This window comes from Oncorhynchus keta, chromosome 4, assembly GCF_023373465.1.
Source record: "Oncorhynchus keta strain PuntledgeMale-10-30-2019 chromosome 4, Oket_V2, whole genome shotgun sequence".
In the NCBI taxonomy this organism is placed as follows: Eukaryota; Metazoa; Chordata; class Actinopteri; order Salmoniformes; family Salmonidae; genus Oncorhynchus; species Oncorhynchus keta.
The window spans coordinates 75,382,240-75,453,834 of NC_068424.1; the positions used below are offsets into that span (position 1 = coordinate 75,382,240).

Below are 71,595 nucleotides of genomic sequence, written 5' to 3' on the forward strand. Positions count from 1 at the left end.
GTTGTTCCACAGGCTGGGATCCTCACTATGCATCTGTTGTTCCACAGGCTGGGATCCTCACTATGCATCTGTTGTTCCCCAGGCTGGGATCCTCACTATGCATCTGTTGTTCCACAGACTGGGATCCTCACTATGCATCTGTTGTTCCACAGACTGGGATCCTCACTATGCATCTGTTGTTCCACAGACTGGGATCCTCACTATGCATCTGTTGTTCCACAGACTGGGATCCTCACTATGCATCTGTTGTTCCCCAGGCTGGGATCCTCACTATGCATCTGTTGTTCCACAGACTGGGATCCTCACTATGCATCTGTTGTTCCACAGACTGGGATCCTCACTATGCATCTGTTGTTCCACAGACTGGGATCCGCACTATGCATCTGTTGTTCCCCAGGCTGGGATCCTCACTATGCATCTGTTGTTCCCCAGGCTGGGATCCTCACTATGCATCTGTTGTTCCACAGGCTGGGATCCTCACTATGCATCTGTTGTTCCACAGGCTGGGATCCTCACTATGCATCTGTTGTTCCACAGACTGGGATCCTCACTATGCATCTGTTGTTCCACAGGCTGGGATCCTCACTATGCATCTGTTGTTCCACAGGCTGGGATCCTCACTATGCATCTGTTGTTCCACAGGCTGGGATCCTCACTATGCATCTGTTGTTCCCCAGGCTGGGATCCTCACTATGCATCTGTTGTTCCACAGGCTGGGATCCTCACTATGCATCTGTTGTTCCACAGACTGGGATCCTCACTATGCATCTGTTGCAAGAGCCATTTTCCGCTGGCTGTCCACTGGTTTCAAAAACAATGATTGATAGGCAGCTTCAACTTCTTGAATTCAACCATTATTGGGTTCAAATCAAAATCAAATTGTATTTGTCACATGCTCCGAATACAACAGGTGTAGAGACCTTATAGTGAAATGCTTACAAGCCCTTAACCAACAATGCTTTAATTAAGAAGTTAAGAAAAATAAGGGTTCAATTAAAAAAATGAAAATAAAAGAAACAAATCATTAAACAGCAGCAGTAAAATAACAATAGCAATATGTACATGTAGGTAGAGTTAAAGGGACTATGCATAGATAATAAACAGAGAGTATCAGCAGCATAAAGAGAGGGGTCTGGGTACCCCTTTGTTTAACAAATACACGTCTATTCATAAACAGCCATCCACAACAACCACAATAGGTAAGGCGCAAATAGCTAAATGAGAGAGCAGCAGTGTGATTTACTTCAGTGTGCTATGTAGATATCAATAATAAGTGATATCCGTGTCGCCGTAGACTACACCACTATGGACTGCTGTCATCCTTTCCTCCGAGCGTTTATTCAAATTTGAGTTTCTTTGGATTCCGATAGCAGTCGTACCACTGAAAGACACAACTTGGACTGTAGCCTACAAAAGCCGATTCCTGCTCTTTTCCCGCGATCCATCAAGCACATTTGTTGTGTCATCGTAGTGGTCTCTGACGTGGTCAGATTCGCTCAGGTGGAACAAATTTAAACGTGCGCCTTTTTTCAATTGTGATTTGAACTGTCATTGAGAAAACAGAGAAGTGTCAAATATTTTTTTCGCAAACATCCTTTCTGAATTTAAAAGTAATCCTCGAAGTATTTAAAGTATCTTTAATCTGATTAAAACATTTTTGCTGGTAACATAATGGATTACAGTTACAGTTTTTTTTAATCCCTTACACGTAAACCGTTACTCCCCAACCCTGGTTATTTAATAGATATATAACTAGGCAAGTCAGTTAAGAACAAATTCTTATTTACAATGACGCCTGATGCTGGGCAAATTGTGCACTGCCCTATGGGACTCCCAATCACAGCCGGTTGTGATACAGCCTGGAATTGAACCAGGGTGTCTGTAGTGAAACCTCAAGAACTGAGATGCAGTGCTCTCGACCGCGGCGCCACTCGTGAGATTCTAAATTCATTAGATCAGTTGAATTTTCTGGGGTCTTCTTCTGCACAATTACACAACACAATTACACAAGATCGTGTTACTAACAGGTCTGCCTGTTCTTATAGTTGAGGAAGGAATGAATCATGTCTATGAATTTAGCAGAGGAGATTTAAAACAACTGCGTTCCACAATTGATCATGGATCCTGCCTCCGCTTGCCAGATCTTACAAATCTCTCCTATTGTGAAAGTGCCTTAAAAGGTATTCACACCGTTGCGGCCTGAATTTAAAATTAAATTGTAATTCAAATTAAATTGAGATGTTGTATCACTGGCCTACACACTGTACTCCATAATGTCAAAGTGTAAATTACATTTTTACAAATGAATTAAAAATGAAAAGCTGAAATGTCGAATCAATAAGGACCCAAGCCCTTTGTTATGCCAAAGCCTAAATACATTCAGGAGGAAATGTTTACATAAGTCACATAATAAGTTGCATGGACTCACTCTGTGTACAATATTAGTGTTGAACATGATTTCTTAACCTTTTTAATCTTTGTACCCTACACATACAATTATCTATAAGGTCCCTCAGTCCAGCAGTGAATTTCAAACACAAATTCAACTACAAAGACAAGGGAGGTTTTCCAATGCCTCATAAAGAAGGGCACCTATTGGTAGATGGGAAAACAAAAATAATTCAGACATTGACTATCCCTTTGAGGATGGTGAAGTTATTAATTACACTTTGGATTGTGTATCAATACTCCCCGTCACTACAAAGATTCAGGCTTCCTTCCTAACTCAGTTACCGGAGATAGGAAACCGCTCAGGGATTTCACCATGAGGCCAATGGTGACTTTAAAACAGTTACAGAGTTTAGTGGCTGTGATAAGAGAAAAATGATGAGTAACTAGAAAGTTGTAGTTACTCCACAATACTAACCTAATTGAAAGAGTGAAAAGAAGGAAGCCTGTACAGAATACAAATAATCAAAAACATGCAATAAGGCACTAAAGTTAAACTGCAAAAAATGTGGCAGCGAAATTAACTTTATGTCCTGAATACAAAGCGTTATGTTTGGAGCTAATCCAATACAACACATCATTGAGTACCACTCTTTATATTTTCAAGCATGGTGGTGGCTGCATCATGTTATGGGTATGCTTGTCATCGGTGGGGACAAAGGAGTTGTTTAGGATAAAAAGAAAAGGAAAAGAGTTAAGCACAAAATTCTAGAGCAAAACCTGTTTCAGTCTGCTTTCCAACAGACACTGGGAGACAACCCCTTTTAGCAGGACCATAGCCTAAAACACAAAGCCAAATATACACTGGAGTTGCTTACCAAGGTGACATTGGATGTTCCCGAGTGGCCTATTTACAGTTTTTAATTAAATTGTCTTTAAAAATCTATGGCAATACTTGAAAAGAGCTGTCTAGCAATGATCAACAACCAACTTGACAGAGCTTGAAGAATTTTTAAAAAGAATAATGTGCAAATATTGTACAATCCAGGTGTGCAAAGCTCTTCGAGACTTACCCAGAGACACCCTCAGCTGTAATCACTGCCAAAGGTGATTCTAACATGTATTTACACAGGGGTGTGAATACTTATGTAAACTTGATATTTCTGTATTTCATCCCATATTTATGGGGGTTATCTAGCCACAATAAGACTTTTTTCTTTACTTTTGAACAGAAAAGTCCCCCTCTCATATTTACTTTGAATCCAGACCATAACAGCTCATATAGTGAAGAATAGGATGGGGTACACACACAGTAACATGTGCTGAAGCGTACTTATTGGTACGTGTTCTTACAGGTTTCACCCTCTCTCTCTGCCTTCACTTTGGGAACCCAACCCATTATTCTTCCACTAGATCAACATCAGGACTCTGCCCAGGGCTTGTTTCTGGTCGTAGGCTACTAACTCATATAGCTCTATTATCTACAGGTACAATTCAATAAGTGAAGCATGTTTATTACCATGAGAATCACTTTTGCAACAGAAGTAAGGGTTCTGCAGAACTTGAGCAATGATGGTATGTGTGGGTCTTGGCACAGATAAAGAGAGGTGTTGCATCACAATACTACAGAGGAGTTATTTTATTCAGTTAGTTTATGTTCCCCATTCACAGCTCATGTAGTTTGTTATGTTGAAGACAGGTTATTTGGATAATTATAAGTATTGTGGTAGATTAGATGTCTTGGAATGTTTGGTGTTGTACTAGGTATGTCATCTACCATGAGAGTAAATGAGAAGTCTTGGAATGTTTGGTGTTGTACTAGGTATGTAATTTACTCTCATGTTCACTGACAATTTTGTGGCCAAAGAGTGTATAGTACTGATGACTGGGCTGCGTTAAGTATGCCAGAAAGGAAACTGTACTGTACTGAATGACCAGTTGACAAACGCTGTAATTATGGTGGCTCAGAGGGCGATTACTCTATAGTGTGCTGCAAGTGTTCTGCAATTTGAAATATTCACACCCAGAGCAACGTTTTTACTTATTTATTCTAAATACATGGTTCTGGTCATGCCCATATTGATCAGGCCACACCTCGCCACACCCACCAAACGGGAGCAAACGTACCTCAAATACTGTTGAAGAACGGTTCTCATAGTTTTGGGGAAACGTTTCGTTTCATTTCAAATCGTCACGCAACGTAGAAAACGTTGAAGCGAACTCGATGCACCTCAGTTGTGACATTGGGTTAGTTTTTCTTACCCCTTTTATTTGGCGACCTCTAGCGCACGAGAAGAAAAGGACAGGCAATACCTGGAGTAGCCTGTAGGTGGCAGCAAATACCGTGTTAATGTTAGTTAGGGGGCGGGATCAATGCTCTGATTGGGTCAACTGGAGTCCCTCAAAGCTGGCAAAACATAGCTGCTAAGTTACCTATCTTTACTAACTAGCCAGTTATAGGCTAACAGGGACATGGCTTAGCGTGCTTCGAGCTATTACATCGACAATCATATAATTTTCTTACATACATCTCATTTACTTAAAAAAAAATGTATTCCTTCTAAACGTACTTGATTAATGCAAACTCGTGTATTGGATTTATCGGGCTAATTCGAGCATTTCTTGACAACACGGCTCATCTCAACCGGTGAAGCCAAGGTAGGTTTGTTATGTTTAGCTAGCGCTTTAGCTTGGTGGCTGGCTAATCAACAGTTCTCTTGGAAATGCATCGATGTAAGGACAATGATCTATTGGCTTGCACGATAAATTATTAAAAAAAGCATGTGTTTTAACGTCAGTTTGATCTAATTAGCTCGCAACAAATGGCAACTAGACGCTGCACTTATCTTTAGCTGCAAATGTTGGCGGCATTCAATGAAACTGAATGTGAGTGGGGGAGATGCGGTTTGTGCCCGTTGTTAGCCTACGAATTGTCAGCCTACGTAGCTTCGGCCGTTTATTTCTTTACTCATCATGGCAGCGCTATTAATTATAAACATGGGAGTTTGTGAATTGATGTAGTCAGAAAATATATTCAACTGCCGTCTATGGCTTTTATTGGCATGTAAACGTAACGAAGTAACTAGCTCTGATCAAATGGATTAGTTATCGCACCACGATGAGCTTGCAGTTTGGGTGTTTGTTCGCATGATTGCTTATCTCAAAACAGTGATTTTAATTGTTTGTTTCTTACGCGAGCTGCTGATCGACACATTCGTTTATCTTCCCCTAGCAGAACAGCGGCGACATGGTAGTTCCGGACAGCGCCGGTGAGGTCCAACCGGCAGGCAATGACTGTACCGGGGGTCTCATGAAGACGTCCCAGCAAAGCTACGAGGAAGAGCAGGAGCTAGCAGGGGTGGAGTTGGAGGAGGTACGTAAGCTCCAGGAGCTCATTCGAAGACTCGAGGTCCAGAATCAAACACTCCGCAACAGGGGAGACAGTAAGAATCTACATCTCAGAGGAGCGACCACCACAAACAGTAACCTCACAACCAGTACCAACATCAATGAGAGAATCTCTTCCAGCAAAGAGGTTACCAACACCAACTCCCCTCTCAGGTTGGGGAGCAGTGGAAGCTGTGGAACGGAACTAGGCAGCAGTAACTTGGAGCTGTCCCCTCCTCAGGACAGCAGCAGTGACTTGGAGCTGTCCCCTCCTCAGGACAGTAGTAGCAGTGAGGATATCTCCCCACTCCCTGCAGCTAACCGGATAGAGGATGCGGATGGTGGATTGTGTGCAGGCTTTCTGACCCTGCCGTGCGGGAATGGACCAGGATCGGCACCGACCCAGGGGCTAAGCACAACCCCAGAGAGTCCCTCTCTGGACAGTTATGAGTCTGAGACCCTGGCGGAGAGCGACTCGGGGGTGGACCCGTTGGCCCTGGATGAGGTTGATGTTCTGGACCTATGGGAGGACCTTGCAGAGGTGGATGACGAGGACAGCTGGTAGGTACCATGGGGATAGGAGCGAGACAAAGGAAGCTTCTGAAATTCCAACATATTTCCTATAAAGCTAATGCAGTACTTTAAACTGGGGCCTGCATAAGGCTCTGCTCAAAAGGAGTGCACTATATAGGGAATAGAGTGCCATTTCAGATTCAGTCAAATATCCTCTGCACACTGTTTGTAAGGTCTCCTACCTTTTTATTTTCTATGCTCCGATCATAAAGGGTCTTAGTCTACGGTCCCTTCCTCATCTGCTGTGTATCTGCAGATTCTGCTCTGCTCATCTGCTGTGTATCTGCAGATTCTGCTCAGATGAAACTTATTCCCAGTAGACACTAGGACACATTCTGATCGCTGCAGATGGAGGAGAGGAACACATGTAGACGTCTCTTCAATGGTCTTCACCCCCACGTTGCCGTGGAGACATCTGTTTACCACTGTCTCCAGGGGTCGGCGTGATGTCATACTGTGTGTGGGGGATGAATTTGTGTTCACACTCAGGATGATGGAAGACTCTATAGCCAGATGAGTCATTATGTTACTGTTCTGTTGAACCTTTCACTCTCATAAGTATAGGGACTATGACTGCCACTTTTAGTCATACCAACATCCCAATTGGCACCCTATTCCCGTTATAGTGCACTACTTTTGACCAGGGCCCTAGTGCACTATGTAGGGAAAAATGTACTGTTTGGAACGTGGCCCTAGGTTGGAGGTGGGTCTCTGCTGTGGCAGTTGGCCTGGTTTCCGTGATACGCAACAACCAGAGGAAAACATGCAGATTTGATGCAGCTGAGCTAGCAGGCCTTTAGAGGGAAATATCTGTGCGTTGCTTCTGTCTTGGAAATGCTCTGCTTTGTGGGCTGTATAAAATGGGCACTGACAGGCAGTGCCTCTGATCACTGAATCTATGTGACTGGGAGAGAGAAAAGAGGGGTTAGTGTGGAGAGAGAGGATGGGTAGTGACTGGGAGGGAGACTGAAATGGACAGAGAGGGAGAGGGGCCACTGTTGTCGCTGGGCACTATGTGTGCGCTCAGCAGCAGTAGTGATTTTCTCCTCTGACATGAATACCCAGAGAGGGATGAGGAGGCTTGAGCGCAGAGCAAGAACTATTGCAGCACAGCTGGGCTCTCAACGGCCGAGGAGACATGGGTCTTATTCACTAGGCACCCAACTGAATAAAATGGACTGAAATTTGTCCAATAAGAAAGGTACTTGTTTTCCATTCTTAAAGCATTTTGCTATGGTGGTCCCTAATACACACGGCCTTTGGGCCCCAATGCACACGGCCTTTGGGCCCCAATGCACACGGCCTTTGGGCCCCAATGCACACGGCCTTTGGGCCCCAATGCACACGGCCTTTGGGCCCCAATGCACACGGCCTTTGGGCCCCAATGCACACGGCCTTTGGGCCCCAATGCACACGGCCTTTGGGCCCCAATGCACACGGCCTTTGGGCCCCAATGCACACGGCCTTTGGGCCCCAATGCACACGGCCTTAATATAATACACACCTTTAGTCTCAAATAAATAATGAAATATGTTCAATTTGGTTTAAATAATGCAAAAACAAAGTGTTGGAGAAGAAAGTAAAAGTGCAATATGTGCCATGTAAGAAAGCTAATGTTTGTTCCTTGCTCTGAACATGAGAACATATGAAAGCTGGTGGTTCCTTTTTAACATGAGTCTTCAATATTCCCAGTTAAGAAGTTTTAGGTTGTAATTATTATAGGACTATTTCTCTCTATACCATTTGTATTTTATATACCTTTGACTATTGTGTGTTCTTATAGGCACTATTATATTGCCAGCCTAATCTCGGAAGTTGATATGCTTAAAGTCATAAACAGCGCTGTGCTTCAAGCATTGCGAAAAGCTGCTGGCAAATGCAGGAAAGTGCTGTTTGAACGAATGCTTACGATTCTGCTGCCTACCACCACTCAGTCAGACTGCTCTATCAAATCATAGATCTAATTATAATATAATAACACACAGAAATACGAGCCTTAGATCTTTAATATGGTAAAATCCGGAAGATATCGTTTCGAAAACAAAACGTTTATTCTTTCAGTGAAATATGGAACCGTTCTGTATTTTATCTAACGGATGTCATCCCTAAGTTTAAATATTGATGTTACATTGCACAACCTTCAATGTTATGTCATAAGTAAAATTCTGGCAAATTTAATTATGGTCTTTGTTAGGAAGAAATGGTCTTCACACAGTTCACAACGAGCCAGGCGGCCCAAACTGCTGCATATACCCTGACTGCTTACACTGAACGCAAGAGAAGTGACACAATTTCAGGCACCGCATTGATTATGTGCACTGCAGGACGAGCTAGTTAAACTAGTAATATCATCAACCATGTGTAGTTAACTAGTGATTAGGTTAAGATTGATTGTTTTTTTATAAGATAAGTTTAATGTTAGCTAGCAACTTATGGCTCCTTGCTGCACTCGCGTAACCGGTGGTCAGCCTGCCATGCAGTTTCCTCGTGGAGTGCAATATAATCGACCATAATCGGCATTCAAAAATGACGATTACCAATTTGTTATGAAAACTTGAAATGGGCCCTATTTAATCGGTCGACCTCTAGCCCTAATACATACAGCCTTTGGGCCCTAATACACACAGCCATAGGTAGTCCAATAGCATGACTTGACTTATTGCTTCATACTTGGCGAAGTTCAAAAGAGTGTGTGTGAGATGAGCCAAGGCTGCAGCATTTTCCACAACCAGAGAAGTGGAAACAAGGCATTAGTGGTCCTTTGTTTATCCCACATTATTATTATTTAAAAAAAAACTTGTATTTAACTAGGCAAATCAGTTAAGAACAAATCGCTGCTCAGGGCTTCTACTACTGCTGTCTGTCGCTGCTCAGGGCTTCTACTACTGCTGTCTCTGTCGCTGCTCAGGGCTTCTACTACTGCTGTCTGTCGCTGCTCAGGGCTTCTACTACTGCTGTCTGTCGCTCAGGGCTCAGGGCTTCTACTGCTGTCTGTCGCTGCTCAGGGCTTCTCCTACTGCTGTCTGTCGCTGCTCAGGGCTTCTACTACTGCTGTCTGTCGCTGCTCAGGGCTTCTACTACTGCTGTCTGTCGCTGCTCAGGGCTTCTCTACTGCTGTCTGTCGCTGCTCAGGGCTTCTCCTACTGCTGCTGCTGCTCAGGGCTTCTACTACTGCTGTCTGTCGCTGCTCAGGGCTTCTACTACTGCTGTCTGTCTGCTCAGGGCTTCTCACTGCTGTCTGGGCTTCAGGGCTACTACTGCTGTCTGCTCAGGGCTACTACTGCTGTCTGTCGCTGCTCAGGGTCTCACTGCTGTCTGTCGCTGTCGCTGCTCAGGGCTTCTACTACTGCTGTCTGTCGCTGCTCAGGGCTTCTACTACTGCTGTCTGTCGCTGCTCAGGGCTTCTACTACTGCTGTCTGTCGCTGCTCAGGGCTTCTACTGCTGTCTGTCGCTGCTCAGGGCTTCTACTGCTGTCTGTCGCTGCTCAGGGCTTCTACTACTGCTGTCTGTCGCTGCTCAGGGCTTCTACTACTGCTGTCTCAGGGCTTCTACTACTGCTGTCTCAGGGCTTCTACTACTGCTGTCTGTCGCTGCTCAGGGCTTCTACTACTGCTGTCTGTCGCTGCTCAGGGCTTCTACTACTGCTGTCTCAGGGTACTGCTGTCTGCTCAGGGCTTCTACTACTGCTGTCTGTCGCTGCTCAGGGCTTCTACTACTGCTGTCTGTCGCTGCTCAGGGCTTCTACTACTGCTGTCTGTCGCTGCTCAGGGCTTCTACTACTGCTGTCTGCTCAGGGCTCACTGGGCTTCTCAGGGCTTCTCCTACTGCTGTCTCAGGGTCTGCTGTCTGTCAGGGCTTCTACTACTGCTGTCTGTCGCTCAGGGCTCAGGGCTTCTACTACTGCTGTCTGTCTCAGGGTCTGCTGCTCAGGGCTTCTACTACTGCTGCTTCTCACTACTGCTGTCTCTGTCGCTGCTCAGGGCTTCTACTACTGTCTGTCGCTGCTCAGGGCTTCTACTACTGCTGTCTGTCGCTGCTCAGGGCTTCTACTACTGCTGTCTCTGTCGCTGCTCAGGGCTTCTACTACTGCTGTCTGTCGCTGCTCAGGGCTTCTACTACTGCTGTCTGTCGCTGCTCAGGGCTTCTCCTACTGCTGTCTGTCGCTGCTCAGGGCTTCTACTACTGCTGTCTCTGTCGCTGCTCAGGGCTTCTACTACTGCTGTCTGTCGCTGCTCAGGGCTTCTCCTACTGCTGTCTGTCGCTGCTCAGGGCTTCTACTACTGCTGTCTGTCGCTGCTCAGGGCTTCTACTGCTGTCTACTGCTCAGGGTCTCTGCTGTCTGTCGCTGCTCAGGGCTTCTCTACTGCTGTCTGTCGCTGCTCAGGGCTTCAGGGCTGTCTCCTACTCAGGGCTGTCTCAGTCAGTCAGCTGCTCAGGGCTTCTCCTACTGCTGTCTCAGTCGCTGCTCAGGGCTTCTCCTACTGCTGTCTCAGTCGCTGCTCAGGGCTTCTCCTACTGCTGTCTCAGTCGCTGCTCAGGGCTTCTCCTACTGCTGTCTCAGTCGCTGCTCAGGGCTTCTCCTACTGCTGTCTCTGTCGCTGCTCAGGGCTTCTCCTACTGCTGTCTCAGTCGCTGCTCAGGGCTTCTCCTACTGCTGTCTGTCGCTGCTCAGGGCTTCTCCTACTGCTGTCTGTCGCTGCTCAGGGCTTCTCCTACTGCTGTCTGTCGCTGCTCAGGGCTTCTCCTACTGCTGTCTGTCGCTGCTCAGGGCTTCTCCTACTGCTGTCTCTGCTCAGGGTCTCTGTCGCTGCTCAGGGCTTCTCCTACTGCTGCTTCTCCTACTCTGTCTGTCGCTGCTCAGGGCTTCTCCTACTGCTGGTCTGTCGCTGCTCAGGGCTTTCCTACTAGTCGCTGCTCAGGGTCTGTCTCAGTCCCTGCTCAGGGCTTCTCCTACTGCTGTCTGTCAGGGCTGCTCTGCTGTCTGTCGCTGCTCGGCTGTCTCCTACTGCTGCTGGCTCGGGCTTCAGGGCTCCTACTGCTGGCTCAGTCGCTGCTCAGGGCTGGCTCTCCTACTGCTGGCTCAGGGCTTCTCCTACTGCTGTCTCAGGGCTTACTCTGGCTAGTCGCTGCTCAGGGTCTCAGTCGCTGCTCAGGGCTTCTCCTACTGCTGTCTCAGTCCCTGCTCAGGGCTTCTCCTACTGCTGTCTCAGTCGCTGCTCGGGGCTTCTCCTACTGCTGGCTCAGTCAGGATTTGCATCATTCAAATGATCATCTCACTCTCTTCAAATTAATGTCAACCCTGTACTGCTGTTGCTGTCTAGTCTCGGTTCTTCTGTGGTGAAGGAGGAGCTTGGCTTGTTTACCAGAATCAAATTAACAGGATTGGATTACCTCAAAATGTTTAATGGCAGACTGCTAATTCCAAGTGAGTCCATCTTCATTTAATTTCCCCTCTGTACACCACCATGTTCATCTGGACATGAAGCTTGTGTGTGTTTGCCAAGTTCCGGGTGTTTAATTATTTTTTTAAAGTTTGAACTATTATGCGTTTGTTTTAGCTGTACCATTTTGTACAGTATTGTCCGACACAAACGGGCACCATATTGTATTCCTGGTAGCTACTTTAGCAGCTGATCTGTGGATTAACAACCCAAAGCAGCAAGGCCTTGTTCTCTCTACCACATTATTAACCAGTCTGTATGAGCCCCAGGTGGTTATCACTACTACAACATTAAATAAATAATCTGCCCAAGCATGGACCCCTAAGCTGCTTTGGGCTGGTGGCTAGGGCTCAGGACTAAGTCGTAAGTGGCACCCTGTTCCCTTTATGATGCACTACTTTCGACCAGAACCCTATGGTTGTAGTGGATTACATAGTGAATAGGGTGCCATTTGGGCTAGAGGCTGGATGGCTGCTGCTGGGGCCTAAACTTCTTTGGGGGGGCTTAGGGTGCATGTGATCCATCATGGACCTTCTGCTTCTAAAAACATTTACTGAGAGGTATGGAGAATTCTGGGAATCTGTGGGGGTTGAGTCTAGAAGTAACCCGGCTGTGCAAGGAACAAGCCAAGAAATGGGACACTAGCTAAGGTGAACAAAAGTGTCCAATGTCCATGCATGAGCGCTTTGTTTTGTGTGCAGATGATGGCGTGCCCACCAGTATTTATATTTAGCTCTATGTATAAAAACAACAACAAATGGTCCATTTACCAAAAGATCTGCCCGTAGTCACTCAGCACTTCAACTGTAGCTCTGTGTACAAATGATCTGCCCTTAGTCACTCAGCACTTCAACTGTAGCTCTGTGTACAAATGATCTGCCCTTAGTCACTCAGCACTTCAACTGTAGCTCTGTGTACAAATGATCTGCCCTTAGTCACTCAGCACTTCAACTGTAGCTCTGTGTATCAAATGATCTGACTGTTAAACAACTGGCCTAGGTAACTAGGCCCACCACTTAGCATCGGCCACCGCTGGTCAGCTCTCCAATTACTAGACCGAAACTGTTCCAGGATCAGGTTCTGACTGACTGACTGCTGAAACATCTGTAGTGAGAGACCTGACTGACTACTGTCTTCATTGTTGCTGGTCCCAGTGGGATAGAGGGCTTGTCTTTTGTGTTTGTCCAATGGGAAGATTAGCCCAAGTTGATTACTCAAAAACCAGTTGGCACAGCCAGGCCTCTTTTGTGTGTGTTTTGGCGGCTCAAAGCATTCCCCCATGTGACCCGGATCAAACGTCCTAACGAACTTGGCAGTTTGCGCTGCACTTTTTTCAAGGAGAGGAACTTAAACACTCACTTCTACTTGGCTTTACTTCACATGTCCTCAAACAGTTAAAGCAGTTCAAGACGATCAGGCCCAGCGCTGGTGTTCAAGACGATCAGGCCCAGCGCTGGTGTTCAAGACGATCAGGCCCAGCGCTGGTGTTCAAGACGATCAGGCCCAGCGCTGGTGTTCAAGACGATCAGGCCCAGCGCTGGTGTTCAAGACGATCAGGCCCAGCGCTGGTGTTCAAGACGATCAGGCCCAGCGCTGGTGTCAGTTGAGATTATCACCTTATTGTGTAGTAGACTAGGCACATTGACTACAGTAGGCTAGACATGCTGTAGATGTGCCTATTTCAGACAACTCATGCAGTAGAAGGTAATGCATAGTGATTGCTGGGAGAGGACAGTACAGTAGAGCCCTCATTAGGAGATGGGGGTCATACACAGGCCACAGTGCTGCTGATATTGCTACTGTGGAAGGAAGAGGTAACACTGCCAGGTGTGGGCTGAGCACAAACCGCACGGCTGTGGACTGGTTATTGTCCGGGAATCCGGGATAGGCTAAAATGGGTTGATGGAGTGGTGACCTTCTAGGATTGGATAAAAGGATGGTTTAGCCTTATGGCAATGCCTTATGTATGTAACAAATACATGCTGTATGTAACAAAGACATGCTGTATGTATGTAACAAAGACGCTGTATGTTGAAACAAGTGGAGTCTATTTCTAGTATTAGGTGATTAGTGGTATGAAGGATAACGAGTTTGTGTGTGGTTGGTTGTTCCACCAATGCAATGCGTAAGACTAGAAGACAGGCCTCCTGCAAACATTCACACAGTACAAGTTATTAAATGCGTAACTCGGAAGCCAGAGAACCATTAATGCTGTTTTCTTATCCCACTGTTCTGCTGTTCGCTTGACTGCAGTCTGGATGAACAGGCTTTGAGGCTTTGCAAAATGTAAATTGCCACTTTTTCTCTTTCTGTCCCTCCCTCTTGCTCTCTCCATCCACCACCTCCTTTCTCATCCTCTTCCTTTCATTGCTGCTTGCCTCTTTATCCACCACATTTCTCCTTTCTCTCTGCCTTATCTCCTTTCTCCTCCCCTCTCTATCTATCTATCTATTGCTTTTAAATATATATTTTAAAAAAATATTCTCTCCCTCGTCTCTCTGCAGGTTGTATGTCTCCCCTAAGAAGCAGGTAGTTGCTGAGCCCAGACCTGAGTCTCCTCTGAAGTGGTGTCGGAAGGTTCTGGACCACCCCAGCCCAGAGACGGAGGTGGCCTGTCGCACCCTGCTCAACCGTCTCGACCAGAGTACACACCTACCTAGTAACCGTGATAATAACCTTATAATGATCATATACCAACTCTAAAGTAACTATACTATAATAACCACAGTCACCTTATACTAACCATGTACAATAAACTTATAGTAATCCTATAATAACCATATACAACCTTTTGATAACCTTACATTAACATAACAACCCTGTAGGAACCCTTCTACAATAACATTGCTTCCTCCTTGTGCCCAGTAACCCTATACCAACAGTACCGGTGCAAAGTAACGCTCCTGTCCAACACCCAATAACCTCATAACAAGTAATAAACCAATAAAACAAGATGAGCTTGCCACTGAGCAACAGTGAATGCAGTCATGACACATTACCTGAGGCAATAACCAGTACAGCCTCTTATCCAATAACATCATGTTATGACTATAACTATTGTTCCCTGAAGGAGGGAGACAAGGTACAACATACTATAGGGAGTCTCACTCCAGCGACTTCAGTTGAAGGATCTACAAACACGCCTGACATGGCCAATGAAATCTGCGCCTCTCTGGAAGCCCCCTGTTCCGCAGGTTATAAGTGTGAGGCTTGGATTCAGTCCTTGATTTCTATACCACTGTTCACCGAGCCCAGGAATGGGCGGTGTGGGGCCAAACGGTTGTACCTCGTTTCCCGTCCTTCAGGGAACAGTAGTTATAGTCATAACGTTATGTTCCCTTTGTCAGACATCTTTGGTACAACATACTATGGGGAAAATATAATCACACCCCAACATTATGGTGAGATCACAAGACAATTTTCTGCTGATAATGACTTCACAAAAGTTTTGTCAATCATGAGAACTTCTATAAATAGGAGTGGACATATTGATTGATTGAAATCAGCTTTTATTGCTGGGGGTTTGATACGGCCCAGGCCTATACACTAGCACACGGATACTTACAGCAGATGTGCTCTTATTAAAGGTCATTGTAGAGTCTTACTGCCTCCGAGGCACTATGACACTACTGTCAACCGATCATCAATATGTCCACACCTACTGTATGTATAGAGTTTCTCTCAATCTCCACAAAACAACTTGTCGTGATTATGAGAAAATGTATGATCTTGGCATAACGAGGGAATGTTTTTATTCACGCGTCTTCTCTGGACCTCATTTTTGTGAGTGCAGATTTATTCGGGTCATGGTTGCGCCGTTACTACAGTGAAAAGGCTTCTAGCCCAACCAGGTCAAAAAGGTCTGACTCCCTGTTACCGCCGCAACGTTTTAATCTTCCTATAGCGGATCACCGGGACCGCATTTAACGTTCATAAACCATGTCCTGGGCCATTCTAAAAGTACTTAACTATTTGTTTTCACTTCGTTCAGTCATGTTACCTCGTTCGCTAGCTAACAACCTGGTTACTTTACTAGTACATGTTACCTCGTTAGCTAGCTAACAACCTGGTTACTTTACTAGTACATGTTACCTCGTTAGCTAGCTAACAACCTGGTTACTTTACTAGTACATGTTACCTCGTTAGCTAGCTAACAACCTGGTTACTTTACTAGTACATGTTACCTCGTTAGCTAGCTAACAACCTGGTTACTTTACTAGTACATGTTAGCTAGCTAACAACCTGGTTACTTTGCTAGTATACGCAAACATCTGGGAGAAAGGGGATCCATGAACAAACCTGACGTTTTTAGACAGTGTACATTTGTCAATGTAATGCATCTCAATAGGAAAATGATGATTTTACACAATGTAGAAACCTAATAATCTACTAAATGACTTTGTAATTTCAATGACATGTATTCCTATGGACATGTTTTGCTTTTATAATAAACTGTCTTAAGTGTTACATGTTATTTTCTAATGCACGTGTGCTTCAAAAGTAGCTAGATTCTATATAGACCCCATTTATATGCTGCTTCTCAATCCCCAAAAAATATTATCTGGTGCTCCTAACCTAGAGAATCCCGGCAACTCCGCCACCACCAGTAGTTTACCAGTGTTCGATCCAGCAGCACACCCCCATTCATTATTTATTTATCCGGTGTGCGTCTGGTACTTCTTGCAGCTTCTGAACAACCAAGCCATTCACACCTGACCAGGGCCTGGCTCAATGACCACGTGATGTCATGGTGTAGAGGCTGGCTGTTGGGTTGGATTACCTTGCCCTGTGACGGATAGCTGTGTTCTGGTGCAAATACCTCTGTCAGGCCATGAAACTACCCACTTTTTAGAAGTGAAACGTTGACATGCACACCACCGTGCTGCTCATTGCGTGGTACTGGAGAATACAGCCCCAAAGTTGACTTCATTGTAGAAAAGATCAAAGAGAACTCCTGCGCTCAATGTATTACATCAGCTACCCACTGGCACAGGCAGCCGGCAAATATAGGAAATCATTCACTAGGCTCTATAACCTACCCCATAGATATGACTTATGTTATATAAGTGTGATATTGGAGAGTTTCACCCTGCCACACTTGATGTAGCCAATGGCAAACAATACTGCATCCTGGAGGAAGTCAATTAAAAATATAGGAACCAGTACCTTAGGAATAATGACCTACCATAGCCTCATTGCTACCTCTAGATCACCCTTCTAGGCTAAGAGAACATTTTCACCCTCCCAAACTTGTGTTTTGGCCCATTGGCTCCAGCAATGAGTCAGAATGAAGGTAGTGGCCAACAATGAAGCTGTGTGAAGTTGGTAAATAATATAGACACCATTGTTAGCTCTTCATAAGTTTTGCTATGGGACAGTAAGTTCCAAAACTCTTTTTGTGCAGGTACAGACATGGTCCCACCTTAAGCTCTTGGAAACATCATCTGTCCTACTAAATACAAAATCAATGACTTTAGTTTCGACTCACTCTTTTACAACAGTTTTTAAAATGAACCAGCCACGGCCGACCATTTTGAAACGATGATGAGAGTTGTAATTTCTCTTTTGATCAGGAATTATTTTAAAAGTTTTTGTACACTTCAGAATCAGTACCTAAAGAACTGGTAAAGGAATCCTGAGCGCACACTTCCACCCGACTGTGTTTTATTTGTCTACAAGGTCACGATACAGGTTGCCTTTTCAACGGTGCCCTGACTCCTGTTATGTAACTGTGTGTGTCCTCTCCTGTCTCCTCCTGTGTGCCTTTAGCGTCTCGCTGGAGGAACATCTACAGCAGCTCTGGTCAGACGGGGGAGGCTGGCTCCTCTGGCTCTGGCCTCCTCTCTCCTGGGTACCACAACAAATCCACTAACAAAATCCTACTAACCAGTGGTGGCTCAGGTACGCATGATATTAATACACCACGTGCTGCTTTACTTTCAGCTGCTCTCTCTCTCTCCAGTGTGTTTAACAGTGTTGGTGGAACTCAAGATTAAAGTAGTATCAGATTAAAAATAATTTAAGTTCTTAGACCGCTGTGCCACTCGGGAGGGTAGTCTAAGGCACTGCAGCACTTGAGGCGTCACTACAGACCCGGGTTCAATAGCAGCCGACCTCAACTGGGACCTACCTCCGGGTAGGGGAGGGTTTGGCCGGCCAGGGATGTCCTTGTCCCACTCCTGTGGCGGGACGGGTGCATGAACGCTGACACGATCGCCAGTTGTACTGTGTTTCCTCCGACACATTGGTGTGGCTGGCTTCCGGGTTAAGTGAGCAGTGTGTAAAGAAGCAGTGCGGCTTGGCGAGGTCGTGTTGCGGAGGATCCACGGCTCTCGACCTTCATCTCTCCCGAGTCCGTACGGGAGTTGCAGCGAGGGGACAAGACTGTAACTACCAATTGGATACCACTAAATTGGGGAGAAAGGGGGGTAAAAAAAATAATATTAGTACCTGTCAAAAGTTTGGACACATGGTCATTCAAGGGTTTTTCTTTATTTTTACTATTATTCTACAAATGTAGACATGAAGACATTAAAACTATGAAATAACACATGGAATCATGTAGTAACCAAAAAAAGTGTTAAACAAATCAAAATGTATTTTAGATTCTTCAAAGTAGCCACATTTTGCATTGATGACAGCTTTGCACACTATTTGCAATCTCTCAACCAGCTTCATGTGGAAGGCTTTTCTAGCAGTCTTGAAGGAGTTCCCACATGCTGAGCACTTGTCGGCTGCTTTTCCTTCACTCTGCGGTGATTGTGGAGGCCAGGTCATTTGATGCAGAACTCCATCACTCTCCTTGGCAAAATAGCCCTTACACAGCCTGTAGGTGTGTTTTTGAATCATTGTCCTGTGGAAAAACAAATGATAGTCCCACTAAGCGCAAACCAAATGGGATGGTGTATCGCTGCAGAATGCTGTGGCAGCCATGAAGGAGAGTGATGTAGTGCTGCATCAGATGACCTGGCCTCCACAATCACTCGACCTCAACCCAATTGAGATGGTTTGGGATGAGTTGGACCGCAGAGTGGAGGAAAAGCAGCCAACAAGTGCTCAGCATATGTGGGAACATTCCAGGTGAAGCTGGTCGAGAGAATGCCAAGTGTGCAAAGCTGTCTTCAAGGTGGCTACTTTAAAGAATCTAAAATATATATTTTGGTATGTTTAAGACACACCCAAGCGATTTTGGAACTTTTCATGTTGAAACACAATATTCCATGTATAAATCGAGTCATCTGGACACCTGGACCAGCTTTTGAGATGTTCCTTTTGTTAAGTAAATCAGGTGATGAATGAGCTGAAAGGGAGACTGGAGTAGGACTTTAAAGTAACAGGTTTGTAACAAGTGTTTTGTTTTAAATGTTTGTTTATAATGTTTGCTGTTTTTTCTGGAAAGTTTTCAAAGGGTTGTTCTCCTCAACATTGATGATAATTTCACAACTAATGGCATTTACAGGCATGTTTTGCAGAGTGGTGTGGATATCAAATACTTTGGCCCTTAGCGATACTGGGAAAACAAACGTTTTATCTTCTCAAGGTGTGGGTGGCGCTATGTAAACCAACACAATGCTTATGTTATGATGAACACAGACTGTAAATAACACTCTTTGCATGAAGTATGTAAATGCTTTGCTTGCTGGTGACTCCTCCTAATCCCATCTGTTATATAACCAAACACCCTGGATTATGTTGCCTCTTTTTCAGTTTGAATGAAGGGTGGGTGGTTGTGTGTGTCAGATGATGGCCTTGCTGATGCCTAGTAGAAACATCATGCTTTTAGCTGTCCTCAGCGCTGTCTATACTAATACAGTAGGACAGACAGGGAAGTCAGGATTTCTAAATATCTCTTCTCATAATGCAGGCCTGGTCCAGAAACAATTTCCTAGCTCTATAGTGTTCTCAGGTCTACATACACAGATTATTACTGGACCAGTCTCTGATTAGACTAATAAAGAGAATTGACTACTGTATGGATAATGTATAGTTGCATGTCCTTGGTTTTCAGGTTGTATTATAGTCCTTATTTTTATCCCTGAAGGGGCTGTTGTGGATTATATCTAAATCATGGTGTTACTGTTTTTCCAGGCTACATGAGTATGTACTCTGCTCTGAGTTCCCAGTCATCTGTAGACAGTGAGCTGAGTACCTCAGACGACTCCATCACCATGGGTTACAAGCTACAGGACCTCACTGATGTCCAGATCATGGCCCGCCTACAGGAAGAGAGTGAGTGGTGTTGTGTAGAATAAGGACGGGTGATAATGTATTTCAGGAAGAGGGTGAATGGTGTGTAGAATACTCTTAAGTCTCTATAAAGGGTTACATTGTGCTTGTCAATATGCCACAGATGACTGATAAAGAAGAAGACCGTGAATATGCTCACTCTGTGTTAGTGTGTGCTTAGGGCAGGACTGTGTTTGTAATGTGTGGGTGTGCATGTCTTTCAAAGTTATTGTCCATGTAGATACTAACTACACAAGCCCGTAGACGCTTGTTCTTTCATGTGTATGTCTGTGGCAGCGTCCAGGCTCTAACTCTCTCCCCTCTCAGGTTTGAGACAGGACTATGCCTCCAGCTCTGCCTCAGTGTCTCGTCGTAGTTCCTCTGCCTCCCTCCAGTCTCTACGTCGGGGTGGAACCTACAGCGACCAGGAGTTTGATACCTACAGCTTGGAGGATGAGGAGGATGAGTGTTGCTCTCTGCCCCAGCGACGCCTCCGCTACTCCCCCTCTCCCCTGGGCTCGCCCCGCTGCCTCTCCCCCTCACCAGGCTCCCAGGGCCAGGCAGAGTACAGCAGGCTGGGGGCCCCCCGGCAACGCGCTCCACGTCGATCGCTACAGGGACCCGGGCCCGAGCTGCTAAAGTTCGCCAAGACCGAGGGTAGGTGGAGACCGGAGAGAAGTGTTCATGCATCACACACTAACCCGAAAACAAAGCAGTATCAGTACACAGTCAGTACTACATGGAATTGTCAGTCAGATGTACTCTGTATCGTTTGAAGACTTGACTTTATAAATCGATTAGTTCTATAGAACACAGTTTCAGTTCAGTCTTTCTCCAACTCAAACCGTGTGTGTGGTTCCAGAAGAGGTGAGGCACAGCATGCCTAACCTGGCCCCCCGCACCAGCCTGCGTTCCCTGGAGGCGGTCAGGAACAGCCGCAGCATGGAGGCTAACCTCCAGAGCTCTGGCAACCGCATATCTCACCTGCCCCACTCCCCTTCCTCAGGTAACCCTCACCTGGCCTGTACACCTGCCCCTTCCTCAGGTAACCCTCACCTGGCCTGTACACCTGCCCCTTCCCCCTTCCTCAGGTTACCCTCACCTGGCCTGTACACCTGCCCCTTCCTCAGGTTACCCTCACCTGGCCTGTACACCTGCCCCTTCCTCAGGTTACCCTCACCTGGCCTGTACACCTGCCCCTTCCTCAGGTTACCCTCACCTGGCCTGTACACCTGCCCCTTCCTCAGGTTACCCTCACCTGGCCTGTACACCTGCCCCTTCCTCAGGTTACCCTCACCTGGCCTGTACACCTGCCCCTTCCTCAGGTTACCCTCACCTGGCCTGTACACCTGCCCCTTCCTCAGGTTACCCTCACCTGGCCTGTACACCTGCCCCTTCTTCAGGTTACCCTCACCTGACCTGTACACCTGCCCCACTCTCTCAAGTAGAACTTGATACTGCGTAACCTATCCTGAGAGGCTCAGAGGGAGCCTCTCACATGTCCCCTACTCCCCTCGGGTAACCCTTACTGGTACCTCGCCTGTCTCACAACTACCCCCCCCACCCTAAAATAACTAATATTCCTCTGGGTACAGGCAACTAGTCTACAACTCATCCCTCATTACTGTCCCTCCCTCCCTGGTTATACACCTCAGTTCCACTAATATTCCTCTGGGTACAGGCAACTAGTCTACAACTCATCCCTCATTACTGTCCCTCCCTCCCTGGTTATACACCTCAGTTCCACTAATATTCCTCTGGGTACAGGCAACTAGTCTACAACTCATCCCTCATTACTGTCCCTCCCTCCCTGGTTATACACCTCAGTTCCACTAATATTCCTCTGGGTACAGGCAACTAGTCTACAACTCATCCCTCATTACTGTCCCTCCCTCCCTGGTTATACACCTCAGTTCCACTAATATTCCTCTGGGTACAGGCAACTAGTCTACAACTCATCCCTCATTACTGTCCCTCCCTCCCTGGTTATACACCTCAGTTCCACTAATATTCCTCTGGGTACAGGCAACTAGTCTACAACTCATCCCTCATTACTGTCCCTCCCTCCCTGGTTATACACCTCAGTTCCACTAATATTCCTCTGGGTACAGGCAACTAGTCTACAACTCATCCCTCATTACTGTCCCTCCCTCCCTGGTTATACACCTCAGTTCCACTAATATTCCTCTGGGTACAGGCATCTAGTCTACAACTCTTTTCTGCCACAAATCCTGATGTCATGTATACAGAGAATGTGCTCTTCTCTCTCATTACCTGAATTGTACTGTCATCAGAGCATTGGCATATGAACATGAAATAAGTGAGAAGACCACATGTGTACTCCTTTGCAGTGTGGATGGCACTCTACTAAACCCATCTCATCATGCCCATCACCCCCTCCCCAGGTATGTCATCTAGTCGGATGCGAGGCAGTGGCCAGTCCCCTCTGTCCATGCGGGTCCCTGTCAAAGCCATGGGCTCCATGTCAGGGGCCCGCCAGCCCTCCAGGGTCCTGCCTGTAGTCCAGAGTGGACCCAATGGAGGGGTACGGAGGGTCCAGTCCCCAGGGCCTGCCAATGGAGGAGCCTACCCAGCTGGGAGAGCCTCTACTGGGGGTGGGAGGCAAGCAGCAGCCCCATCCTCCAGGGGAAGACTGGCCCAGACACCGAGAAGGTGATTGATTATTTAGAAATACACATTCAGCATTATGACTTGGGATGATTACTTTTCATAAAGTGAGTTGATAAGAGTGTGATTTTTTTTTTCAGTACAGTCACACTCCGTTGGTTAAACGTGATTACTCCTTATCAGTGGCGGCCACAAACCGTTAGAATGACACTCTTACAGCTATCAAGACTCATGTCATTGTTGTCTTTGTTTGTTAGGTCTATGGGGATGACTAGAACAAATGGCCCAATCTCAAATGAGTCGTGGAGAGACGGCTGTTACTGAGGCAACAAGGAAACTTCCTCCACCTCTCCTGTACCTCACATTTTAGTATAAACAACACCAACATTGCGTACTGACTCTGAACATACCCCTGTGGGCAACACCAGCTGACTTGCCTCTGAACATACCTCTGTAGGCTGGACCACTGTAGATGAACAGACCTTCCTTGGCATGAAGAAGCCTCTCACACCACGGATATACTGGAGAGAGACCGGATAGAAAGTGACTGAGCGCACAAACACACCGTTCTTTCGCTCTAGGGATCTAGACAAAGCTTCCACAAAAGATGTTGTTTTTTAACTAGTCAATTCCAGTCTATATTTTCTGATAGTTGTTGAGAGAAGACTACGGGTTGTTTTTGATTTATGTTCTGTAGATGTACAGAACGGTTGTTATTGAATACTTTGGGTGGACTGTTCTGTTGTGTGTGAAGTTGAACTCCTAACTGATATGAAGGTCATCTCCTCTTGGGTGTTGCATGATGTTTCTGTTTAGTTTTCTTTCCTCTTGAGGACAGAAATTAGTTTGTTGCATAATAGCCTTATCAATAGTAAGTCTGTTCTTCCAAGGAAAAAAAAAACCCCATGTTGATGCGTGTGGGAAGGTTTTTTGAATGTTTGTGAGTGATTGATTGGTTGTGATTCCTCCTATAAGTGTTGTCTATTTGTGTTTTGCCAAGTCTGACACAACGCAACATCTCTGGACCACACTGCCCTTCCATCAAGAACCCCTTAAGAAAATAAAACATGTTATTGTTGGGTTAAATTCTTTGTGCCAAGGTGCATTTCTGATGCTGCAGCACTGTTTCTAAAATCCAATAAAGTACTACTTGTAGTTGAGATACTGTATGCGATGATTTACCACAGTTGTTTTTACTGCATATCGGTAGGTTAATCTGTTTTGGGTTTTGAATACCACTGTACTAATAAAATGAACTGTTTTATGCACGAAGCAAATGCCTTATGCCTTTTCTTAGACAACCAGCTATGCACCCTCATGCGGAGTGCCTCTGAAAACCAGGAACTGTAATGAATACGAACAATAAAACCTACCCAGAACTTGAACGTTTACTTTGTTTCTCGTGCAGATGCTCTTCCTCTGTTCAGCATGCATGGACCATAGATCGATGTGCCGTAGGCTGGAACACATTCTGCTATATAAATATATATATATATACTGTGATAACTCAGAACCTATGAATAATCCAACTGTTATATCCTATTGAACTAGGCAATGTGTCTATTTCAACATGTGTAGCTGTCATAGTAGGGGACAACTTTATTAGGGAACATGAATGAGTGTATGCACATAGTAACTTCAATGCACAACGGTCCTCCAATGTTGAACCCTGCCCGATAATCAAACACATGAACACACGTGTATATTCTTATTACATCAACTGCTGTAACAATCCTGATCAGTAGGTAAGTAAATTATCTTTATGTCAATTTGACAATATCGATGTGTACTCAAAGCTCTCGCCTGCGTGACGCAAACAGACAGGGATCGGCGCTAAACGAGGCCACGCATTGTCTGGCCCTCCCGCCCTCCGTTGCGAGCGAGCAACGTGATTGGCCCAGGCCTCGGAAAGAGTGCCCGTGGATCCAAATGTACAGGCCGCATTTATCTTAGTGTCGAAAAATAAACCCAAACAATAACAGACACAACCGAGAAAGGAAACATATCGACGATCCATTTCAAGGAGTCCATAATAAGGTAAAACATTTCGAAACGATTGAAATTGCATATCAAATATATGACTAGGGCCCAGTCGGCCGTTACGGGCCGTCGAAAAACAACATGGTTGATAATGCCGCATGCTCTAGCTAACATGCTAGGCTAGCTAACGTCCCTTCGCAATTACAAATGCACCGATGTTTAGCTACTAGCAATGTTGTGAATGTACAGGACGATTGTATTTATTTTGTGGTATCGATCGCGTGTCATGGTGTTCATTTAGCACCAATCGTTGACGTATGGAGGTTTTATGGAGTTTTAAAACACGCTATCAAACTAGCTAACCAAAATGGCGGAATCGAGGCTAACTAGCTACGGTTGTTGTGGGCGCAACGGTTTATATATAAATATACCGTAAGTAACAGCCACCAAGCACTATACACCCTGTTCAATGACTTATTATTGTTATATGCATCCCTTTCTTTGCAGTATTGCTCAACGTTGCGTTTGTGGAATTTCCCCCCAAATGTCGACATCTGCCGCAAAACGTCTGCACAACTCCGAACAAGCTTGCTTAGTTCGTTATTAGCTAGCTAGCCCGCTACACATAGCCCTCTACGCCACCGCCACCCAATGAATGTGGATGTTTGCAAGTGTTAACACGAACATTTGGTAATCATGTGGAATTGGTAACACTAACTAGTTGGTTCTGCTCTTTATTTTGTTTTAAATATCGAGTACTCGCTAGCATGCCCTACAGTTGCATAATCCAGGCAGCCATGAAATTGGGCAATGAATGGTGGGCGTGTGTGGGGCAACTCAAATCATTGCATTTGAGAAGCAGGAAAAACAACCGTTATTTATCCGTTCTTGGTCTCTTTCGACCGTCGCATAATATAAATATGACCGAATATCTCATTATTCCGTCATATTCCATATGAGCTAGGACTGACTCAAATGGCATCAACAAGTGTTAAACAATCAACAGTTTCCACAGTAGCACCAATTAACTATGTGGTCATATTTTTCAAGACATTAATTTTGTCAAGGCAGACACAGCAATGCCAGTAGCTAGAATACTGCAGTTTCAGCATCCTTATCATAAAATAGCATATGCAGAGGATATCTACTGGATATGTGATGTCATCAGTTTTTCCCACACTTCCCCTTGTGTTCCCTGGATGAAAGATCAATGTTTTCAGTGGCATCTATCTCAGTTTGTTGTCCATTCTTTGCAGGGTTCTCCCTCCCAATGGAAGGAAGAAACACCAGCAACACACTGTTCTTATTTTAGAGTGCATTGTCATCAAATGTGCAGGTAATACACACTGACAGTAATTAATATCCAGGGCCTTTCTCTGAGTAGGAGTGCTGCTCTAAGATCTGTCCATATAATATTATTCATTATGATCTAAAAGCCAAACTGATCCCAGTTCAGCACTCCTACTCTGATATATTTTGTGGATACTGGGCCTAATCATATGACATTCCTGAATTCACATAGTGTGTAAAGAGTATTGGATCTCTTGAAAGGATGTGTAGGCCTAACATGAATCATTTTATTTAAGCTTTTTTTTAAGATCAAAGAGATGGACCACGGTGGAGGGATCCTGGAGCTACACACACAGGAATTAAAGATGCCTCACACCATGATCATGCAAGACTTTGGTAGGTCAATATAGTCTTGTGATAATGTATACTTTGGGTTCATGAGCCTTCACTTGAGAGCCCAATGCCTCATGCAAAGTTAAATGCTGAACACACTACAGCAAAGTCTTGTGTAGCTGTACCTTTTTTTGGTGCTTTTCCACAAAGAGGAAAGCCTGGAAATGCCTCAGGCCAAACCAGGGCTGCAGTGGAAAAACATTCCTGTAATAATCTTCCCCCTCTTACTGTTTCCCTGTGCGGTGGCAGGAATGAGGGGCCTGGCCCACATCGACGGGGATCACATTTTGGTGTCTGTGCCTGAGGGCATGCTCCTGTCTGACGTCATGACAGACGAAGGCATCCTGCTGGAGCACGGCCTGGAGGTGCAGGGCCTCGAGACGGAGGTGGAGGTGGAAGGCCTGGAGGTGCAGGGCCTCGAGACGGAGGTGGAGGTGGAAGGCCTAGAGACGGAAGTTGAAGGCTTTGGAGCGGAGGTGGTGGAGCTAGAGACACAGATGGTTGAGGGCCTCGAGACGGAGGTGGTTGAAGGCCTGGAGGTCGAGGCCCTGGAGGCGGAGGTGGAAGTCGAGGGCCTTGAAGCAGAGGTAGAGGTCCTAGAGGAATATCTAGAGACTGAGGTGATTGAAGGCCCTGACATCGGACACGAACACTTGCTGGGTTCCGAAGTGGCCATCGAGGAGGCTATAGACTCTCACCATCACCATGTTCTAACCTCAGACCTCATCCAGGGCTCAGTCCACCATCACCACCACCACATGCCAGACCATCTTTTTGTGGAGCACCAGGAGGAGGATGGGTTGGACGGCTTGGACCAGGAGGTGTTGGTGGGGGAGGAGGAGGAGACAGTGATCCAGGCCCACGAGGAGCTGCCGGTGGACGTGGAGGCTGTCTCTCTGCAGACTGATGAGGAGGACTACCTCATGATCTCTTGTGAGTCAACTACACCTAGAAACAGACTGGGGCTTGATTTCATTGAATTATTTGCTATGATCAGTAATATTAGGGCTGTCCCTTCTTTCGACCAATGGATTGGTAAAAAAAATTAAACATGTATTTTTCCATATAGACACAGCCTATGTGTTTTAATAAAATCATATATGTGCTTTGAGCTTGTCTGATGCTTAAAGTTTACGGTTTGATGTCTTAAGAGGGTGCCAGAGATCTAGATAACCGTAAGGAAAAAAACCTGTCCCAACTATCCTCCTGTTCCTGCTGGCTTTCTGCCATTACTCTCCTGAAGTTTCCGGTAATAGGCTACATGAAGAGTCGGCAAACTTTCTCATGTGGAATGCCAATTTATCTTAACATTTCTACCGATCTACGTGACTGTTGTGGTTTTCTTATTCACATTTTCGTGAAAGTTTAATTGAATTAACAATAACGTCTTCAAATCTCAATCGGTGTCATGTGGTTGATAAAAATTATATCATTCTAAATGAACATGATACCAAAAACGTTACTTCCATTGCCAACTATGTAAAACAAATCAAAACATTGCAGCCTGCAGGTAGAAAATATCCTGATTTAAAAACATCTTTAAAAAATCCTATGAATCACATTGGCTACACATGGCCTGTCTGCAACAAACTTGAAACATTGTATCAACTATTAACTTGTGTTCAGCCTGAAGCTAGCACTATCGAACTTACAACATTTGTATAACATTATTCTGGGCCCTCAGTTTCCGCCAGTGAGCTCAGGACAGACACGAGGGATAAGAACCCGTGCTTGACTTGGGAAGGAGCTCACCGGAGCTGAAAACAGGTACCTCAAATGTTCTACCTCTTGAGCACCTGTTCCTCTTATAGAAAATTAGCTAAAAAGTATTTTGGACCTAAATGTAAACAGTACCAGCACCCAAAATGAGTACCGGAACCTATTACAGTTCAAGTCGAGCACTGATAAGAAACATATTTTATGATGTTTTCACTGGATCAGAGAATCACATTTTCCCCTTTCACGCTGAGTGGTTATCAAAAGGGAGAGAGCTGGAAAGATCTTTTTAAATACATTGTTTGCCTGCTGTTTGAGGTAAAGAAAACATTACTTTGAGAAGCTCCACAGGTGGTGTGTTAAGCCAATAGGACTATTAGATTCCAAAATGGGCACATTTATGTCTACATTTGCACACATGACAGGTAGCCTATGGGCCTACTTCCATGTGTGTGTGTCCTTACTCAACATTTGACAGGGGTGCTCCAAACAAAAGACAATTATTAATTTGACAGAACTCTGAAATAAAATTAAATAAACCAGAAGTTGTTTCTTCCAAGTGTACCAGGTATAGGTTGTGCACTCTGCAAACAACATGTCCACTCTGACACTGACAACAGGAAGACTGGAAAAATATTGAATGGATTTTTAAAAAATGACCGTAACCAAAGTAACACGTTGTAGATTAGGAATGATGGGTAAATGTACTAGTGGTGATATATGAAAAGGGGAATTGATAGACACTAACAATCAAACGCAACCAATTCACACAATGAAGTTATGAGACAATGAATGTGCACAAATTGGCGGTAGAGAGACGAATGCCGAAGTCGGCATTTACCGTGATTTGGCCTCAGCAGGGCATTCATACTTCTTGCTCTTCGCGGAGCAGTGCAGCGCTGTTGTCATGGAAATGAGTTTGTATTTATACAGCGTGTACCGTTTCCCCCTACTGTCAACCAATCATGTCAATGTGAAGCTATTCAGAGCCCTTCTTCATTGTTATAAAATTTAGGGGGCTCATTGACTATGTGGTACAGAGCTCGATTTGGCCTTTGGAGGCTACGCAATTGCCAAACACCTTCGATAATGAGCCTCCAATGAGCCTCTGACCACATTTTAGAATCAAGCGTAAATTGTCTTTCAGTCTAGAGTCTAGGATGAGTTGGACCGCAGAGTGAAGGAAAAACATCCAACAAGTGTTCAGCATATGTGGGAACTCCTTCAAGACTGTTGGAAAAGCATTCCAGGTGACTACCTCATGAAGCTGGTTGAGAGAATGCCAAGAGTGTGCAAAGATGTCATCAAGGTGAAGGGTGGCTACTTTGAAGTATCATATATAAAATATTTTGATTTGTTTAACACCTTTTTTGGTTACTACATGATACCATATGTGTTATTTCATAGTTCTGATGTCGTCACTATTCTACAATGTAAAAAAAATAAAGAAAAATCCTTGAATGAGTAGGGGTGTCCAAACTTTTGTCTGGTACTATATTAGTGTGTTACTGCTCGACCTAAAACCATCTCGGTTGACCAACAGCCTAATTGGGGACAGCCCTAATTTGAATCAATATTTACAACCACTGCAAATTAATAGGCTAGAATATATCTAAAGGATTGTTTGTAGACTATTTCTGAAGTCTGTTTTGAGAGCATATTTCATGAACTCTTCTGATCATTTTTGCCTTCCAAGTCCTTGGTATTGTCCTACCCTGCTGCTGGGTAAAAGCTTACTGTCATGTGTTATTTGTGTCCATCCAGTGGATGACGTTGGTGAGAAGCTGGACAGAGGAGACACTCCTCTAGAGATCACTACTGAGGTGATGCATGATGAAGACTCCAACAAGGAGGGGTCCGAGGTCATCAAGGTCTACATCTTCAAAGCAGAGGCTGATGATGATGTGGAGATAGGTGAGTGATACTTCTATCTCGTTCAAAACAACTGGGAACTCTCTGACTTCAGTGCGTTCAAGACCACTGGGAACGCAGAAAAAAATGAGCTCCGACTGGGGAATAATCGGTTTGAATGGTCATCCAACTCGGAAACTCTGGCATCTTTCTAGAGCTCCAACTTTCCGGCTTGAAGATTACCGACGTCATGATTTGACCTTGGTTATTTCAGAGTTCCCACTTGTCTTGAAAGCGCCATTCTTTCATCAACGAGGCCAACATTTCAAGAGCCACTCATTTAGAAAGTAAAAGCATAATTTTCATATTCTGAATGGCAAACTATTGTCTTCTAACGTGAAGTATCAGCTACATACATGGAAATGATAGTTTAGATGGTAAGTGTTCCCTGGAGGAGTAGAGAGAACATAAGTGTGCTAGTGTGTGACTAGCTAGGTTTCCTTCCAATTGGTGACAGATTTCTATGCAAATAATTTAAAAAAAATGTGCATTTTCCCACCAGTGCTATTTCCAAAAAATGTACTTTTTGTATATAAAATCAGTGCGTGATGACGTAGTGCAACACAAAATGTACTTTTTGTATATAAAATCAGTGCGTGATGACGTAGTGCAACACAAAATGTACTTTTTGTATATAAAATCAGTGCGTGATGACGTAGTGCAACACAAAATGTACTTTTTGTATATAAAATCAGTGGGTGATGACGTAGTGCAACACAAAATGTACTTTTTCATGTACGGAATAAAAATGAAAAGTTCATTGTGTTTGCATCATTTTCAACTCAACTGATAGTTTTGTCACAAACTGTTGTGTTTTAAATGTGTCTACTCTGGTCTGGGTACAACAGCTCTCGGATACAGTGAGGGGAGGCTAGTCTACATAATGACATTATTATGGAGAAGAGCCAGATGTAGTTTATTTGTCAAGCGTCATCTCACCAGAATAAGACCTTCAATATTTTATTGAAAAGACCATCAATGTCACAGTGCATCACAACTTATTTCATCTGTAGCCTAATAAACTGCACGGTTTCCCCAGTTGTATTGGGAGGACCACACAACATATCCTCGCGTGATCCCCAAAGTATTCTTCAATATGGTTATTATATATCAATATTTGCGCATAAAGGCGTTTTCTCGTATAATTAATTTTACCGTCATACAACGATCCCACCATGTCGAATAATTAACTAATTATCTGTCAGCATCTATAAAATTGTACCAAAACTTCCGCTTTTCCATCACAGCTGTTGCATTTTTTTATATATGTATGGTATAACATTATTTATTCAAATCTGTTATAGTGTTATTTCTATTGTTTTTATTATATTTCATTCACTAGTCCTGCATGTTGGGGCTCGAAGCCTAAGGTTTTTAATGTACCCTGCAATCACACCTGCAACCCTGTACATATGACCATTAAACACTGTCAAACTCTACTAGCATTAAAAACTGTATATTGAACACTGAAACTCTACTAGCATTAAACTGTGTATTGACGTGTGGTTACTGTCTCTGTCTGTAGGTGGGACTGAGGTGGTGTCTGAAAGTGACTGCCATAACGGCCACCATGCTGGGTCGGAGTCTGGGGGAGGAGGCAGACATGGCCGGGGGGAGAGGATGGTCTACATGGCTGTGAAGGACCACGCCCAGTCAGAGGAAGATATCAGTGAGTAAACACTCTTTAAAAAAAAATAACTCCATCTGTGAAGGTTTGTTAGTGGAACCCTTCATTTCACCTGTCAAGTCATGTGGTCAAACAGGCCTGGTTAGGTTAAGTCTTTTTTATTTTTCAACAAATAGCGTTCACAGGTGCCGTTCAGAAGGATTTGAAGATGGCGTTGTGCAAATCAACAGTGTTTGTGCATGTTCTGTACATGTGTCTGTGTCGTTCTGTTTTCCAGACCTGGCCAACGTTGCTGAGCAGGTGTAGTTGGTTGAGGAGGATGGTAAGGGTTGTTACTGAATCTGTCTGTGTGTTTACAGATGTGTCAGACATGGCAGAGCAGGTGTACATGGAGGTGATTGTAGGAGAGGAGGACACCTCTGCAGTCCAGGAGAACCAGCTAGATGACTCTCCAAACAGCAAGATGTTAGTCCCTGTCTCCTGGGCTGCTGCCTACGGTAAGAAATAAGATTTGTGTGATCAACTGGTTTTATATTCATTAATAACAGTATTCCTTCATCTGGATATAACACACACAACTATGGGCTCTATTTTAACAAACCTAACGCAATGGTAAGTCCAAGCCCCCGGAGGTATTCCCCGGAGGTAGTGCTATAGGTTTGATGAATTAACAAATTGTGGCTTTTGTCGAGGATTGACCCCTCACTTGCCAATCGTAACATGCTCCATGGCTAAATATCAAATCAAATCAAATTTATTTATATAGCCCTTCGTACATCAGCTGATATCTCAAAGTGCTGTACAGAAACCCAGCCAAAAACCCCAAACAGCAAGCAATGCAGATGTAGAAGCACGGTGGCTAGGAAAAACTCCCTAGAAAGGTCAAAACCTAGGAAGAAACAGAGAGAGGAACCAGGCTATATGGGGTGGCCAGTCCTCTTCTGGCTGTGCCGGGTGGAGATTATAACAGAACATGGCCAAGATGTTCAAATGTTCATAAATGACCAGCATGGTCGAATAATAGTAAGGCAGAACAGTTGAAACTGGAGCAGCAGCATGGCCAGGTGGACTGGGGACAGCAAGGAGTCATCATGTCAGGTAGTCCTGGGGCATGATCCTAGGGCTCAGGTCCTCCAAGAGAGAGAAATAAAGGAGAGAATTAGAGAACGCACACTTAGATTCACACAGGACACCGAATAGGACAGGAGAAGTACTCCAGATATAACAAACTGACCCTAGCCCCCCGACACAAACTACTGCAGCATAAATACTGGAGGCTGAGACAGGAGGGGTCAGGAGACACTGTGGCCCCATCCGAGGACACCCCCGGACAGGGCCAAACAGGAAGGATATAACCCCACCCACTTTGCCAAAGCACAGCCCCCAAACCACTAGAGGGATATCTTCAACCACCAACTTACCATCCTGAGACAAGGCTGAGTATAGCCCACAAAGATCTCCGCCACGGCACAACCCAAAGGGGGGGCGCCAACCCAGACAGGATGACCACAACAGTGAATCAACCCACTCAGGTGACTCAACCCTCCAGGGACGGCATGAGAGCGCCCCAGTAAGCCAGTGACTCAGCCCCTGTGATAGGGTTAGAGGCAGAGAATCCCAGTGGAAAGAGGGGAACCGGCCAGGCAGAGACAGCAAGGGCGGTTCGTTGCTCCAGAGCCTTTCCGTTCACCTTCCCACTCCTGGGCCAGACTACACTCAATCATATGACCCACTGAAGAGATGAGTCTTCAGTAAAGACTTAAAGGTTGAGACCGAGTTTGCGTCTCTGACATGGGTAGGCAGACCGTTCCATAAAAATTGAGCTCTATAGGAGAAAGCCCTGCCTCCAGCTGTTTGCTTAGAAATTCTAGGGACAATTAGGAGGCCTGCGTCTTGTGACCGTAGCGTACGTGTAGGTATGTACGGCAGGACCAAATCAGAGAGATAGGTAGGAGCAAGCCCATGTAATACTTTGTAGGTTAGCAGTAAAACCTTGAAATCAGCCCTTGCTTTGACAGGAAGCCAGTGTAGAGAGCCTAGCACTGGAGTAATATGATCAATTTTTTTGGTTCTAGTCAGGATTCTAGCAGCCGTATTCAGCACTAACTGAAGTTTATTTAGTGCTTTATCCAGATAGCCGGAAAGTAGAGCATTGCAGTAGTGTAACCTAGAAGTGACAAAAGCATGGATTCATTTTTCTGCATCATTTTTGGACAGAAAGTTTCTGATTTTTGCAATATTACGTAGGTGGAAAAAAGCTGTCCTCGAAATGGTCTTGATATGTTCTTCAAAAGAGAGATCAGGGTCCAGATTAACGCCGAGGTCCTTCAGTTTTATTTGAGACGACTGTACAACCATTAAGATTAATTGTCAGATTCAACAGAAGATCTCTTTGTTTCTTGGGACCTAGAACAAGCATCTCTGTTTTGTCCGAGTTTAATAGTAGAAAGTTTGCAGCCATCCACTTCCTTATGTCTGAAACACATGCTTCTAGCGAGGGCAATTTTGGGGCTTCACCATGTTTCATTGAAATGTACAGCTGTGTGTCATCCGCATAGCAGTGAAAGTTAACATTATGTTTTCGAATAACATCCCCAAGAGGTCAAATATATAGTGAAAACAATAGTGGTCCTAAAACGGAACCTTGAGGAACACCGAAATTTACAGTTGATTTGTCAGAGGACAAACCATTCACAGAGACAAACTGATATCTTTCCGACAGATAAGATCTAAACCAGGCCAGAACATGTCCGTGTAGACCAATTTGGGTTTCCAATCTCTCCAAAAGAATGTGGTGATCGATGGTATCAAAAGCAGCACTAAGGTCTAGGAGCACGAGGACAGATGCAGAGCCTCGGTCCGATGCCATTAAAATGTAATTTACCACCTTCACAAGTGCCGTCTCAGTGATATGATGGGGTCTAAATTCAGACTGAAGCATTTCGTATACATTGTTTGTCTTCAGGAAGGCAGTGAGTTGCTGCGCAACAGCCTTCTCTAAAATTTTTGAGAGGAATGGAAGATTCGATATAAGCCGATTAGTTTTTTATATTTTCTGGGTCAAGGTTTGGCTTTTTCAAGAGAGGCTTTATTACTGCCACTTTTAGTGAGTTTGGTACACATCCAGTGGATAGAGAGACGTTTATTATGTTCAACATAGGAGGGCCAAGCACAGGAAGCAGCTCTTTCAGTAGTTTAGTTGGAATAGGGTCCAGTATGCAGCTTGACGGTTTTAGAGGCCATGATTATTTTCATCATTGTGTCAAGAGATATATAGTACTAAAACACTTGAGTGTCTCTTGATCCTAGGTCCTGGGAGAGTTGTGCAGACTCAGGACAACTGAGGTTTGGAGGAATACGCAGGTTTAAAGAGGAGTCCGTAATTTGCTTTCTAATAATCATAATCTTTTCCTCAAAGAAGTTCATGAATTTATCACTGCTAAAGTGAAAGTCATCCTCTCTTGGGGAATGCTACTTTTTAGTTAGCTTTGCGACAGTATCAAAAAGGAATTTCGGATTGTTCTTATTTTCCTCAATTAAGTTAGAAAAATAGGATGATCGAGCAGCAGTAAGGGCTCTTCGGTACTGCACGGTACCGTCTTTCCAAGCTAGTCGGAAGACTTCCAGTTTGGTGTGGCGCCATTTCCGTTCCAATTTTCTGGAAGCTTGCTTCAGAGCTCGGGTATTTTCTGTGTACCAGGGAGCTAGTTTCTTATGAGAAATGTTTTTAGTTTTTAGGGGTGCAACTGCATCTAGGGTATTGCACAAGGTTAAATTGAGATCCTCAGTTAGGTGGTTAACTGATTTTTGTCCTCTGGCGTCCTTGGGTAGGCAGAGGGAGTCTGGAAGGGCATCAAGGTATCTTTGTGTTGTCTGTGAATTTATAGCACGACTTTTGATGCTCCTTGGTTGGGGTCTGAGCAGATTATTTGTTGCAATTGCAAACGTAATAAAATGGTGGTCCGATAGTCCAGGATTATGAGGAAAAACATTAAGATCCACAACAAAACTAGGTCCAGCGTATGACTGACAGTGAGTGGGTCCAGAGACATGTTGGACAAAACCCACTGAGTCGATGATGGCTCTGAAAGCCTTTTGGAGTGGGTCTGTGGACTTTTCCATGTGAATATTAAAGTCACCAAAGATTAGAATATTATCTGCTATGACTACAAGGTCCGATAGGAATTCAGGGAACTCGGTGAGAAACGCTGTATATGGCCCAGGAGGCCTGTAAACAGTAGCTATAAAAAGTGATTGAGTAGGTTGCATAGATTTCATGACTAAAAGCTCAAAAGATGAAAACGTCTTTTTTTTTATTTGTAAATTGAAATTTGCTATCGTAAATGTTCGCAACACCTCCGCCTTTGCGGGATGCACGGGGGATATGGTCACTAGTGTAGCCAGGAGGTGAGGCCTCATTTAAAACAGTAAATTCATCAGGCTTAAGCCATGTTTCAGTCAGGCCAATCACATCAAGATTATGATCAGTGATTAGTTCATTGACTATAATTGCCTTTGAAGTAAGGGATCTAACATTAAGTAGCCCTATTTTGAGATGTGCGGTATCATGATCTCTTTCAGTAATGACAGGAATGGAGGTGGTCTTTATCCTAGTGAAATTGCTAAGGCGAACACCGCCATGTTTAGTTTTGCCCAACCTAGGTTGAGGCACAGACACGGTCTCAATGGTGATAGCTGAGCTGACTACACTGACTGCTAGTGGCAGACTCCACTATGCTGGCAGGCTGGCTAACAGCCTGCTGCCTGGCCTGCACCCTATTTCATTGTGGAGCTAGAGGAGTTAGAGCCCTGTCTATGTTGGTAGATAAGATGAGAGCACCCCTCCAGCTAGGATGGAGTCCGTCACTCCTCAGCAGGTCAGGCTTGGTCCTGTTTGTGGGTGAGTCCCAGAAAGAGGGCCAATTATCTACAAATTCTATCTTTTGGGAGGGGCAGAAAACAGTTTTCAACCAGCGATTGAGTTGTGAGACTCTGCTGTAGAGCTCATCACTCCCCCTAACTGGGAGGGGGCCAGAGACAATTACTCGATGCCGACATATCTTTCTAGCTGATATGCACGCAGAAGCTATGTTGCGCTTGGTGATCTCTGACTGTTTCATCCTAACATCGTTGGTGCCGACGTGGATAACAATATCTCTATACTCTCTACACTCGCCAGTTTTAGCTTTAGCCTTAGCCAGCACCATCTTCAGATTAGCCTTAACGTCGGTAGCCCTGCCCCCTGGTAAACAGTGTATGATCGCTGGATGATTCGTTTTAAGTCTAATACTGCTGGTAATGGAGTCGCCAATGACTAGAGTTTTCAATTTGTCAGAGCTAATGGTGGAAAGCTTCGGCGTCTCAGACCCCGTAACGGGAGGAGTAGAGACCAGAGAAGACTCTGCCTCTGACCCCGACCCGCTGCTTAATGGGGAAAACCGGTTGAAAGTTTCTGTCGGCTGAATGAGCGACACCGGTTGAGCTTTCCTACAGCAGTTCCTTCCAGAAACCGTGAGAAAGTTGTCCGGCTGCGGGGACTGTGCCAGGGGATTTATACTACTATCTGTACTTACTGGTGGCACAGACGCTGTTTCATCCTTTCCTACACTGAAATTACCCTTGCCTAACGATTGCGTCCGAAGCTGGGCTTGTAGCACAGCTATCCTTGCCGTAAGGCGAGTACAGCGACTGCAATTAGAAGGCATCATGTTAATGTTACTACTTAGCTTCGGCTGTTGGAGGTCCTGACGAATCGTGTCCAGATAAAGCATCCGGAGTGAAAAAGTTGAGGAAAAAATAAATAAATATATGAACGGTAATTAAAAAGTGAAAACCGTAAAGTTGTCAGGTAGCAAAATAGGTTGGCAACAAAACGCACAGCAACTATGTGGTTGTGTATTTACTATCTTTTATGTATTGCCTTGGAATCAATTCCAATGTTAGTTTGTTTTATAGTTTGTTAGAACAGCTTCCAGAAACAAAAGAACACCTTTCCCGTCTTTGCTGAATATGTTTGCTCGAACCTGTCAGCACTGAAATAGGGGTGTGGCCTACAGTGAATTGCATTAGGACTGAGCATGGACATGCCAAACGTTGCCAATAAGCATGATTACATGTATTATTATTTTAGGCTTAAAAAGAGTGAATAATTGTAATACAATTCTAAAGAAAACGTGTTTTTAAAATAAGTTAAATGTCTAAATACACTTACAGGCACCATAATTGCTTCCTGTGGGCATATCATTTTTAAACAACGCAGGCTCTGCTTTTACGTCCATCCAAGCTGGACAAAGATCCAATGTAAAGGGAGAATGTCCCCTCTCCTGTTATACTGCTTCCAAATATGTTTTTTATACATATTGGAACCGTCTTACAAATCGCAGTCACACTTCTCCAGAAGTGCATTGCATGAGCGCCACAGACATTCTCACCATTAAACCAGGACACGGAATTATTCTAATACGTTTGCTTGTTTTTTGTTTGGTTTTAATAAAATGAATCCTGTTGAACCAGCCTTCGTTATAGTAGGCTGAGGGTAAGAGTAGTCTATAGAGAGCTTGAGTTAAAAAAATATTTAAACGGGGAAACATTTTGTTACAGGAGAATAACTTCTAAATACGAGTTTGGCCGGTATTCACGGGGGTTCTCATTTCTCGTTTCACGGTGGACGTTGAAACCCGTTGCCCTGAGTCTTACTATACTTGTGTTGACTGTTTGGGGGCCAACAGTTGACCAACAGCTGAATTTAGTTGGTTTACTATCATTGTGAAGACTTATGGTACTCACAGATATAGTAAAACGTGTACACACACAGACCTTTCAGGAGTAGTGCTTGTTTTATTTGCTAAACCCTTATTTCTCCTCCCCTGCTGTTTATATGTATACTGAACAAAAATATAAACGCAACACGTAAAGTGTTGGTCTCATGGTTCATGAGCTGAAATGTAAAGATCGCTGAGATTTTCCATACGCACAAATAGCTTGTCTCTCAAATTTTGTGCACACATTTTTTACGTCCCTGTTAGTGAGCTTTTCTCCTTTGCCAAGATAATCCATCTACCTGACAGGTGTGGCATATCAAGAAGCTTATTACATAGCATGATCATTACACAGGTGCACCTTGTGCTGGGGAAAATAAAATGCCACACTAGAATATGCCGTTTTGTCACACAACACAATTCCACAGATGTCTCAAGTTTTGAGGAAGAGTGCAATTGACTGCATATTCCCAGTATCCAGCAACTTCATACAGCCATTGAAGAGGAGTGGGACAACATTCCACAGGCCACAATCGACAGCCTGATCAACTCTATGTGAAGGATATGTGTCACGCTGCATGAGGCAGGTGGTGGTCCCACCAGATACTGACTGGTTTTGTGATCCAAGGCCCTACCTTTTTTGTTTTAAGGTATCTGTGACCAACATATGCATATCTGTATTCCCAGTCATGTGATCCATAGATTAGGGCCTAATTAATTAACAGATTTCCTTATGAACTGTAACTCAGTAAAATCTTAGACATTTGTTTTGTTTTTGTTCATAAGTCTTTCTCCTCCCCTGCTGTGTAATTCAATTTAAAGTGCTTTTAAAATGTATTTACCTTTTTATTTAACTAGGCAAGTCAGTTAAGAACAAATTCTTATTTTCAATGACAGACTAGGAACAGTGGGGTAACTGTCTGTTCAGGGGCAGAACGACAAGCTTGTCAGCTCGGGGATTTGAACTTACAACCTTCCGGTTACTCGTCCAACGCACTAACCACTAGGCTACCCTGCCGCCCCAGTGCTAGACCCGCATTATTGGCAACATTGCCAAAGCAAGTGAAATAGAAAATAAACTAAAGTGAAATAAACAATAATGACATGGGTCTGTTCCTCTCTTCCTCTATTCCTTTTACACTCACAGAAGTTTCAGAGGAATAGACCCATTTTTAGATGTCATTATGGCTATATACAATGTTGTAACGATGTGCAAATTGTTAAAGTACAAAAGGGAAAATACATCTAAATATGGGTTGCCTTTGTGATGGCACACGGTGGTATTTCACCCAGTAGATGGGAGTTGATTAAATTGGGTTTGTTTTCAAATTCTTTATAGGTCTGTTATCTGAAGGAAAAATGTGTCTCTAATATGGTGGTGCAGGAGGTTAGGAAGTGCAGCTCAGTTTCCACCTCATTTTGTGGGCAGTGTGCACATAGCCTGTCTTCTCTTGAGAGCCATGTCTGCCTACGGCGGCCTTTCTCAATAGCAAGGCTATGCTCACTGAGTCTGTACATAGGCAAAGATTTCTTTAAGTTTGGGTCAGTCACAGTGGTCAGGTATTCTGTCACTGTGTACTCTCTGTGTAGGGCCAAATAGCATTCTAGTTTGCTCAGTTTTTTGTAAATTCTTTCCAATGTGTCATAATTATTTTTGTTTTCTCATGATTTGGTTGGGTCTAATTGTGTTGCTTGGTCTCCAGGTTCATCTCTCTGTAGGTGATGGCTTTGTAATGGAAGGTTTGGGAGTCCCCTTCCTTTTAGGTGGTTGTAGAATTTAACTGCTCTTTTGTTCATTTTGATAATGAGCAGGTATCGTCCTAATTCTGCTCTGCATGCATTATTTGGTGTTTTACGTTGTACCCACAGGATATTTTTTGCAAAATTCTGCATGCAGAGTCTCAATTTGGTGGTTCTCTCGTTTTGTCAATTCTTGGATGGTGAGCGGACCCCAGATTTCACAACCATAAAGGGCAATCGGTTCTATAACTGATTTGACATATTTTTTTTTTAGCTAGATGGTATGTTGAATTTTATGTTCCTTTTGATGGCATAGAAGGCCCTTCTTGTCTCTCAGATCGTTCACAGCTTTGTGGAAGTTACCTGTGGCGCTGATGTTTAGGCCGAGGTATGTATAGTTGTTTGTGTGCTCTAGGTCAACGGTGTCTAGATGGAATTTGTATTTGTCATCCTGGCAACTGGACTTTTTTTGGAACACCATTATTTTTGTCTTACTGAGATTCACTGTCACGGCCCAGGTCCGACAGAATCTGTGCATAAGATCTAGGTGCTGCTGTAGTCCCTCCTTGGTTGGAGAGAAGCACCAGATCATCAGCTAACAGTAGACATTTCACTTCAGATTCTAGTAGGTTGAGGCTGCATGTTGCAGACTGTTCTAGTGCCCTTGCCAATTTGTTGATATACATGTTGAAGAGGGTGGGGCTTAATGTGTTTCATATGTAGATACGTCTGTTTCTCCTGCTGTTTTAAATGTAGATAACAACAGTGTGGACACGGTGAGGAATGGAGGGACCAGGCCATACCTTCAGATCAGAGACGGTCAGGGTACCAACAGAGCCCTCAAACAGAAGATCAAGAAGAAGAAGAGGAATGGCGAGACACGGCAGTGCCAGACCGGTACATACATTACATTATCACGGCAGTGCCAGACATTACATTATCACAGCAGTGGCAGACCGGTACAGACGGACATTACATTATCACGGCAGTTCCAGAACGGTACAGACATTACATTATCACGGCAGTGCCAGACATTACATTATCACGGCAGTTCCAGACCGGTACAGACAGGCATTACATTATCACGGCAGTTCCAGAACGGTACAGACATTACATTATCACGGCAGTGCCAGACATTACATTATCACGGCAGTTCCAGACCGGTACAGACAGACATTACATTATCACGGCAGTTCCAGAACGGTACAGACAGGCATTACATTATCACGGCAGTTCCAGAAGTACAGACAGACAATACATTATCCGTTCGTCTGACATGAGCTCAAAGAACATACAACTAGTTATGTCTCCTTAATATATCAAATGAAACTTTGAAAACACGGTGGAGATTCCCTGTTGCTTCCTTTTTATTTCTTGAAATTCTGCTCTTAGACCTTGTGAGTTTTGATCTGCAGTTCCAGAATATACAGACATGGCAAACATTATGTGGACACCTTCCAGAATCATCTCATTCTAAAATCATGGGCATTAATATGGCAGTTCCAGACCGGTTTGCTTCAATACATTATCCACTCGTCTGGGAAGGTTTTCTCTAGATGTTGGAACATACAACTAGTGGGGACTTGCTTTCATTCAAATGAAACATTTGAAAACACGGGCACTGATGCTGTTGCTTAGGCCTGGCTCTAATTTCTTGAAATTCATCCCAAAGGTGTTAGATGGGGTTTTGCTCTGCTCAGGCTTAGTAAGTTTTTACACTATCTCGTACAAACCATTTATGTGGACACCTGCTAGGCAATCATCTCATTCTAAAATCAGGGCATTCTCCTGGCATCCGCCATATTAGTTTGTTGGACTCCCAGATGATAAAGCGTGATTCATCCCTCCAGAGAAGGTGTTTCCACTGCTCCAGAGAAGGTATTTCCACTGCTCCAGAGAAGGTGTTTCCACTGAACTCCAGAGAAGGTGTTTCCACTGCTGAGAAGGTGTTTCCACTGCTCCAGAGAAGGTGTTTCCACTGCTCCAGAGAAGGTGTTTCCACTGCATCCCAAAGGTGTTTCCACTGCTCCAGGTTAGGGCTCTTGCAGGCCAGAGAAGGTGTTTCCACTGATCTCAGGGAAGGTGTTTCCATTTCTCCAGAGAAGGGACCACTGCTCCAGCAGAAGGTGTTTCCACTGCTCCAGAGAAGGTGTTTCCTGGCATCCAGAGAAGGTAGTTTCCACTGCTCCAGAGGTGATCCAGGAAGGTGTTTCCCCTCCAGAGAAGGTGTTTCCACTGCTCCAGAGAAGGTGTTTCCACTGCTCCAGAGAAGGTGTTTCCACTGCTCCAGAGAAGGTGTTTCCACTGCTCCAGAGAAGGTGTTTCCACTGCTCCAGAGAAGGTGTTTCCACTGCTCCAGAGAAGGTGTTTCCACTGCTCCAGAGAAGGTGTTTCCACTGCTCCAGAGAAGGTGTTTCCACTGCTCCAGGGAAGGTGTTTCCACTGCTCCAGGGAAGGTGTTTCCACTGCTCCAGAGAAGGTGTTTCCACTGCTCCAGAGAAGGTGTTTCCACTGCTCCAGAGAAGGTGTTTCCACTGCTCCAGAGAAGGTGTTTCCACTGCTCCAGAGAAGGTGTTTCCACTGCTCCAGAGAAGGTGTTTCCACTGCTCCAGAGAAGGTGTTTCCACTGCTCCAGAGAAGGTGTTTCCACTGCTCCAGAGAAGGTGTTTCCACTGCTCCAGAGAAGGTGTTTCCACTGCTCCAGAGAAGGTGTTTCCACTGCTCCAGAGAAGGTGTTTCCATTGCTCCAGAGAAGGTGTTTCCACTGCTCCAGAGTCCAATGGCGGCGAGCTTTCCACCGCTCCGACGCTTGGCATTGCGTATGGTGATTTTAGGCATGTGTGTGGCTGCTCGGACATGAAGCTCCCAACAAACAGTTCTTGTGCTGACGTTGCTTCCAGAGGCAGTTTTATTATTATTATTAATTTATTTCACCTTTTAGTTAACCAGGGAGGCCAGTTGAGAACAAGTTCTCATTTACAACTGCGACCTGGCCAAGATAAAGCAAAGCAGTGCAACAATAACAACACATGGGATAAACAAACGTACAGTCAATAACACAATACTTCTTTTCTATGTACAGTGTGTGCAAATGTAGTAAGATTAGGAAGGTAAGGCAGTAAATAGGGAATAGAAGCGAAATAGTTACAATTTAACAAACACTGGAGTGATAGATGTGCAAGTAGAGATACTGGGGTGCAAAAAAATTATATATAACAATATGGGAATGAGGTAGTTCGGTGGGCTATTTACAGATGGGCTGTGTACGGGTACATTGGTAAGCTGCTCTGACAGCTGATTCTTTTTTTTTATTGCATTTTTTTACAGACATTAGCAGCAGAGAACTGGAAGGAAAGGTGGCCAAAGGAGGTGTTGGCTTTGGGGGTGACCAATGCAATATACCTGCCAGAGCTTGTGCTACAGGTTGGTGTTGCTATGGTGACCAGTGAGCTGAGATAACACGGGGCTTTACCTAGCAAAGACTTATAGATGACCTGGAGGTAGTGGGCTTGGCAATGAATATGTTGCGAGGGCCAGCCAACGTCAGCATACAGGTCGCAGTAGTGGGTTGTAAATGTGGCTTTGGTGACAAAACGGATGGCACTGTGATAGACTGCATCAAATTTGTTGAGTAGAGTGTTGGGGGCTAATTTGTAAATGACATCTCCGAAGTCAATGATCTGTAGGATAGTCATTTTTATGAGGGTATGTTTGGCAGCATGAGTGAAAGAGGCTTTGTTGCGAAATAGGAAGCCGATTCTAGATTTAATTTTGGATTGGAGATGCTTAATGTGAGTCTGGAAGGAGAGTTTACAGTCTAACCAGACACCTAGGTATTTGTAGTTGTCCACATATTCTAAGTCAGAACCATCCAGAGTAGTGATGCTATTCGGGCAGGCGGGTGCGGGCAGCAATCGGTTGAAGAGCATGCATTTAGTTTTACTTGCATTTTAAAAGTAGTTGGGGGCCACGGAAGGAGAGTTGTATGGCATTGAAGCTTGTTTGGAGGTTAGTTAACACAGTGTACAGAGAAGGGCCAGATATATACAGAATGGTGTCGTCTGCATAGAGGTGGATCAGGGAATCATCAGCAGCAAGAGCGACATCATTGATATATACAGAGAAAAGAGTCAGCCCGAGAATTGATTATTGAAATGATCGATTATCGTGGATTTATCGGTGGTGAGTGTTTCCTAGCCTCAGTGCAGTGGGCAGCTGGGAGGATGTTCTCTTCTCCATGGACTTTACAATGTCCCAAAACCTTTTGGAATTAGTGCTACAGGATGCAAATTTCTGTTTGAAAAGGCTAGCCTTAGCTTTTCTGACTGTATATTAGTTCCTGACTTCCCTGAAAAGTTGCATATCGCGGATGCTATTCGATGCTAATGCAGTACACCACAGGATGTTTTTGTGCTGGTCAAGAGCAGTGAAGTCTGGGGTGAACCAAGGGCTATATCTGTTCTTAGTTCTACATTCTGCACTTTTAAAGAGCAACCCGGCATCCTCTACTGACGGGAGGAGGTCAATATCCTTCCAGGATACATGGGCCAGGTCAATTAGAAATGCCTGCTCTCTGAAGTGTTTTAGGGATTGTTTGACAGTGATGAGGGGTGGTCGTTTGATCGCTGAGATCCTGGTTGAAGACAACAGAGGTGTATTTGGAGGGCAAGTTGGTCAGGATGATATCTATGACGGTGCCCATGGTTATGGATTTTGGGTTGTACCTGATAGGTTCTTTGATAATTTGTGTGAGATTGAGGGCATCTAGTTTAGATTGTAGTATGGCCGGGGTGTTAAGCATATCCCAGTTTAGGTCACCTAACAGTACTCTGAAGATAGATGGGGGGGGTCAATCAATTCACATATGGTGTCCACGGCACAACTGAGGGGTGTCTAACAAGAGGCGATGGTGAGAGACTTATTTCTGGAAAGGTGGATTTTTAAAAGTAGAAGCTCAAATTGTTTGGGCACAGACCTGGATAGTAAGACAGAACTCTGCAGGCTATCTCTGCAGTAGATTGCAACTCTGCCCCCTTTTGCAGTTCTATCTTGTTGGAAAATGTTGTAGTTGGGGATGGAAATTTCAGAATTTTTCATGGCCTTCCTAAGCCAGGATTCAGACATGGCTAGTACATCAGGGTTGGCGGAGTATGCTAAACCGTTTTTTACGGTTACAGAAGTCAACAAATGAGAGTGCCTTGGGAATAGCTGGGGAGTACAGGGTTGGGTTAACCTCTACATCACCAGAGGAAGAAGAGGATAATGGTACGGCTAAAGGATATAAGAACTGGTCGTCTAGTGCGTTGGGGGACAGATCATAAAATAATAAGATTTCTGGGCATGGTAGAATAGATCCAGAGCATGATGTACAGACAAGGATGTGAGTACAGTGGAGGTAAACCTAGGCATTGAGTGACGATGAGAGCGGTTGCGTCTCTGGCGGCACCAGTTAAGCCAGTTGAGGTCTCCGCATGTATGGAGGGTGCGACAAAATAACTTTCTTAGGCATTTAGGGCGGGGCTGATACTCTACAGTGAAATAAAACAATAATAACTAACATAAACACCAGTAGACAAGGCATATTGACAGTCAGGGAGCCGTTCGGTAGCCGCTACTACGCTAGGCGAGCTGGAGGCTCGGCGATTCAGAAGGCTAGCAGGCCATAGCCAGCAGACGGGTCTTCGACGACGTCGCAATGGAGAAGCCTGTTGAAACCACCTCGGACGATCATGTCGTGATGGATCGGCGGGGCTCTGTCGGCAATAAAGGGTCCAGGCCAATTGGCAAAATAGGTATTGTAGCCCAAGAATTAGCTGGTAGACCTCTACGGCTAGCTGGGAGATGGGCCTAGCTCGAGGCTACCTCAAGGCTAACTGGTGCTTGATTCGGGACAGAGGCACTAGCCAGGTGTAGCCACTCGGATTGCAGCTAGCTAGCTGTGATGATCCGGTGTAATGTTCCTTAGCTTGCTTGTAGGAATCCGGAGATGGGGTAGAGAAAAAGCAGTCCGATATGCTCTGGGTTGATATTGCGCTGTAGAGACTGGCAGGTATTGATCGAGCTGAGGCTGTCTGGTGTCCGAGTTAACAGTGAAGGCCGCTAGCAGTGGCTAACTGACTACTAGCTAGTTAGCTGGCTAGCTTCTGAAGGGGGTTCCGGTTCTAAAGTATAAAATTAGCAGATCCGTACCACATTGGGTGAGGCGGGTTATAGAAGAGTATATTCTGTCTGTAGATGAAACGTGAGATTCAAATGTATGAAAAAACTAGGAACACAACTACATACTCACGGGACAAGACAAAACACACGTCTGACTGCTACTCCATCTTGGAACATACATGTTGCAACCGAGGACAGACCAAATGTTTGCGTTTCAGCACTCGGCAGTCCCATTCTGTGAGCTTGTGAGGCCTACCAATTCGCGACTGAGCCATTGTTGCTCCTAAATGTTTCCATTTCAAAATAACTGCGCTTCCAGTTGACCGGGGCAGCTCTAGCAGGACGAAATTACTTGTCGGAAAGGTGGCATCCTACGATGGTGCCACGTTGAAAGTCACTGAGCTCTTCAATAAGGCTGTTCTACTACCAATGTTTGTCTATGGAGATTTCTTGGCTGTGTGCTTGAATGTATACACTTGTCAGCAATGGGTGTGGCTGAAATAGATTCATCAACTAATTTGAAGCTGTGTCCACATACTTTTGGCCATGTTGTGCACCTCTGCTCTTTGTCTGTCTCGTCAGCTGTGGTCATACGTTCTCAATTGGCTCACCTGGATAATTAAAGGCTAAATACATTTCCCCCCTGTCTCCTCTCAGCTGTGATCATCGGTCCAGACGGCATGCCCCTGACTGTCTACCCCTGTCACATCTGTGGTAAGAAGTTCAGGTCACAAGGCTTCCTCAAGTGCCACATGAAGAACCATCCTGACCACCACCTTAAGAAGTACCAGTGTACCGACTGTGACTTCACCACCAACAAGAAGGTCTCTGTCGTCTCTCATATCTCTGATGTTCACGTCATTGGACCTTATCTGTTATTACTCTTTTCTTCGCCCCTTCATTTTATCTATTCTTTTATGTTATTTAAGCAATAATGCCTGAGAACCTGGGAATTATCAGACAAGGGCTGTTCTGAGGCCCAAGGCGAAGCCAAGGGCCAGGATTACTGCCTTGGAGGGAGTTGTCCCTCGATAATTCCCAGGTTCGAGGGCATTATAACTTTTGATATAATCTTTGCAGACATACAGTGGGGCAAAAAAGTATTTAGTCAGCCACCAATTGTGCAAGTTCTCCCACTTAAAAAGATGAGAGAGGCCTGTAATTTTCATCATAGTACACTTCAACTATGACAGACAAAATGAGAGAGAAATCCAGAAAATCACATTATAGGGTTTTTTATGAATTTATTTGTAAATTATGGTGGAAAATAAGTATTTGGTCAATAACAAACGTTTCTCAATACCATTTGTTGGCAATGACAGAGGTCAAATGTTTTCTGTAAGTCTTCCCAGGGTTTTCACACACTGTTGCTGGTATTTTGGCCCATTCCTCCATGCAGATCTTGTCGTGGAAATTTCCTCTATTTACCAAATCATGAGAGCAAACCACACACCAGTCAGAGTTATGCTTAATCGTCACCTTTAATAATAATTAAGCTTTTGCAACAGCATTTTGACTTTCAACAGTTCAGTATCTCTAATGAAAAGTTGAGTCCCAACATAATGGCAAATGGGATCCTTTATAGCAAAGATCCACCCCCCCAGACGACATGACAAACCACAGGTCTTAGGAACTTACACAAAGAAAATACTTTACTTCAGAGAGGAGTATCCCCTAGCCAGACAGTTGGCTATAAATTATCGTTCAGTTTGGTCTCCTAAACAAAGCTCTTATTTCGTCCTTGGTACAAAATGGTACAAAGACATTCCCCCCACCCTATGATATATATCAAATTGTCATACAACCAATTCTAAATACAACCAATCCTGGACAAGCTCACGGAGAGGAGAGTGAGGCTATAGGTTAAGATGGGGGCAACAAAAGAGGGAGCATAGAATGATTCCAGACACTGCCATCCTCCCCTCCCCGATGGGAAAAGTAGGGAGTGACTGGCACACAGACACAGTGGAGCAAAAGATATGTTTATACATGATGACACCTTGACCTCTCCCCTCTCTGCGTCCCAAGCAACTTAGTCCTGACATAGAACAGATACTGCAACCCCGCCACAGTATTATACAAAAATAACATTCTGATGAGAAGTAACTTACAAACATATCATGAATATAAAACAAACATATGATGAATATAAAACATCTTCCCTATGTTACCACCTAATTCTGATTATTCCCCAACAATCTCCTCTAGAGCAGTGATGTTTTGGGGCTGTTTCTGGGCAACACAGACTTTCAACTCCCTCCAAAGATTTTGACTATGGGGTTGAGATCTGGAGACTGGCTAGGCCACTGCAGGACCTTGAAATGCTTCTTACGAAGCCACTCCTTCGTTGCCCGGGGGTGTGTTTGGGATCATTGTCATGCTGAAAGACCCAGCCATGTTTCATCTTCAATGCCCTTGCTGATGGAAGGAGGTTTTCACTCAAAATATCACGATACATGACCCCATTCATTCTTTCCTTTACACGGATCAGTCGTCCTGGTCCCATTGCAGAAAAACAGCCCCAATGCATGATATTTCCACCCCCATGCTTCACAGTAGGTATGGTCTTCTTTGGATGCAACTCAGCATTCTTTGTCCTCCAAACACGATGAGTTGAGTTTTTACCAAAGTTATATTTTGGTTTCATCTGACCATATGACATTCTCCTAATCTTCTTCTGGATCATCCAAATGCTCTCTAGCAACCTTTCAGATGGGCCTGGACATGTACTGGCTTAAGCAGGGGGACACGTCTGGCACTGCAGGATTTGAGTCCCTGGCGGCGTAGTGTGTTACTGATGGTAGGCTTTGTTACTTTGGTCCCAGCTCTCTGCAGGTCATTCACTAGGCCCCCCCGTGTGGTTCTGGGATTTTTGCTCACCGTTCTTGTGATCATTTTGACCCCACGGGGTGAGATCTTGCGTGGAGCCCCAGATCGAGGGAGATTATCAGTGGTCTTGTATGTCTTCCATTTCCTAATATTTGCTCCCACAGTTGATTTCTTCAAACCAAGCTGCTTACCTATTGCAGATTCAGTCTTCCCAGCCTGGTGCAGGTCTACAATTTTGTTTCTGGTGGCCTTTGACAGCTCTTTGGTCTTGGCCATAGTGGAGTTTGGAGTGTGACTGTTTGAGGTTGTGGACAGGTGTCTTTTATACTGATAACAAGTTCAAACTGGTGCCATTAATACAGGTAGCAAGTGGAGGACAGAGGAGCCTCTTAAAGAAGAAGTTACAGGTCTGTGAGAGCCAGAAATCTTGCTTGTTTGTAGGTGACCAAATACTTATTTTCCACCGTAATTTGCAAATAAATTCATTAAAAATCCTACAATGTGATTTTTCTGGATTTGTTTTCTCTCATTTTGTCTGTCATAGTTGAAGTGAACCTATGATGAACATTACAGGCCTCTCATCTTTTTAAGTGGGAGAACTTGCGCAATTGGTGGCTGACTAAATACGTTTTTGCCCCACTATGTTTATTCATTAAAATATGATGGACATTTTAGAATTAAAAATATTATTTTAACGAGTACATTTTGTTTTTGGATTCTGAAGTTTCTACCCAAGTGTACTGGTCATGAGTTATTTTCTTATGTTTTGACCCTGTCGTCAATGCTAATCATTCTATTCATTATATGTTGCTATGCCATTTGACCTTGCTATGCTAAACAAATCATTGGCATGTAAGCTAGCTAGCAGAGAGTCAATGATGATGAGAGACAAGCACTTCAATAAATAATCATTCAATAAATGTCCAATAGAATTCATGGATTTCTGAGTGCTTATGGTTTCCATGGTGAATTATTAGTTTTGGGTTCATTCTTGGGCTAGCTAGTCTATTGGCAGGGGAGAGATCCCCCCCCCCCCCTACTGTTGCAAACCAAATAGTAGCATAGAAAAAATCGTGTGATGTTTTTTTTTTTCCCAGAGGGAAATTAAGTTGATGAATTTCCTGAATGGTCTGCTGGACAGTGGAATTATGAGATTAATACATCATGGTATTTTGCGTGAGTTGTTGTCTCATAACTCCTGCATATCAACCAATCAGGAACCAGACAACCCGTTTTATAATATTACGTTCTAACTCCTCCCTGTTAAGTGTGTTGCTCTTGTGACATGTCTGTAAAATGCACTATAAATATATTGTTTTGTTTTTGAAGGTCAACTTCCACAACCACCTGGAGTCCCACAAGCTACTGGTCCATCGCAGTGACAGAGACAGAACCTCTTCCCCAGACTACCCAGAATACAACAGGACCACCCCAGAGTACCCAGAATACAACAGGACCACCCCAGAGTACCCAGAATACAACAGGACCACCCCAGAGTACCCAGAATACAACAGGACCACCCCAGAGTACACAGAGTACACCCGGCGTTACCACGAAGACAGCCAGCTAGGGTCTAACAAGCTGATCCTGAGGGACAAGGAGTCCAAACTGCACCACTGTAAGTACTGTGACTATGAGACTGCAGAGCAGGGGCTCCTCAACCGCCACCTGTTGGCCGTTCACAGCAGGAACTTCGCCCACGTGTGTGTGGAGTGCACTAAAGGCTTCCGTCACCCGTCAGAGCTCAAGAAGCACATGCGGACCCACACGGGGGAGAAGCCGTACTGCTGCCCGCACTGTGACTTTCGCTGTGCAGACCAGTCCAACCTAAAGACTCACATCAAGAGCAAGCACGGTGCCGACCTGCCTTTTAAGTGTGGCCACTGCCCCCAGGCCTACGCTGACGAAGGGGAGCTGCAGCGGCACACGGAGATGGTGCAGGGCCACAAGACCCACCAGTGTCCCCACTGCGAACACAAGAGCACCAACTCCTCTGATCTAAAACGACACATTATATCTGTTCACACCAAAGACTTCCCTCACCAGTGTGACGTGTGTGAGAAGGGCTTCCACCGGCCCTCTGAGCTGAAGAAACACTCAGAGACGCACAAGGGCAGCAAGGTGCACCAGTGCAGGCACTGTAACTTCACGACCTCTGACCCTTTCACCCTCAGCAGACACATCCTGTCCGTTCACACCAAGGACCTCCCCTTTAAGTGTAAACGCTGCCGGCGAGGGTTCCGCCAGTCCACAGAGCTGAAGAAACACATGAAGACCCACAGCGGGAGGAAGGTGTACCAGTGTCAGTACTGCGAGTACAACAGCCCAGACGCTTCAGGATTCAAACGTCACGTAATCTCGATCCACACCAAGGAATACCCCCACTGCTGTGACTACTGTTGTAAAGGCTTCCGAAGGCCCTCGGAGAAGAGCCAGCACATAGCCAGACATCACAAAGATATGTTGATGGAGCGTTGTTAATACAATGTTGACACAACGTTACCCGGACAGACAGACTGGCACACTCACTCCTCAGTCTACGTAGACCTGATTCACACGACAAAGGGGGAACACGTTTAGGCAGTTGATAAGGATGGAATGGTACATTTAGAATGCTAGCGATGATAACATTCTGACTGTTTCTCTTTTTCTACTGGTTGTATAGAGTAGGAAGAGGTCTCACCAGACCCCCCCCCCCATTCCCTCTCCCCCAGGCGTAATCAAACTAAGCATGTGGTGGAAGTTGGTGAAGTTTAAAACCAGTGTATATGTTGTCAGTGGGGCTCCTGTCACTCTTTCTGTATTTATTTAACTGCAGAGAGGATTCACCATATGATTAACATTTTTTTTTTCAGGGTCTCAAAATATGTCTGTGTGTATTCCTGTTGAATATCTGGAAGAAAGACATGGACAGAAGTCCTCTAATATAGGAAGTGGTTATTTGAGAACATCATTCAGGCCTGTTCTTCTCTATCTCACCAGACTGTATCTGGATCAAACTAGTGCATACTGTATCTGGATCAGACTAGTGCATACTGTATCTGGATCAGACTACTGTATCAAACTAGTGCATACTGTATCTGGATCAAACTACTGGATCAAACTAGTGCATACTGTATCTGGATCAAACTAGTGCATACTGTATCTGGATCAAACTAGTGCATACTGTATCTGGATCAAACTAGTGCATACTGGAGAGCTGCAATGCTCTGCTAACAACTTGTATCTTCAAACCTGGGTTCAAATCATTTTTGAAATATTTCTTATACGTTTAGCATTTCCTTTATCCTGCCTAGAGTGGACTTTTGCGAATCGGTTGGTTCTGTTTTGCCTGGCAAGCCCAAGGAAGGTATGTATTTGAAATTATTACAAATAGTTTTTGAACCCAGGTCTAAGTATCCTCCCAATAACCTGGTTTATACCCTAATACCGTATGTTTTAAAGGCAATCTGAATCACAATCATGTCATTATGAGCCTGTGGGCCCTGTTTGGGTGGTCCACCTGTGAGGTCAGAGTGGAACAATGTTTACACAAGCACCTTAATCTACGAGCTATGAAACCAACTCGTTTTTTTTAAACAAACAACTTTGTTTTGTTTCTTCTTAACAGTGCCAATTTATTATTAATTCAACTTTAATGTTTTGGTGTTTGGTGGACAGATGGTTCTGTATCTCTGTTGTCACCACAGTTTTTTGACCTTGTGAATGCCACTGTAAGTTGTGTATGTGACCTTGTGAATGCCACTGTAAGTTGTGTATGTGACCTTGTGAATGCCACTGTAAGTTGTGTATGTGACCTTGTGAATGCCACTGTAAGTTGTGTATGTGACCTTGTGAATGCCACTGTAAGTTGTGTATGTGTCATCACATAGAACACAGATGTGGTCACACACAAGCCAACCATCCGATGGTCATGTCTTATGTTCTGTTTCTCCTCGTGCACTGAGCTCTGCTAAAACAGACATCTGAAAAGTAAAGTGATTTTAAGTCTCAAACATATGCCGTGTAAAGAGATTGTGTGTTTGAGTCAGTAGAAAGCACTTTAACTATTATTTTGTTAATTTTACATGTACGCAAAGGTGTATAATGTATATTCCCTGAATGAGACCATATGAGTGTTGTGGGTATTTCAGGGCCTGGAGTGGGACGGTAGCGACCAGTATTCATCCAAATGTATCATCAATAGAGAGCTGTCAAATGAACTTTTCTGTTTTCATATCTGCTAGGTAATTGGTTGGTCATTCTGTTGAGATTTCTGCTCACTGGTGTCCAGCAACCCCACAGTCGGTTGGCTACACACACCTTAAGTACAATGGTGGAGAGATTGTCGTTGGAGTCTTGAAGTATGCACATAGTAGGCTGGCCATGAAATGAATTGTGTTTAAAAAAAAATGTATGTATTTTTTTTATTTTTTTTGTCTGACTGTTCAGAAACTACTGGTGAGGAGCAACCAAAATAAACAATTACCTTTTTAGTTCTTGCTGTCCTTTTTGGGGGGCATTTCGAGCCTCAAAGGCTCTAGTGAGTAGTGCACGACTAGAGAATAGAATGTCTCCTCTTGCTCAATCATCACCACAAGATGGCGGTCTAACTCCATGGAAATGTAGGACATTTTAAAACGTTATTTCAAGCTTTACCGATAATGTATTACTCAGTTGACTAGTATGACAACTCACTTAAATGATAATATAAAATACCTAGTGAATAACTTAGGTCAAGAGTGGTTTACCATATTGAAAATGGGAAAGGAGTACTTATCCAATATATGTCCCGAATGGCACCCTATTCCCCATATAGTGCACTACTTTTGACCAGAGCTCTAAGGGCCTTGTTAAAAAGTAGTTCACTACATGGGGAATATGGTTCCATTTGGGACAGACGATATGTGACGCTACCATACTGCTCCCTCTAATAGACGGAACCCATCGAACTGTGATGTCAGCACTTCTGTGCTCCTCTCCTTCATACATCAGGATTGATTCTCCAGGCAACACCGTTTAAATGAACCCTGAGACGGAGCGCTCACCCTGGCTGGTATTCCAGAAGGCACCATACTCCCTACAGCTGGATAACAGGCTACATTAGACTATAATATGGATAACCGGCTACATTAGACTATAATATGGACAACAGGCTACATTAGACTATAATATGGATAACAGGCTACATTAGACTATAATATGGATAACAGGCTACATTAGACTATAATATGGATAACAGGCTACATTAGACTATAATATGGATAACAGGTTACATTAGACTATAATATGGATAGCAGGCTACATTAGACAATAATATGGATAGCAGGCTACATTAGACTATAATATGGATAACAGGCTACATTAGACTATAATATGGATAACAGGCTACATTAGACTATATATGGATAACAGGCTACATTAGACTATAATATGGATAACAGGCTACATTAGACTATAATATGGATAACAGGCTACATTAGACTATAATATGGATAACAGGCTACATTAGACTATAATATGGATAACAGGCTACATTAGACTATATATGGATAACAGGCTACATTAGACTATAATATGGATAACAGGCTACATTAGACTATAATATGGATAACAGGCTACATTAGACTATAATATGGATAACAGGCTACATTAGACTATAATATGGATAACAGGCTACATTAGACTATAATATGGATAACAGGCTACATTAGACTATAATATGGATAACAGGCTACATTAGACTATAATATGGATAAATATTGGATAACAGGCTACATTAGACTATATATGGATAACAGGCTACATTAGACTATAATATGGATAACAGGCTACATTAGACTATAATATGGAGGCTACATTAGACTATAATATGGATAACAGGCTACATTAGACTATAATATGGATAACAGGCTACATTAGACTATAATATGGATAACAGGCTACATTAGACTATATATGGATAACAGGCTACATTAGACTATAATATGGATAACAGGCTAGACTATGGATAACAGACTACATTAGACTATAATATGGATAACAGGCAACATTAGACTATAATATGGATAACAGGCTACATTAGACTATAATATGGATAACAGGCTACATTAGACTATATATGGATAACAGGCTACATTAGACTATAATATGGATAACAGGCTACATTAGACTATAATATGGATAACAGGCTACATTAGACTATAATATGGATAACAGGCTACATTAGACTATAATATGGATAACAGGCTACATTAGACTATAATATGGATAACAGGCTACATTAGACTATAATATGGATAACAGGCTACATTAGACTATATATGGATAACAGGCTACATTAGACTATAATATGGATAACAGGCTACATTAGACTATAATATGGATAACAGGCTACATTAGACTATAATATGGATAACAGGCTACATTAGACTATAATATGGATAACAGGCTACATTAGACTATAATATGGATAACAGGCTACATTAGACTATAATATGGATAACAGGCTACATTAGACTATATATGGATAACAGGCTACATTAGACTATATATGGATAACAGGCTACATTAGACTATAATATGGATAACAGGCTACATTAGACTATAATATGGATAACAGGCTACATTAGACTATATATGGATAACAGGCTACATTAGACTATAATATGGATAACAGGCTACATTAGACTATACCCACTGACACACACACACACACACACACTGTTTTATTTTAACAAAGGGCAGATCTAGGTGTTGAAGGGACAGGGACCGTATTGGACCCAAAGAGGGAGGTCCTCTGGGAAATCAGGGAACAGATTGGTGTGAGAGAGAACCAATGAGTCATACAGGGACTGTGTGTGTGAGTCAGACACGCACTGTGTGTGTGCGTGTGTGTGCATGAGTGTATGTGTTAGAGAGAGGATTCAGCTTCCCACTTCCACTACCCTCCTGATGAAATCTCCCCCCAAAAGGAACACTGGTATGTCAGGAGGGACCCCTTTAGGAGCTGGAACACTGGTGTGTCAGGAGGGACTCCTGTAGGAGCTGGAACACTGGTGTGTCAGGAGGGACTCCTTTAGGAGCTGGAACACTGGTGTGTCAGGAGGGACTCCTGTAGGAGCTGGAACACTGGTGTGTCAGGAGGGACTCCTGTAGGAGCTGGAACACTGGTGTGTCAGGAGGGACTCCTGTAGGAGCTGGAACACTGGTGTGTCAGGAGGGACTCCTGTAGGAGCTGGAACACTGGTGTGTCAGGAGGGACTCCTGTAGGAGCTGGAACACTGGTGTGTCAGGAGGGACTCCTTTAGGAGCTGGAACACTGGTGTGTCAGGAGGGACTCCTGTAGGAGCTGGAACACTGGTGTGTCAGGAGGGACTCCTTTAGGAGCTGGAACACTGGTGTGTCAGGAGGGACTCCTGTAGGAGCTGGAACACTGGTGTGTCAGGAGGGACTCCTGTAGGAGCTGGAACACTGGTGTGTCAGGAGGGACTCCTGTAGGAGCTGGAACACTGGTGTGTCAGGAGGGACTCCTTTAGGAGCTGGAACACTGGTGTGTCAGGAGGGACTCCTTTAGGAGCTGGAACACTGGTGTGTCAGGAGGGACTCCTGTAGGAGCTGGAACACTGGTGTGTCAGGAGGGACTCCTGTAGGAGCTGGAACACTGGTGTGTCAGGAGGGACTCCTAGGAGCTGGAACACTGGTGTGTCAGGAGGGACTCCTGTAGGAGCTGGAACACTGGTGTGTCAGGAGGGACTCCTTTAGGAGCTGGAACACTGGTGTGTCAGGAGGGACTCCTGTAGGAGCTGGAACACTGGTATGTCATGAGGGACCCCTTTAGGAGCTGGAACACTGGTGTGTCAGGAGGGACTCCTGTAGGAGCTGGAACACTGGTGTGTCAGGAGGGACTCCTTTAGGAGCTGGAACACTGGTGTGTCAGGAGGGACTCCTTTAGGAGCTGGAACACTGGTGTGTCAGGAGGGACTCCTGTAGGAGCTGGAACACTGGTGTGTCAGGAGGGACTCCTTTAGGAGCTGGAACACTGGTGTGTCAGGAGGGACTCCTGTAGGAGCTGGAACACTGGTGTGTCAGGAGGGACTCCTGTAGGAGCTGGAACACTGGTGTGTCAGGAGGGACTCCTTTAGGAGCTGGAACACTGGTGTGTCAGGAGGGACTCCTGTAGGAGCTGGAACACTGGTGTGTCAGGAGGGACTCCTGTAGGAGCTGGAACACTGGTGTGTCAGGAGGGACTCCTGTAGGAGCTGGAACACTGGTGTGTCAGGAGGGACTCCTTTAGGAGCTGGAACACTGGAGGGACTCCTGTAGGAGCTGGAACACTGGTGTGTCAGGAGGGACTCCTGTAGGAGCTGGAACACTGGTGTGTCAGGAGGGACTCCTGTAGGAGCTGGAACACTGGTGTGTCAGGAGGGACTCCTTTAGGAGCTGGAACACTGGTGTGGCAGGAGGGACTCCAGGAGCTGGACTGGTGTGTCAGGAGGGACTCCTGTAGGAGCTGGAACAGGAGGGACTCCTAGGGCTGGAACACTGGTGTGTCAGGAGGGACTCCAGGAGCTGGACTGGTGTGTCAGGAGGGACTCCTTAGGAGCTGGAACACTGGTGTGTCAGGAGGGACTCCTGTAGGAGCTGGAACACTGGTGTGTCAGGAGGGACTCCTTTAGGAGCTGGAACACTGGTGTGTCAGGAGGGACTCCTTTAGGAGCTGGAACACTGGTGTGTCAGGAGGGACTCCTTTAGGAGCTGGAACACTGGTGTGTCAGGAGGGACTCCTTTAGGAGCTGGAACACTGGTGTGTCAGGAGGGACTCCTGTAGGAGCTGGAACACTGGTGTGTCAGGAGGGACTCCTGTAGGAGCTGGAACACTGGTGTGTCAGGAGGGACTCCTTTAGGAGCTGGAACACTGGTGTGTCAGGAGGGACTCCTGTAGGAGCTGGAACACTGGTGTGTCAGGAGGGACTCCTGTAGGAGCTGGAACACTGGTGTGTCAGGAGGGACTCCTGTAGGAGCTGGAACACTGGTGTGTCAGGAGGGACTCCTTTAGGAGCTGGAACACTGGTGTGTCAGGAGGGACTCCTGTAGGAGCTGGAACACTGGTGTGTCAGGAGGGACTCCTGTAGGAGCTGGAACACTGGTGTGTCAGGAGGGACTCCTGTAGGAGCTGGAACACTGGTGTGTCAGGAGGGACTCCTTTAGGAGCTGGAACACTGGTGTGTCAGGAGGGACTCCTTTAGGAGTGATTGGAATACTCCCTCTTCTAACAAAGAAATAATCAACCAGACAACATCTTATTGACCTTCAGTTTATTCTAAGGTGCAGGATGCATTGCAAATCAAATATCTTATACACAAGGCACGTGGATGTGGCTCAAATGTTGTGTTGTTCTAACCGCTAGGCTACCTGCCACGGCCACCTTTCCAGGAATGCTGCCTGCTCTAATCCCGGCTCGGACGGGAAAAGGCTGGCTGGAAGTGACCTGGCAACCAAAGGGTTTCTGGTATCAAATTCTGGTATCAAATGCCATTGTCTGCCGTTGTGCCCTTGAGCAAGGCACTTAACCCCCCACAACAACTGCTCCCTGGGCATCCAGTGTGGTAGCCCCCTGCGCTTCTCCCCCAAAAACTTTGTGCATGTGTTTTTCAGAGGGGTTGGGTTAAAAGCAGAAGTCAAATTTCGGTTGGATCTTGTGTGCAATTGACTGATAAAGTGATAATTATTACAATGCGATTTTGAAATTATAGATATTTTTATTTGGATTTCAAATGATATGTAACGTTTTTAGTGTTCATTTTTTTGTATTTACTCTTGGGAATTTGCCATTATCATAGTTCTAGTTCTTCCGCTAGGTGTCGCTGTTGTCCTCTGTTTTATTATAAGAACCTGAGTTTTATTATAAGGACCGTTAAAATTTGAATTCTAACTCTAGTTGGTAATTTACACTCCTGTTTGCTATATTCACAATTGATGTTAACAACAAAGACAAATTAATTGAAATTGACATTGCAAATCAAATAGATATCTCAATTGCTTTGCTATATGGCTCATGACAGCAATGACATGACATCAAATTATGAATCCTCTTTATAATTCCATTTGATGAATCATCTAAACAATCAAAGACCTGCCTCTGTTTTTATAGCTGTATGGGAAACTGTTCGTTTTGAATAATATAAACGCTGACTCTGGCAGGTAGGTGGGGTTTAACGGGGCTGATTATTTACGGTACTTTTTGTAGCAGCAGAGCTCTCCGGGATGGCATAAGAGTGGCTATTACTACGGGAGGAGAAAGCCTACCGACCAAACAAAAGACAGAGCCTCGTGGTCTCGTTCCATCGGCGATGGCACAGCTAGAGGTGTTTTTGTTCACGGCTCTAGCTCGCATTTCGTCTGGGAAATCAGCTTCCTTTATTGGCTAATCCTGACCGGTACATCAACCGACACCTCCAACTATGGATAGCATTGAAGTTCCACCTTGTGTGTTTCTGCGTCAAGACAATAAGAAGTAAGAGAAAAACATCACGGACGACTGTGGGCTATTCTCCATTCCGGACTGATCCCCATCTATAGAGCGGGTCATTGAGAAATGCAGAAGTCAACGGATTTTTACCCGAAATAGATTTTGATAGACTATTTTGTTTCAATCCTCGGCTGCAATATTCAGGATATTCCATTGGTTGACGTGTAAAGGGCATGGACACAATGTTTATTATCCACTGTCTACGCAAATTATGTTTCAGCTACCATAAATTATCCCTGTAGTTAGAATATATGTCTTCGTGCTCTCTATTTTGCAATTAACGGCCTGGGATGATATAACTGCAGTTTAGAGGATTGCTTTGCGCTGCTAGGAATAGTGCTCTGCTGTAGTTAAGCTCTTTTTAACAGAGAAAGGCCTGTCGGGATAGACGCTACGCAGATCGCCTATAGGCTTTCAGAAATACCCTTTTGTTCATTTTGACAACAAACCGATATATATATATATAAAATCAAATGTAATTCATATAAACGCAAGTAACCTATTCTGAGCTGCAGTGTACAGTTGTAGGCTATAAGGTGGAATCATCTACCCACTGCACTAGCAAGGTGACAGTAGAGTAGGGTTGCAGTGTGAGTGGAGTTCTCTGTGACAGAAGGACAACAACTATGGCTCTGCCAGATAACACCCCAGGCATTCCCGTAGTGGAGGAAGTCATCTTCCCTGAGATAGTAGAGCTGAACGTGGGCGGCCAGGTGTACATCACCCGCTACTCAACCCTCATCAGTGTACCAGACTCTCTCCTGTGGGAGATGTTTAGCAGGAAAACCACCAAAGGTCTGGCGAGGGACACCAAGGGCCGTTTCTTCCTGGACCGGGATGGTTTCCTGTTCCGGTATATTCTGGACTACATGAGAGATCAGCAGCTGGTGCTCCCTGACCACTTCCCAGAGCGGGGACGCCTGCAGCGGGAGGCTGAGTTCTTCAACCTACCTGAGCTCATAAAGATCCTGGCGCCCAAACTCAGCAAGCAGAACTCGCTGGGTGACGAGGGGTGTCAGAGCGACCCGGAGGACACCTCGCCGGGCATCGACACCGGGCGCAACCTAGCCTCGCTGGGCACTGCCACTGCCTGCGCCAGCCTGGTCCCCAGTGGAGACGGTAAGCGCTCGGGATTCATCACCATCGGTTATCGCGGCTCCTATACTTTGGGGCGCGACAGTCAGTCCGACGCCAAGTTCAGACGTGTTGCTCGCATTATGGTCTGTGGCAAGACGTCGCTGGCTAAAGAGGTGTTTGGGGAGACGCTCAACGAGAGCCGTGACCCGGACCGACCCCCAGAGCGCTACACGTCACGCTACTACCTCAAATTCACCTTCCTGGAGCAGGCCTTTGACAAGCTGGCAGACGCCGGGTTTCACATGGTGGCCTGTAACTCCACGGGGACCTGCGCCTTCGCTCACGAGCAGACGGACGACAAGATCTGGACCAGCTACACTGAATACGTGTTCTACCGTGAGTGAGACCATCATCAGCCCTGGCCCCGGGCCCCCAAGTGCTCCCCAGCCTCCAGCCCCTCTCCCGTTGCCTTCCTGGATCCAGCCCTGGGTCCTCTTGCCTCCTGGACCCCAGCCTCCAGCCCTCCCTAGTTCTTTGACTCCCCTTTGTGCTCCCTAGCCTCCAGTCCTTTGCTCCAACCACCAAGTTCCCCCCCCCCACTCTCCCAGCCTCCAGCACTTGGATTCCTGCCTCAAGCCTCCCTGCCTCAAGCCCCCTGGCCCCCAGCCTCATGGGCCCCTGCCTCAAGCCCCCTGGACCCCAGCCCCATGGGCCCCTGCCTCAAGCCCCCTGGACCCCAGCCCCATGGGCCCCTGCCTCAAGCCCCCTGGCCCCCAGCCCCATGGGCCCCAGCCCCATGGGCCCCTGCCTCAAGCCCCCTGGCCCCCAGCCCCATGGGCCCCTGCCTCAAGCCCCCTGGCCCCCAGTCCCATGGGCTCCTGCCTCAAGTCCCCTGGCCCCCAGCCCCATGGGCCCCTGCCTCAAGCCCCCTGGACCCCAGCCCCATGGGCCACGGCCCCCTGCTTCAAACCCCCCTCCTCCATATTTCTTTCTGACCCATCAGCTGCCTTCCTTACCGCCTCTGCTGTCCCCTCTCCTGATCCTTCTATAAACGGACTATCGCCCCCTCAAGCCTCCACACCAAGCCCCAGAGACCCAACTGCCTCCCCCCTCCACCCTCCATGTACTGTCTCCTTCTCCTGTATATAGTATCTGCCTCAGTGAAGCACAATGCTGTGTGTAAAATAGCTTATTTAGTCCAGTTCAAGCCCTTCCTGGTCTGTGTTTAACTAATTGCAGAACTCAGAGAGAAGGCTGGAGGGGCCTATTGGAAAAGAGCTTAGCCTGAAGTGGCCCCTGGTCGGTACTATTTTGTTCTGAATCAAGCCTCTGCTGTTGCTTACTCCAGCAGATCAGACTCCTCTCTTCTCCCTCCTACTCCTCAGAACAAAAAATGTCCGATTAATGTGACATCTAAGCAGCCTAGAGGAATGAGCGAGAGAGTGGCCAGCCCGGACACAAGCAAGAACAAAGTGTTACACAAACGGAAGTCTTTCACTTCCATTCCTCCTTCTCCTACTTCTTATTTCCATTATGATATGTCTGTGACCAAACTGTTGGGAAAGGACCGTTCAGTTCTACTATTCAAATGATTTAACATATCCCCCCCCCAAGGTCGTGGAAAGGGAATAATACCTTTAGCTTTGAAGTCTCTGCTTGTGAAGACAACTAGCTAACATGATGCTATCTTGTCTCACAAAAAGCACATTGTACTCCTTATAAGGGAAAAGAGCGCCTATATGGACCAATAGCATCCTCTCATGTTGTTTATGTGTGTCTTCTTCAGGACAAACCAGTTCTTTGCATTCTAGAAAAACAACGCTTTTCTTGTACGAGAGTCAAAACCAACAAACAAGGAAAGAAAACGTTGAGAAAAGAATGACTCAACTCAACTCAAAAAGATCAAGTTGTGTATTTGACTGCAGAAAGAGAAAAACAACCAGGGGTTTAAGGGGTTTAAGGGGTTTAAGTGCAGGGTGAGGGTTTGTCTGAAATGGCACCCTATCCTCTATGTAGTGCACTACATTGACCAAAGTCCTCTGTAGGCCCTGCTCAAAAAAAGTGTGCTACATAAGGAATAGGGGTGCTTGATGAAGTGTGTTTATTGATTGTGTGACGGAGTGTTGACTATTCTAATCGCCCATGCCTGGAAGACCAGAGGAGATGTGAAGTGTTACATCACAATGTCCATAAAACCTCTCCTTCTACTCCTCCTCCTTTCTTCTTCCTTCTTCTATTCCTCCTCCTCCTCTTCCCCCTCTTCTTCTTCCTCCTCCTCCTCCCCCTCTTCCTCCTCTTCCTCCTCTTCCCCCTCTTCCTCCTCCTCTTCCCCCTCTTCTTCCTCCTCCTCTCATCTTGTTTTTTACACTGCCATTCTGTTTTTACTTTCTTCATTGAAGAACATTTGACAGGGATACTTTTATTTATTTATTTAATTTTACCTTTATTTAACCAGGCAAGTCAGTTAGGAAACAAATTCTTATTTTCAATGACGGCCTAGGAACAGTGGGTTAACTGCCTGTTCAGGGGCAGAACGACAGATTAGTTCCATGTCAGCTCGGGGGTTTGAACTTGCAACCTTCCGGTTACTAGTCCAACACTCTAACCACTAGGCTACCCTGCCGTCCCAATACGAGTGTTATTGAATGCCCACAGCGTTTGGCTCTTAGCCCTCTTCTGAAACTGTGGATTCTTTTTCTCATTGGAGTGTGTTTTTTTCAGCTATCTATCCCAAGCTCTTGTATTCAGATCAGTAATCCAGTTTTAAGCTCTTTCATATTTGATGATAGCTCTCATTGACTGTAATGTGTATACCCGTGAGAAGGAGAAAGGATTACGCCATAGCCAACCAAAGAACGATATTCTCTGAAAGCTGTAGCAGCTAAACAACAGTACAGGACAGAGATGTTTTCTGGGGAATGTTGTAATACAATCGATTCCTGATAAGTACACCTCTTACAAGTGCAAAATCACTGGTTAGTGCATGTTGTCATTACAGTTATAACAGTTGTATATCAGGAGGTGAATGTAGTTGGACTGAACAGTAATTGTAATCACAGCAACTATAACCACAGTAACAGTAGACAGTGTGTGAATGGTCAGGTTAAGGTTAAGAGGTTAAGAGGGGTTAAATGTTTAGAGGAGTTAAGCATGGTTAAAAGTTAAGAGGGGTTAAGACAGGGTTAAAGGTTAAGAGGGGTTAAGTGGTAAGGGTCATTATAAGGTATACCCTCAGGGCAAGTCTGCATATCAACAACAACGTTACAATTTGAACTTTCAGTGCCTCAGTAGGTAAAATAAAGCTTAGAATCATCTCCAAATACCAAGGAAACTAAACTTGTACCAGTAATAATCAATGGATCAACTAGTAATGTGACTCGTAAATGACAGAATATTCTCCCTGATAAAGAAACTTTCTTTGCGGTTTGGAAGACAGAGTGATTTTAATTTGAGTGAAGGTGTAAAGAAGGCATTCTGAATGCCTGACGGATGATAAATGTTTTCTTGGATATCGCTAGAGTATGATAGCACATTCTTTGAGAATGATAGCACATTCTTTGAGAATGATAGCACATTCTTTGAGAATGATAGCACATTCTTTGAGAATGATAGCACATTCTTCGAGTATGATAGCACATTCTTTGAGTGTGATAGCACATTCTTATAGTATGATAGCACAGTCTTAGAGTGTGATAGCACATTCTTAGAGTATGATAGCACATTCTTAGAGTATGATAGCACATTCTTAGAGTATGATAGCACATTCTTAGAGTATGATAGCACATTCTTAGAGTATGATAGCACATTCTTCGAGTATGATAGCACATTCTTAGAGTATGATAGCACATTCTTAGAGTATGATAGCACATTCTTAGAGTACGATAGCACATTCTTTGAGTATGACAGCACATTCTTTGAGTATGATAGCACATTCTTCGAGTATGATAGCACATTCTTCGAGTATGATAGCACATTCTTCGAGTATGATAGCACATTCTTAGAGTATGATAGCACATTCTTAGAGTATGATAGCACATTCTTAGAGTATGATAGCTATGATAGTACATTCTTCGAGTATGATAGCACATTCTTAGTGTATGATAGCACATTCTTAGAGTATGATAGCACAATCTTCGAGTATGATAGCACATTCTTCGAGTATGATAGCACATTCTTAGTGTATGATAGCACATTCTTTGAGTATGATAGTACATTCTTCGAGTATGATAGCACATTCTTCGAGTACGATAGCACATTCTTAGAGTATGATAGCACATTCGTAGAGTATGATAGCACATTCGTAGAGTATGATAGCACATTCTTAGAGTATGATAGCACATTCTTAGAGTATGATAGCACATTCTTAGAGTATGATAGCACATTCTTAGAGTATGATAACACATTCTTAGAGTATGATATGAAATGAATTGTCATTGTCAGCTTCAGTATCAATGTCACAAGTCAAACATAGACCAAACGTCAATGGAGAAAACATCTTAGTTGTTCAGTAGGTACACCGTACACCCTGAAGAAAACACTGGTTGTTCAGTAGGTACACCCTGAAGAAAACACTGGTTGTTCAGTAGGTACACCGTACACCCTGAAGAAAACACTGGTTGTTCAGTAGGTACACCGTACACCCTGAAGAAAACACTGGTTGTTCAGTAGGTACACCGTACACCCTGAAGAAAACACTGGTTGTTCAGTAGGTACACCCTGAAGAAAACACTGGTTGTTCAGTAGGTACACCGTACACCCTGAAGAAAACACTGGTTGTTCAGTAGGTACACCGTACACCCTGAAGAAAACACTGGTTGTTCAGTAGGTACACCGTACACCCTGAAGAAAACACTGGTTGTTCAGTAGGTACACCGTACACCCTGAAGAAAACACTGGTTGTTCAGTAGGTACACCGTACACCCTGAAGAAAACACTGGTTGTTCAGTAGGTACACCGTACACCCTGAAGAAAACACTGGTTGTTCAGTAGGTACACCGTACACCCTGAAGAAAACACTGGTTGTTCAGTAGGTACACCGTACACCCTGAAGAAAACACTGGTTGCTCAGTAGGTACACCGTACATCCTGAAGAAAACACTGGTTGCTATACCTATTACATGTTGTGGGAACATGATTAGTGTGAGTCTTTCTTTCTTTTTGCTTTTATTTCTACTCTCCGTTAGTCAGAACCTCTACAAGGCATTTTGGGCGTCAGCTTATGTCTTTTGTTATACAGCAGACGAAAGGAAAATGTCATCTGTCAATTCAAATGTGTTTTTTATCGTCTGCTACAGTTGCATTGTACGTCCGTTTTGAATGATTGATTAACTAACCTGGTAAAGTAGGGTGACATACTACAGGAGAGTTGTGTACGCTCTCATTTACATTATTATTGTAACCTGAAATTGTTAAAAGAACATACAAATATTTCACAAGTAAACTGTTCATTTGTTTTTACTGAAGACACCACAAGCCTATAAAAGTAACTGTATACTTCCAAGACTTTCCACCTCTCTGCTCTCTTTCTCTCTGCTCTTTCTCTATCTCTGTCTCTCTCTTTCCACCTCTCTCTGCTCTCTTTCTCTCTCTGCTCTTTCTCTATCTCTGTCTCTGTCTCTCTCTTTCCACCTCTTTCTGCTCTCTTTCTCTCTCTGCTCTTTCTCTATCTCTGTCTCTGTCTCTCTCTTTCCACCTCTCTCTGCTCTCTTTCTCTCTCTGCTCTTTCTCTATCTCTGTCTCTGTCTCTCTCTTTCCACCTCTCTCTGTCTCTCTATCTTTCTATCGCTCTCTCTCTATTGGATAGCCATATCCCTCTCTTGCTCTCTCTCTCTCTCTCTTGCACTCTTTTCTCTCTCCCTCTCTCTCCCTCCCTCTCTCTCTCTCTCTCTCTCTCTCTCTCTCTATCTCTCTCTCTTTCTCTCTCTTTCTCACTCTCTCGCAGTGAAAAGGCAGGCCAGAGTCAGTGACAGAGCGGATCTGGAATAGCAACGGTAGGTAAGTGGCTCTGTCAAAGCAGATTACAGAACCTCTGTGTGTCTCTGCCTCTAATCCATTAATTAGACCTGAGTATACTGTAGCAACCTAGTATTAGTCAGATACAAGACATTAATAAACATAGTTGTTGTTGAGTAACAGCCAGGTCAGGTAGACCGCAAACAGGGAACCCTCGTTTTCATCAAAACAGAGAAAACTAGGTCTCTGATCTTTGTCATCAAAACAGAGAAAGTTAACTCTGATCTTTGCCATCAAAATAGAGTAAGCTAAGTCTTTGATCTTTGCCATTGAAACAGAGAAAACTAAGTATGATCTTTGCGATCAAAACAGAGAAAAGTATGTCTTTGATCTTTGCCATTGAAACAGAAAACTAGTTATCTGATTCTTGCTATCAAAACAGAGAAAGTTAAGTCTCTGATCTTTGCCATTGAAACAGAGAACTAAGTATCTGATCTTTACCATTAAAACAGAGATAACTAAGTCTCTGATATTTGCCATCAAAATAGAGTAAACTGAGTCTCTGATCTTTGCCATAGAATCAATCTACGTAGTCAATGTAGTCTCTGTTTTTAGCCAAAGGAGTTTTGCACCATTTGCGTCCCCTCCGTGGTGAGATGGGGCGCTGGTGCAGCCAGGTTGTTAAAGACTGACGTCAAATTTGGACGTCTATCCATATCCTGAGGACGTTTTGAAATGCCTTCAAAACTGGCCACAAGGGGCAACAGGGAGCATTATTACAATCAAGTAGGCTTGGGTTTTGCTATGGTGTTGTGGACTAGGGTGGCTTGGGAAATCTCTTAACCCAGGATCAGAAGGTTGGGTGTTTGATCCCAGTCGCAAACACTGTTTTATTATCTCTGGTTTTAACCCAAACCTTAACCCTTACCATAACCATTCAGAATGAGTGACTAACCTTAACCCTTACAATAACCATTCAGAATGAGTGACTAAACTTAACCCTTACCATAACCATTCAGAATGAGTGACTAAACCTTAACCCTTACCATAACCATTCAGAATGAGTGACTAAACCTTAACCCTTACCATAACCATTCAGAATGAGTGACTAACCTTAACCCTTACCATAACCATTCAGAATGAGTGACTAAACCTTAACCCTTACCATAACCATTCAGAATGAGTGACTAAACCTTAACCCTTACCATAACCATTCAGAATGAGTGACTAACCTTAACCCTTACCATAACCATTCAGAATGAGTGACTAAACCTTAACCCTTACCATAACCATTCAGAATGAGTGACTAAACCTTAACCCTTACCATAACCATTCAGAATGAGTGACTAAACTTAACCCTTACCATAACCATTCAGAATGAGTGACTAAACTTAACTAAACCATTCAGAATAACCCTTAACCATAACCATTCAGAATGAGTGACTAAACCATTCTTAACCCTTACCATAACCATTCAGAATGAGTGACTAAACCTTAACCCTTACCATAACCATTCAGAATGAGTGACTAAACCTTAACCCTTACCATAACCATTCAGAATGAGTGACTAAACCTTAACCCTTACCATAACCATTCAGAATGAGTGACTAAACCTTAACCCTTACCATAACCATTCAGAATGAGTGACTAAACTTAACCCTTACCATAACCATTCAGAATGAGTGACTAAACCTTAACCCTTACCATAACCATTCAGAATGAGTGACTAACCTTAACCCTTACCATAACCATTCAGAATGAGTGACTAAACCTTAACCCTTACCATAACCATTCAGAATGAGTGACTAAACTTAACCCTTACCATAACCATTCAGAATGAGTGACTAAACTTAACCCTTACCATAACCATTCAGAATGAGTGACTAAACCTTAACCCTTACCATAACCATTCAGAATGAGTGACTAAACTTAACCCTTACCATAACCATTCAGAATGAGTGACTAAACCTTAACCCTTACCATAACCATTCAGAATGAGTGACTAAACCTTAACCCTTACCATAACCATTCAGAATGAGTGACTAAACCTTAACCCTTACCATAACCATTCAGAATGAGTGACTAAACTTAACCCTTACCATAACCATTCAGAATGTGACTAAACCTTAACCCTTACCATAACCATTCAGAATGAGTGACTAAACTTAACCCTTACCATAACCATTCAGAATGAGTGACTAAACTTAACCCTTACCATAACCATTCAGAATGAGTGACTAAACTTAACCCTTACCATAACCATTCAGAATGAGTGACTAAACCTTAACCCTTACCATAACCATTCAGAATGAGTGACTAAACTTAACCCTTACCATAACCATTCAGAATGAGTGACTAAACTTAACCCTTACCATAACCATTCAGAATGAGTGACTAAACCTTAACCCTTACCATAACCATTCAGAATGAGTGACTAAACCTTAACCCTTACCATAACCATTCAGAATGAGTGACTAAACCTTAACCCTTACCATAACCATTCAGAATGAGTGACTAAACCTTAACCCTTACCATAACCATTCAGAATGAGTGACTAAACCTTAACCCTTACCATAACCATTCAGAATGAGTGACTAAACCTTAACCCTTACCATAACCATTCAGAATGAGTGACTAAACCTTAACCCTTACCATAACCATTCAGAATGAGTGACTAAACCTTAACCCTTACCATAACCATTCAGAATGAGTGACTAAACCTTAACCCTTACCATAACCATTCAGAATGAGTGACTAAACCTTAACCCTTACCATAACCATTCAGAATGAGTGACTAACCTTAACCCTTACCATAACCATTCAGAATGAGTGACTAAACTTAACCCTTACCATAACCATTCAGAATGAGTGACTAAACCTTAACCCTTACCATAACCATTCAGAATGAGTGACTAAATAACCATTCAGAATGAGTGACTAAACCTTAACCCTTACCATAACCATTCAGAATGAGTGACTAAACCTTAACCCTTACCATAACCATTCAGAATGAGTGACTAAACCTTAACCCTTACCATAACCATTCAGAATGAGTGACTAAACCTTAACCCTTACCATAACCATTCAGAATGAGTGACTAAACCTTAACCCTTACCATAACCATTCAGAATGAGTGACTAAACCTTAACCCTTACCATAACCATTCAGAATGAGTGACTAAACCTTAACCCTTACCATAACCATTCAGAATGAGTGACTAAACCTTAACCCTTACCATAACCATTCAGAATGAGTGACTAAACCTTAACCCTTACCATAACCATTCAGAATGAGTGACTAAACCTTAACCCTTACCATAACCATTCAGAATGAGTGACTAAACTTAACCCTTACCATAACCATTCAGAATGAGTGACTAAACCTTAACCCTTACCATAACCATTCAGAATGAGTGACTAAACCTTAACCCTTACCATAACCATTCAGAATGAGTGACTAAACCTTAACCCTTACCATAACCATTCAGAATGAGTGACTAAACCTTAACCCTTACCATAACCATTCAGAATGAGTGACTAAACCTTAACCCTTACCATAACCATTCAGAATGAGTGACTAAACCTTAACCCTTACCATAACCATTCAGAATGAGTGACTAAACCTTAACCCTTACCATAACCATTCAGAATGAGTGACTAAACCTTAACCCTTACCATAACCATTCAGAATGAGTGACTAAACCTTAACCCTTACCATAACCATTCAGAATGAGTGACTAAACCTTAACCCTTACCATAACCATTCAGAATGAGTGACTAAACTTAACCCTTACCATAACCATTCAGAATGAGTGACTAAACTTAACCCTTACCATAACCATTCAGAATGAGTGACTAAACTTAACCCTTACCATAACCATTCAGAATGAGTGACTAAACCTTAACCCTTACCATAACCATTCAGAATGAGTGACTAAACTTAACCCTTACCATAACCATTCAGAATGAGTGACTAACCTTAACCCTTACCATAACCATTCAGAATGAGTGACTAAACCTTAACCCTTACCATAACCATTCAGAATGAGTGACTAAACCTTAACCCTTACCATAACCATTCAGAATGAGTGACTAAACCTTAACCCTTACCATAACCATTCAGAATGAGTGACTAAACCTTAACCCTTACCATAACCATTCAGAATGAGTGACTAAACTTAACCCTTACCATAACCATTCAGAATGAGTGACTAAACTTAACCCTTACCATAACCATTCAGAATGAGTGACTAAACTTAACCCTTACCATAACCATTCAGAATGAGTGACTAAACCTTAACCCTTACCATAACCATTCAGAATGAGTGACTAACCTTAACCCTTACCATAACCATTCAGAATGAGTGACTAACCTTAACCCTTACCATAACCATTCAGAATGAGTGACTAACCTTAACCCTTACCATAACCATTCAGAATGAGTGACTAAACCTTAACCCTTACCATAACCATTCAGATTGAGTGATTTACCTTAACCCTTACCATAACCATTCAGAATGAGTGACTAAACTTAACCCTTACCATAACCATTCAGAATGAGTGACTAAACTTAACCCTTACCATAACCATTCAGAATGAGTGACTAAACTTAACCCTTACCATAACCATTCAGAATGAGTGACTAAACTTAACCCTTACCATAACCATTCAGAATGAGTGACTAAACTTAACCCTTACCATAACCATTCAGAATGAGTGACTAAACTTAACCCTTACCATAACCATTCAGAATGAGTGACTAAACTTAACCCTTACCATAACCATTCAGAATGAGTGACTAAACCTTAACCCTTACCATAACCATTCAGAATGAGTGACTAAACTTAACCCTTACCATAACCATTCAGAATGAGTGACTAAACTTAACCCTTACCATAACCATTCAGAATGAGTGACTAAACATAACTTAACCCTTACCATAACCATTCAGAATGAGTGACTAAACCTTAACCCTTACCATAACCATTCAGAATGAGTGACTAACCTTAA

At 44.2% G+C, this 71,595-nt stretch overlaps 3 protein-coding genes and 1 long non-coding RNA gene across 21 annotated transcripts; all 4 read left to right on the forward strand.

Annotated features, from left to right (window-relative positions):
- Nucleotides 1–4,811: 4,811 nt before the first annotated feature.
- On the forward strand, nt 4,812–24,035 carry zgc:66447 (SLAIN motif-containing protein-like). Of its 4 annotated transcripts, none has more exons than XM_035765284.2 (9): nt 4,812–5,046; nt 5,621–6,336; nt 14,295–14,434; nt 17,560–17,691; nt 19,879–20,019; nt 20,344–20,673; nt 20,879–21,022; nt 22,422–22,689; nt 22,902–24,035. In XM_035765284.2, the coding sequence occupies exons 2-9, from the start codon at nt 5,636–5,638 to the stop codon at nt 22,966–22,968; spliced, it is 1,923 nt and encodes a 640-aa protein (XP_035621177.1). In that variant the 5' UTR covers nt 4,812–5,046; nt 5,621–5,635; the 3' UTR covers nt 22,969–24,035. The 4 variants fall into 4 exon arrangements, with proteins under 4 accessions (XP_035621177.1, XP_035621173.1, XP_035621176.1 ...); XM_035765280.2 differs by having other exon boundaries at nt 4,813–5,046; nt 14,295–14,449; XM_035765283.2 differs by having other exon boundaries at nt 4,813–5,046; nt 14,295–14,449; nt 20,882–21,022.
- Nucleotides 24,036–24,461: 426 nt separating this feature from the next.
- Nucleotides 24,462–53,522, forward strand: LOC118378308 (zinc finger protein 711-like). Of its 3 annotated transcripts, none has more exons than XM_035765286.2 (11): nt 24,462–24,681; nt 25,881–25,960; nt 26,211–26,310; nt 26,557–27,240; nt 29,788–29,937; nt 31,460–31,603; nt 31,921–32,058; nt 40,816–40,956; nt 43,387–43,482; nt 46,876–47,042; nt 50,377–53,522. In XM_035765286.2, exons 3-11 carry the CDS (start codon nt 26,232–26,234, stop codon nt 51,526–51,528), a joined length of 2,751 nt encoding a protein of 916 aa, XP_035621179.1. In that variant the 5' UTR covers nt 24,462–24,681; nt 25,881–25,960; nt 26,211–26,231; the 3' UTR covers nt 51,529–53,522. The 3 variants fall into 3 exon arrangements, with proteins under 3 accessions (XP_035621179.1, XP_035621180.1, XP_035621183.1); XM_035765287.2 differs by having other exon boundaries at nt 26,223–26,310; XM_035765290.2 differs by lacking the exon at nt 43,387–43,482 and having other exon boundaries at nt 24,464–24,681.
- On the forward strand, nt 42,005–43,371 carry LOC127928630 (uncharacterized). Of its 2 annotated transcripts, none has more exons than XR_008131714.1 (3): nt 42,005–42,051; nt 42,286–42,469; nt 42,516–43,371. It is a non-coding gene; the product is annotated as an uncharacterized LOC127928630 (long non-coding RNA). The 2 variants fall into 2 exon arrangements; XR_008131715.1 differs by having other exon boundaries at nt 42,005–42,028.
- Nucleotides 53,523–59,291: 5,769 nt separating the features above from the next.
- kctd12b (potassium channel tetramerisation domain containing 12b) lies at nt 59,292–66,069 on the forward strand. 12 transcript variants are annotated; one of them, XM_052515834.1, is made up of 3 exons: nt 59,292–65,152; nt 65,187–65,261; nt 65,706–66,069. In XM_052515834.1, exon 1 carries the CDS (start codon nt 60,184–60,186, stop codon nt 61,036–61,038), a length of 855 nt encoding a protein of 284 aa, XP_052371794.1. In that variant the 5' UTR covers nt 59,292–60,183; the 3' UTR covers nt 61,039–65,152; nt 65,187–65,261; nt 65,706–66,069. The 12 variants fall into 12 exon arrangements, with proteins under 12 accessions (XP_052371794.1, XP_052371753.1, XP_052371764.1 ...); XM_052515793.1 differs by lacking the exon at nt 65,706–66,069 and adding an exon at nt 65,344–65,629 and having other exon boundaries at nt 65,187–65,309; XM_052515804.1 differs by lacking the exon at nt 65,706–66,069 and adding an exon at nt 65,344–65,629 and having other exon boundaries at nt 65,187–65,268.
- Nucleotides 66,070–71,595: the final 5,526 nt, after the last annotated feature.

Coding starts and splice junctions, on each gene's coding strand:
- kctd12b (XM_052515814.1), top strand. CDS start 60,184: ATGGCTCTGCCAGATAACACCCCAGGCATTCCCGTAGTGGAGGAAGTC.
- LOC118378308 (XM_035765286.2), top strand. CDS start 26,232: ATGGACCACGGTGGAGGGATCCTGGAGCTACACACACAGGAATTAAAG. Junction 29,938..31,459: donor TGATGATGATGTGGAGATAG/GTGAGTGATACT, acceptor CTCTGTCTGTAG/GTGGGACTGAGGTGGTGTCT. Junction 31,604..31,920: donor CCAGTCAGAGGAAGATATCA/GTGAGTAAACAC, acceptor GTGTGTTTACAG/ATGTGTCAGACATGGCAGAG.
- zgc:66447 (XM_035765280.2), top strand. CDS start 5,636: ATGGTAGTTCCGGACAGCGCCGGTGAGGTCCAACCGGCAGGCAATGAC. Junction 17,692..19,878: donor ACTAACCAGTGGTGGCTCAG/GTACGCATGATA, acceptor CTGTTTTTCCAG/GCTACATGAGTATGTACTCT. Junction 20,674..20,878: donor AAAGTTCGCCAAGACCGAGG/GTAGGTGGAGAC, acceptor GTGTGGTTCCAG/AAGAGGTGAGGCACAGCATG.